Raw genomic sequence first — 72,089 nt, 5'->3', positions numbered from 1 at the left:
CACACACACACACACACACACAATTGCTCGAAAACTACCCAAGTGTTTGAAAATCTCCACTTCAAACATTGTAGCGTGTCAATACGATTCCCTCGAACAAGAAACGCTGTTGGATGACTTGTTTTTACCATATCTTTGTATTTCAGCATCATTTTAGTTTCATTTGACCCAATGTCAACCCCTCTAAGGGGTGAGATTTGGTCAATTTTCAAACAATTGGCATTTAAGGTAGTGTTCATCAAAATCGACCATATTTTGAGAAAATGTTAGTAAACTATCTAAGAACAAATCTACGTTAAAAGATTTTCGATGTTATTTAAATTGTTTTTGTTATTAAGAAATTTCGAGAGTTGTTTCGTTTTTTGACCCATAGTCACCCCCACTGACGGTACACAGAAAGACTCCCCTATTTGTACACGCTGCACGGTATGAATGTGGTAGTTCAGGGTAGAGAACTCTCAGGTTCTCTAGTTCAGGGTGTGCATGAAAGCTTTTGCACAGTCGACATAAAAGCGCGCGAGCCGAGACACGAGCAGGGAGAGAGCAAAATCTGGAGTTTTCTCTCTCTCTTTGAACTTTGCTCTCTCCCTGCTCGCGTCTCGGCTCGCGCGCTTTTATGTCGACTGTGCAAAAGCTTTCATGCACACCCTGAACTACCACATTCATACCGTCCAGCGTGTACAAATAGGGGGGTCTTTCTGTGTATTTTTGGATGCGTTGTATGGGAAGTCGTGCATGGAGAAATACGAACAGGTTGGCGGCTGCTTGGGAGAAAATTTCAGTGCGCGTTAGATTTTCGTTGAGAGCTCTATGATACGAATGCGCTTGGCTGTTCTATGATTCTAAGACGATTTGGCGTGTTCGCTCAAATATTTTTGTAAAACTTTTTTAATTGTTATAAATAGTAGAACGGCATGTTGCTTCCAAAAAGCGTTTTTAACTGAAATAAAGTAATAAATAGCTCAGTTAAAAGTAAGCAAGCAAGTTCATCGACAGATTTGCAAAATAATTTGGAAGAAAATAGAACAAAATCTTTAACCTACCAAACATACAATAAATTCCTTAGCATGTTGTTTGTCCAAAAACAAAAATCAAAATAAAACTGTTGTAATAATGTGTACTTGGTTTGAATTCTTGAGTTTTGATCGTTTAAATTGTTTTGGGAAAATTTTATAAAGTGATGTTTTTAATTTTATTTTTTGTAGATTTTCATAATTTTCATCGATATTAATTTTTTCCCTCTAGTTTTTTAGGAAAATTTTGAAGAGGAACGTAAAATACAATGTTTATGGCCTAATTGTTTTGGAATGGTCAACATCCGGAATGTTTGCTTAGTGAGAATTGAGAATAATGATTTTTTTTTACTCTGATCTAATCCAATGGAACATAAGAGAAGTCATTCTGAAGAAAATTCCAGGGAAAAACTTGTGGTTGGATTACACCTCAAGTTTTGATTTAGTTTTTTTTATTTACAAAACAATCTAATTATAGAAAACTACAATGTAAAAAGCATTTCAATTTTACACTTCCTTGAACAATAATAATTGCTATAATTTGAAAGAGTTACTATTTCAATAAAAATCATGTGATCAACAGTTCTCACAACAATATTGCTCATCATCTAATTTTTTTTATTATGTATAAAAGATATTTTTTTAAATATGATTGAGCTAAAAAACTTGGAAATTACAAAAAAAAAATCAAACCATCCACATTAACGACCCCCGGGTCTTTTGTGGTCTCTATTGCAAGTTTCTGCTCGAACCTAGGAGTCCGAAGGCTTGAATGGGTAGAGCACCCAAACCTCTGTTTACTCCAAGGAACCTTCCACCGCAGTGTTTGAACTGACGACCTTTGGATTGCGAGTCCAACCGCCGCCAGCGATTCCACCGGAGTAGGCTTGGTTTGGTGTGTTGTTTGTACTTATGGCATGGAGACGAATCCTACACCTGGAATGACTTAACGGCCTAACAACCAAGGCCGGGACCGACATTTTACTTCCTCATCCGATGGAAGGTTGCAGCAGATGGGAATCGAACCCAGAATCATCCGCTTACAAAGCGGACAGCGTAACCATTCGGCCACGCACTGCCACTGGAAATTACTAAAAAGATAATTTGAACAGGTAAACATTTTGGCCACGCGTCGCCTCTGTTTGGTATAAATAAATAGATTTTACAAAATTTAAAATACTTTTTAGTATAACTTTTGTTAATTAAAGTTTTAAGTTGACAAAATTGTTTCAAAATGTTCAAGACAAGTCACCTGCAATGGAACAACGCAAAAACATGATATTTACCAAAAAAGTATTGATTTTCGTAGAGTGTCTCATTGTTCCACAGCTGTCTCATTGTTCCTGCCAAGTGCGTCTACAATGAGACAGTTGTATAACTCTGGCTGTAGACGCCAGCTCGATTTCATATTTTAGTCAATGTTAAAACATTTTAAAAGAAAGTAAATGTAACAAAAAGCTCATTAAACTTGTTGATGAAAAAATACAAAAATCGCAAATAGTTGCAATCCAAAAGTGTCTCATTGATAACTATTACCCTACCCTTATCTAGGGATTTTACGTCCTTTACAAAATTATGGATCACTGGTTACTGTCCTTTTTCAAACCATTTTTAAGAGAAATATCATTCTTTAGAGCTAACTTTTTTGAAAATAGTAGAAGTTCTTCATTTTTTTATAATTAGTGCCCATGTTTGTCCATTCTTAAAAACACATTTTTGAAAAGCTGAAAAAATCTCGAAATTTTGCTTTTTTGAACTTTGTTGATACGACCCTTAGTTGCTGACATATTGGCATGCAAATTTTCTAAAATCAAGACTTTAAAAAAAAAGAAAATGTTGTTTTCGGAAAAATCGGAAAATTTCACGAATGTTTATATTTAAACATCGAAAATCGGATCATTAGTTGCTGAGATATCGACAACAGAAAATTGTGGGTTGTTTGGGTGAGACTAAGAAATCATAAATTTTCCTGTTTTTAAACCTTTGCATGGCAATATCTGAACAACTAAGAGTCGTATCAACAAAGTTCAAAAAAGAAAAAAGATAGAGAAATTTCTCGGCTTTAAAAATATATACATGGGCACTTTTTCTGAAAAATGAATAATTATGACTATTTTCAACAAATGTACCTAAAATGGCTATAACTTAAATCGGTGCACATTATGAAAATTTCACGTAATTACGTTTTGATTGCAAATTCGATTTTACATAGAAAAATGATATTGAAAAAAATTAGCTACCAAAATTCAGTTTTTTTGCGAAAAACAGTATTGATTTAAAAATTTATAACTTGATCAAAGATTTTTTGCCCATTCTCGAAACTTCTGAAAAGTCAACAGGGGACATCCCTTTAAGAACATTTTCTTATAAAAATAAAAATAGTTTTTTTTGTTGCAAATCAAGTTTTAGTGACAAAAAGTGAAATTAAAAATCACCGAAATTTTTTTTCACCGTGTATCACATTTTTCCAGTGTAGTCCTTATGCATACCTACAACTTTGCCGAAGACACCAAATCGATCAAAAAATTCCTTTCAAAGATACAGATTTTAGAATTTTCATAAATCATTTTTGTATGGGCAGCTGCCAAATTTGTATGGAAAATTATATGGACCAACTAATGATGCAAAATGGCATCTTTGGGCATACCGAAGGCGCCAAAAAAGTTTCAGTCGGATTAAAAAATACAACAATTTTAATTCAAGAAACAATACCGATTTCGTATTGAATTGCTCCAATGTCTTTTAAACAATTTTATAGCAAATTTTCTGAACTTGACAAAAACAATATTTTAAGAAATCATCACTCATGGTCACTATTTTGAAAAATCGAAAAATCGGTGGCTAAAAAATCTGAACTTTTCGATTGTAAATTCAATATTATACAAAAAAATTGGTCAACATTATTTTTTGTATAAAATCTTAACTTTTCAAAAAATCTCTACTTAAAAAAAATCATAACTCAATGGCAGATTTTTTAACCATACTTCTCTATAGCTCAAAAGTTGAGGGTTTTGGTAATCCAAAAAATATAAAAAATACGTATTTTGGGAAATTAAGTTTTTGTGAAAAAAATAAATAAATAAAAAGTAGCATTTTTTCGTGAACCTATTTTTTCTTAAAAGTTCTCAACACTACCTACAACTTTGCAGACGACACCAAATTGATCAGAAAATTACCTCAACATATTTACGTACCATTTTTATATTGACAGCTGCCAAAGTTTTATTGAGACTTGTATTGGATGAACCACTTGGACTTGGAAGGTCTTCACAAAGTTTGAGCCAATCAAAAAATACAAAAAGGGTCAAAATCGGCTAATTTCGTAGAAAATTGCTCAAATTCTTTAAATTCTTTAAATTCTTTAAATTCTTTAAATTCTTTAAATTCTTTAAATTCTTTAAATTCTTTAAATTCTTTAAATTCTTTAAATTCTTTAAATTCATTAAATTCTTTAAATTCTTTAAATTCTTTAAATTCTTTAAATTCTTAAAATTCTTTAAATTCTTTAAATTCTTTAAATTCTTTAAATTCTTTAAATTCTTTAAATTCTTTAAATTCTTTGAATTCTTTAAATTCTTTAAATTCTTTAAATTCTTTAAATTCTTTAAATTCTTTAAATTCTTTAAATTCTTTAAATTCTTTAAATTCTTTCAATTCTGGCCGTCTTACCTCTACTCAACTAACGCTTTCGTCTAATAAGCGGTAGATCGTGGTTCCCGGCTCGGACCAACACAACTGGTGATCGTTTCCCGGTTGGATTCGATTGATTCGTCGTTCATGTCTGTCGCAGCCGGCCTTGAACACTCTCTAAAAAATTGGCAAACACGACTTTTTTTAAATGTTAAAAATTGTTATAAATGAAAAATGACTACTGCACATTCGAAAAGTACATAAAATTTTCCTTAAAATGAAAAGTCCCAACAATTTTTAGTGACGAGTAACGAAAAATTGCGGAAATTTAAAAACCATTTTTGATTTTTTTAAGCCCGATGCAAATATTTTTCAAAGTTTATGTCGACTTTGGTTGGAGTCGAGGAACATAAACTTAAAAAAAATATTTGCAACGGCCTTATGACAAACAAGTTTTTTTTTTTTTTTTTTTGAGAACGTGGGGCGTCCAATTTTAGTTAAAATTCTCTTCTATGTATGTATGTATGTATGTATGATCCCCATACCCGCAGGCAACTTGGTCCTGGAACACATGTGAGCGCTAGGTGAACAATTCGATCATCTTTTACTCCATAATCTGTACACCCACGTGCATAAGTTTTTTTGCACGAATTTTATTGCTACAAACACCGGCACATAAATCAAAATCATTCCCTTTTTCCCTCCCCAAGTGCCGGAAATTTGTAGCGGGTGTAGGGACACTTTGCATAGACGCCCTTGTTCCCATCACGTCACTGAGGGTATGGAGCGACGAGAAATTAATAAGCATGCCCCCTCAGTCGAACCTTCATTAGAGAAGCAGGCAATCCACAACTCACAGCGAACGACCAAGGGAACACCCTACCGCGTATTTAATGGTAATTTGGCGTGGTTGTCTTGAGTGGTTTGAGCGAATGTTAGAATATTAGTGAGAGAGTTTTATGTTTTATAAAAAAGAACGGGCTCACCAAATAATGTATGCTTCAAGACAGCTTCATTTGAGTTCCGGGAGTTGTCCGATTTTATAAACTTGCGATCCGATGACCTCCCTTCAACAAACTTAAAAAAGCCAACCACGACGTTTTACTGGGATTGGTGACGTTGCCGACGGACTCCACCGTTCTCCGTCAAAGTGAACCGGATGAAGTTGCTGCTGCTGGACAATCTTGATTATGATGATTCTTTCCATTTGAAGCCGGGACGCTGCTTCGATATCTGCAACAAACTCCTTTTCGAAATTCCAGAAGGTTTTGTTCCAAATGCTCCGCTGGATACAACTGCTGAAGCGCTTGTCCGTGACCACCAAGTTTTCCACCGGATATTGCCAAAAAAGGGCAAAATTAAGTACTTTTTATATTTTTTGAAAGAAAATTTGAAGCACAAAATTGACAGCGAAAAATATTTCGATCCGCACACGCGCATGGTTTACTTCGATCTCCATTTTAGTTAAAATTCTCTTCTATACCAAATTCCCATATCATCTCCATTTCAGGCTTCGCTTGTTCAAAAATGGAAGGGGTCGTACCACCCCACCGTCACGAAATATTAAAATATGGATCTCGGATTCATGATCAGGGAACAAAATTACCCCTTAGAACAAAGTTTCGCGCAAATAGAAAAGTGGACAGGGCAACTTTTTCCGATTTCGTGTGAGTTGGCAGAGAATTAATCAGCTAGATATTCTTCCTTGTATTCTTCCTAACATCGATGGATACTTCAGTTCGATCCAAAGCATACTTCGATGAACCCGTTATTTAACCTAATCTCTTTCTTCCTCAGACGTTTACATGGAGGAAGTGGAAAGTTTCTCCTGTTGCTAATCCCTTGCTAATCAACCATTTCAAAAGTAATGACAACCTCTAGAAACAATTCTGTCGTCGGAATGTTGTTACCAGTGTTTGAAACCATGTTTCGATACCCAAATATTGTTCAGACCTCGTCACGCGCCACATTCAAGCTCCCCACAGCAGCGTTTCCCCCGGAAAGTACAAGCTCCAGCCCAGCCCATCCGGAGAAAAATCCGCCGGAAGTGGAGGAAAAGCGTATGAATAACATTTGTAACCGATTTGCTGCTTTGCATTTCCCCTTTTTGTCAAAGTCTGCTGGGTTGGTCTGGCAGGATAGTTTTTCCCTTTCTCGTTGCAGAAGTTGTTGGCAGGAAATTGTTATTGTTTTTACTGTACACACAGACACACATACAATCATAAACACACAATCACAAACAAGCCAGAGCAAGAGCGCTCGTGAGCGGCTTCCTATTACGTACACATGAGTAAAGTTCGGTTGGTGTCCTCTTGAAGGAAAAAAGGCTTCCAATTGGAAGTCTGTTTGTCTTGTAAAAAGAGTGGAAAATTGGTTTCTCTCTTCACTCAGTGTGTGTGTGTGCGCGGAAGGGTGGAGTAAGAGGGGTGTATTGTTTCAGGAAAAGCGTTGCTTTGTTGTTTACTTTTAATCTTACACTTGAACTTTTCCGTACTCACAATTCACAATTTTACTTTGGAATCGGCTTGTGGTGCTACTCTCAAAGTGAAGAGGATGTCTTTGCTTTGGGATGAATCAGACAAGTGCTATGCATGATGCTTTTGATGAAAACAATAAAATAAAAAAAAATCGGGAGTTAATTGCTAACCATAGCACAAAAAATTATATTCAAAAATGTTTAACCAGCTCAAACATGCTAGTTGATCTTCAGATGTTATTTTAATGCTTTTTTTTTAATTCTTTTTTTCTGTCTTAGAAATGTTGATGGTTTTAATCGCACTTTGTGTAAATTTAGTATAACTGTATCTTTAATTTTTGAAAATCTAAATAATTTGAAAAAAAAAAAGAAAATACTTTGGGATTTTTATGAGGCAACTGTTTCAAATTTTAAATCAATGTGATTTTTCCTTAGTAAAGCTAAACTAGTCAACACAAGATAATCAGGTTGATACATAAACCAATTCGATTTAAATTTTAGAAACTATGGCTTGCATTTCCCCTATTTATTTAAGTCTTTAAAAAATCAGAGAAGGGATATGTAATTCACTCAGGTACGATTATCTTCCATATTTTTTTCTCTCAGAAATGCTATACAAGTTTAAAAGGCTAATTTAATTTCAAAATGCCCCCGGCTAAGTTATTCAAAATCCAGACCAAAACTAAATCCTGCCCCTTTATCTGAACTCCTAAATCTTTCGCAAATATTTATCCAAAAACTTAAACCTGGCGTTAATTCTCCCATGACAACAACATCCCTTAGCAGAACGCTAGCCTGCGGCCAAGAACCCGAAATGTCCCGGAAAATCCCTTCTTACCGGGTCCTCTAGCTTCTTCTCCCAGAGTTTCCCCCCTTGAGATCCCGGGAAAACCTTTGGCGAATGGCTAAAAGTTTCGCTAATTTGTGTCCTGCCTGCCCAAATTTAGAGCAAAATTGTGAAAGCTTCAGCGGAAAAGGTCGTTTTGACCAAAACGAAACAGCAAGAAAGGTCTGGCCGCTGATCAAAGTCACTTTTCAGTCCTTAATGGCTGAGGTAATTTTATAGCAAATAACGCACACCTTGAGTACAAGTACCTGACGAGAAAGTGAGTAAAATCTCAAGACACCGGAGATGACACTGGCTTGCCACTTTGAGGACCGAAAATCGGCCCCGCGGCAAGTAACGGCCAAGGCCCATAGGATAACATTTTAAGTAGAAGTAAAGAGCCTCATCATCATCTTGCGTTCCCAGAAAATGACGACATCACGTACCGGTTACAAATTGGGGTCATCTCGAGGGGGGCGAGCGAGAAAAGAGTACTTTGGGATTGGTAATGAATTGGTTGTCGTTTCTTGGCTACTTTGGCGAAAGAGTGCCATTTTCGAATGCTTTCAACGGTTTCGATGGGTTTGGCACTTTTTTGGCGGGGGAAACAATTGTACCAGGTTGTTTGCAGTTAAATTAATGGAGTTCGATCATGGGATGGAGTTTAATGAAGTAATTGATACTTAATATACTTTTAAAGAATACTTTTAATAAAAGCCCTCCTCCGATAAAATAAATAAGTGTACGTATTTGTTCATTCTCTAGAAAAATATAGTCGTAAAGCGTTTTGATTTTTTTTATCGAATATTAGATCAACAATGAATTTTAAAAATGCTCACGGTAGTCGAGCTCGTTACTGTGTCAAAGGCTTTCTGACCTAAAATCCCTTTGGCTAATTGTCGCACATACATCATATTCAGGCTGTATCAAGATAGCACGACAAGGTTGAAACTTCTTTCGCTTTGTTTCGCTAGGAGACGGTAATTAGCGGATTGCAGACTGGATTTCGCCATGTGATGTGATGATTGTCTAAGCCCAAGTTGCCTAGGATTGATAATTGGGAATAGAACCAATTCCACCTTAACCAGATTCTCACCACCATGACAGCCGTCCATTGCCGGCCGCTCCCATCTCCACCGCGCACCAGGGACAAGGAAAGGGATTTGGAAGACGGGAAGTGTTGATGCTCCACTTTTTTAAGGGGACAAGGGAAAATCTCCACGGTGTCCCCAAGTTAGTTTCGCTTAGAGTTGGCCGGTTTCTGGGAAAGTATAAGGTCTAGGATACACTCTGAGCAAGCGTTGCGACCAATGTCAAAGTGTGTTTCAGGGTTATTAGTTTTATTCTCAAGGCAAGCAAACTAATGTAAATTCCAAAACTAATGTAAATTTTCAAAATGTAAATTTCCTATGAACCTAATGTAAATATACGTCATTTATCATGATACCTTTTGATACATGATAAATAATGTAAATTTACAGAATTTTTTTTTTCTGTGTAGTATTTAATGTTTGGGCATTTTAAAATGAAATTCTTGATTTCAATTTGATTTTAATTAAAAACTGAAGCCAAATAAATATTTTGAATAAGATTTCTATTTTATTTTCTTCAAAAAACATCATTTTTCAGAAAATCATAATTCAGTGGCAAATTTTTCGTCCATACCTACCTATTGCTCAAAAGTTGCGGTGTTTCGTCTACTTAAGAGCGAGTCTACGAACAGGGCATACCCCTTTGTATGGGACGTCGTTTGGACCTCACCAATCGGTCTGAAAATTTCAGGGATTGTTTGTACATTTACAACTAGCATCTGGCTAAAGTTTGATCATTCTAGGTCAACGGGAAGTGGGGCAAATCGAGACAAAAAGTTTTATGTTTGAACCATAACCATAACGTCAAAAATATTAAAAAGGCTGTAACTTTGGAAAACCGCTGCGAGATGGGTATGCTTTGCTCGTGGATTTTCTCTTAAACATATAAAAAACGTTAATTAATCCTTCCTTAATGGTTGGTGCCTTCCTCACATTCATATAGTGAATACATTCAGTCAGTAATTTGAGCATGAGCATGATTGACTGTCAATGAGCTGCTACTCCGTTATTGACAGATCAGCTGAAGTTAAACAATTAAACAAGGATGAAATTCTTGTAGGAAATTTAATTTTTTCAACTTTTTCGAAGGGATCAAGAAGATCTAAGTTGATCCTGATGAGTTATTAGCAATGCGATGAAAAGAAATCGGCTTGAAAGTACAGTCATTTGTGGATTTCAAGGGTCAAAGTAATTCTTCAAAAACTTCATATAAAAGTTAAAATTTGCAGATGTTCGATACAGCACTCAAAAGATCGCAAGAAAAGCTTTCAAATCAAGGTAAAAGCGAATCATTAAGTTGAATTATCGATTTGCTATGATTTTTTGAACATTGGCCGATCTGGAAACCGTTCCGAATATGTTGGATGACTGTATATAAAGGTTTACAAAGGTAGGAAATATTTAAAAAAACTTACTTAATCCACCTATGTGGTTGGAGCCTTCCTCACTTATTACCAACAATGGGTGATATAATAGAATTGTACAAAAATTTCATCAATTTTTTAGATCCGGAACAAAAAAGTGCATAAATATCACTTAAGCGGCCACACCTCGAGACAGGGTTGCCAGATCATCATTGTTTTTGACTCGTTGGAAAGGTATTTTGATAACCTAACCAACGATGGGTCGGATGATGGATCCGGACATAGTTTACATACATTTAAGTGAGATCCGAATATATGTGAAAACACATTTTTATACAAAACTTTCGAACTACTTATCGAAACTTCAATCTGTATAAAATTCGATCTATGGGACCCTAAACCAAGTCAAATGCAACATGTTCGGTGCAACAAATCGGTTCAGCCAGTGCCGAGAAACATGAGCTAGTTTGTTGGTCACATACATACATATACACACACATACACACAGACATTTGTTCAGTTTTTGATTCTGAGTCATTATGTTTACATGAAGGTGGGTCTACGAAGTTTTTATACAAAGTTCATTTTTTGAGCAGGATTATAGCCTTACCTCAGTGAGGAAGGCAAAATCATTAAATATTAGGATCTACTCGGATCATTTTACACCCTAGGACAAGCTGTGAAAATTAAATTTCCTACAAGAATCTCACACTTAAACAATTTTGGGTGAGACCCGCGCCACCTGGTTAAAAAAATTCTGAAACGATATTTTCCTGCATACATTTTTTCGATTTTTATCGATAAAAAGCGAACCTTAACCGATTTGAATCAAAATTGGCGCAGAAACTAACCGGCTCCGTGGCTAAATGGTTGCGGCTTCTGCCTCGAATGCAGAAGGTTCAGGAATCAAATCCCGGTCGGTTCCCTTGAAATTTCGAATCAGAAGTTGAACTTTGAATATGAACAAAAAACCTTTAAGAATCAGGTGGGATACGAACTCCCACCCTTGGGATTAATGGACTGAGACGCTAACCAGTCGGCCATCACGGAGTTAATACTCTAGAACTGAATTGATCCGTAGTGGCGAAATAATGTCACAAGGTATAACATACCAGCCGGGAACCGTGGTGTAGGGGTAAGCGTGATTGCCTCTCACCCAGTCGGCCTGGGTTCGATCCTAGACGGTCCCGGTGGCATTTTTCGAGACGAGATTTGTCTGATCACGCCTTCCGTCGGACGGGAAGTAAATGTTGGCCCCGGACTAACCAAAAGGTTAGGTCGTTAGCTCAGTCCAGGTGTAGGAGTCGTCTTCCTGGGTCCTGCCTCGGTGGAGTCGCTGGTAGGCAGTTGGACTAACAATCCAAAGGTCGTCAGTTTGAATCCCGGGGTGGATGGAAGCTAAGGTGTAAAAAGAGGTTTGCAATTGCCTCAACAATCAAACCTTCGGACATCTAGTTTCGAGTAGGAATCTCACAATCGAGAACGCCAAAGCAATGCTGTAGAGCGAATAATTTGATTTTTTTTTTTTTGATTTGTATAACATATCATACCATTATATAACTACTAACACCGTCTCAAAACAGCCCAGGGCCATCTCATATACTCATGAACTGGACGAGGGAGTCGTGGATTGCCTGGCCCGAGTCATCTGCATTACCGATCTATGTCCGTACAATTTCAGAAGAAATCGTTAGCCATAGAAAGTTATTCGCTTCAAAGGTTCTTGAGATATATGGTGGTTACTAACCGAACCGTCTCAGTTGAAATATACTGTGGTCATGGCCAAGTCCTGCCAAGACGGGGGTTCAAATACATACATACACAGCTAAAAAAGCAGTAATCTAGCTGCGTGTAAAATGCCTGGGTGTAAAATAAAAATTGCATTATTTTATGCAATTTAATGTGATTTCACACTCTGAAATATGTAGCCCATCAGTATGGGAAACCTACTTGACCGAAATGTCAAGCTGATATATGCGTTTATCCTTTCAGCTTATCATCGGTCTGATGGCCGAGTGGGCTAAAGCACCAGTCTTTACTGTTGGTGCTGGGTTTGAATCCCGTCGGTTGCAATTTCTTTTTGTGTTTGCAAAATTGTACATGCAGTGTGTAATATTAAGTGTTTATTTTGACGAAGGTGATGTGCATGCTTTTGCATGCGATTTTACCATCGGATTTTTTGCTGTGTACATACATGCAAAATTGGCGCAGATACTTATTTTTGCCTAAGGATTCGAATCAGAGGGTATCCTAGATGCCATTTTTTTATTGTCACCCTCATGTGCACTCAACTGCATGTTCTTGCCTAGATAATCAAAACATTTTGAATTTATGTAAAACTGTGATTTACAAAAGCTATATTTTTAGACTAATGAACTAATGACTGTCTTCTAACTCATCATGGCACGTAATTTAAATTATCAAGGCTTTAAATGACTCGAGGCTGCCAATACTTTAGACTTTCAGAGAGACACTACAAAGCGTACATTCTTATTTTAACTTTCTTAGTGTAAAATTTCCAAAGAGTCCAATAAAGCAGTCGTCGCTCTTTATCGAATCGATCTCACTCCGCTTTGCGGTAACCGTTTTGTATGACCCGCGCGAACAATTATATGGAAGCACCAATGACGCAATACGTTGCGATTTTGATTGCAGTCCCAAGAGCGCCGAACGGAAATGAATTGATAAGAAACGTATTACAATCTACCATAGGCAAACAGCACTCACTTCAAGAAGTAGCAGCTTGAAGTGGCAGATATTAGTTCATATTTCTGCTGTCGCGATACAAAGCGAATTCATTTGAAGCTATGGGATAAGATGACCAATATTGTAAAATTATTTTGACGTCATCCATAAAGAAGGTCACACTCTATTAGAGGGGGAGAGGGGGATAGGGAGATCTGAGCAAGCGTGACATTGTATGTTTTAAGTATAAACCGTTAAAGGGGTGGAGGGTGATTTTAGCATGACGTACTTTATGGATGCAGTTTCAAGTAAAGAGAAACTACTTTAAATGAGCACTCACACTGCATGGATTCGCTTCCAATCTAAAGTTAGTGTTTCAATGCTGATAAGATTCGTCAACTTGTTTTTGTGATCACAGTCAGTTCAGTCTTTCACGATGGACCAAGCTTGTACGACGGAAGCACTTTCGGTGACATTTCACAACGTGTGGAAAATTTGCAATTTTAGTAAAATCAAGGGACAGTCGCTGAAATCGAATACATACAACAACTTAGGGTGTACTACTTCCTGGCATTATGTGTTGAATATTACGGAAACTTCTAAAGTTTATAGCCATCAAAAAGGAATATATGTTGCAGAGTACGCCGCAAGTATAGTGCCTGTGATAGATTCCTGCAATTCCTTGGCAACTGGTCAAGTGGAGATCGATCAAGCCGGTTTCAATCGAAACCATAATAACTTTTATGGCTATAGCGACATCAGAGAAACATTTAAAATTTCTGAAAAAACTAAAGCTGGCTCAACACTTGGAACGATTACAATTGAACGAGATATTTTTATGCAATTTTTCAAAGAAGACACGCTTACCTTGCGTTTGAAGTTCACTTTGCTTAAGCAACCAGCCGAAAAAAAGGTGGTGTCAGAGTTATTGCAAAATTATACGAACCTCCTATCGAACGAACAGCTGAGCGATGTGACCATACAAGTAGACAAACACAAGTTCTACGCCCAACGGGCAATCTTGTCGATCCGAAGTCCCGTTTTCGCGGCCATGTTCCAGAGCGGAATGCAAGAATCGCAGCAGAATCTTATCACTATCAAAGACATCCGACCGGAGGTAGTTCAGGAAGTTCTTCGATTCATCTACACGGACGAAGTAATTGGATTGACAAAATTAGCTCATGAATTGCTGGCAGCTGCCGACAAGTATTCACTGAACAAGTTGAGAAGAATGTGCGAAACCCATCTGATGGGTCACCTTGAGCAGAAATCGATCCTGAAAACACTGGTTCTGGCCGATTTGTACCACGCCCAGGAGTTGAAGGACCACGCAATACACTTTATCTGCGAAAACATTCAAACGATGCAAGGCACCGACTGGAAAGGCTTTTGCAGCACCCATCCCGATTTGGTCGCAGAAATTTTCAACAAATTGTCTATTAAATAAGAATGAACGTGCCTACTAACAAGATGTTTGAGCAGTTTTAAAAATCATCATGAAATAAATAATCCTGACCTACAATTCTTAAAAGATCGAATTTTCTTACGCCCGAACCGCGGACTTGGACTTGGACTTGGACTTGGACTTGGACTTGGACTTGGACTTGGACTTGGACTTGGACTTGGACTTGGACTTGGACTTGGACTTGGACTTGGACTTGGACTTGGACTTGGACTTGGACTTGGACTTGGACTTGGACTTGGACTTAAACAAATCCCCTTTGAAATAATTTGTACTTTTTCCAGAGTTCCTTCTCCCTCATCAGCTTGCGTAATCAAATCGTCGCCATCGTGCTAACTTGTCGTACGTGCATTTTGGGCCAAATTGAGTTAAGAACGCCATTTTGTGCAGCTCACAATGCCTCACCTTTTGACCTTCACAGATCCCCAAAATTCGATTTCAATCCTGAGATATTCAACAAAAACCGAAAAAACTCCGTGCATTTTTGTCACTTTACATATGAAAGTAGTTTCAATCTTGTCGTGCTATCTTGTCACTCCATGAAAATTGATGTAAATGCGACAAAAGGCCAAAGGGATTTCAGGCCAGGAAAGTCAGGATGCGTTTGTCGCACGTACAAGCTAGACTACCGTAAACATTTGTAATTATAACTCGGGACTCCAGCAACCAACTTCAACCAAACTTTGGGACAATGCACGGAATGGTGAGCCAAACAAAACGTGTTTGTTATTGTTTACATTGCGTGCTCTCGTTTTTGAATATTCAAGGTCAAACATTAAAACGCGTTTTTCTCGGAACATCAAAATGGCGGGTGCGACAAGATAGCACGACGACATCGAAATATCTATCGAAATGAGAAAACACATGTTTCTGCTAACTTGTTGTAACGATGAGCCCGAAACATCCCAGAAACAACAAGCCAACAAGGGGATCCCTTTTCCTAAACTCAACTCCTTGAAATCATTATTAAGTTGTAAAACTTTTCAAACACTGATGACGAGCCGAACCTAACAACCCCTAATAACCTTCTTGGGGGTGGGGGTGGAAAAGCACACACGTTCTTGGAATATTTTACCATCCAAAAGGCTCGGATCCTAAGTAAGTCTGGCCGTGCTGGTCTCCGGTACGACAGATGAGAAGACACTTTGATGAAGTCAGCAGCCTCCGCACAGACTTGAAACTATGGTGGAAAAGACACCTTTTTCGTGCGGCACGGACTGGAAAATTTTCCCCTTCTCGAAAAGTTTTTTTCTTCTGATAAATTCATCAATAAAACAGAAGCTGAAACCGTGGGTTTGAATTTCGGCAAAGTTAGAGGGGGAGGTGTGAGAAGAGCTGGTTAAAAGTTTTCGCTCCACGCGCACGAAACCCTCAAATTTGGGGTGTCTTTGAAAAGAAGGGGTTCAATTTTTGGGTCGGTCCAGAAAGGTAATGTGGACGTCGTGAGTGTATTGCTCAGTATTGGACACATAGTCATCATGGAGTTTAGGCATTGATAAATTGATTATTTTCAATACTGCGTATGGTGATGCTCTACGTTTGGTTAAAAAAATATTTTGATTAAAAATAATTAAGAAATAAAGTGAAAGAACTTCCTTCACACAAAGAGTAACAATTACTATTTTTCATAATTGAATAGATTCAGCTTCAGCTTAGCTTGAGTCTAACGAGCATGATCCTGTCAAACCAAGAGCAAACCCCACACTAAATATCAAATAATGGAAATTTTCCCGTCATATATCAAATTAATTTGCAAAATTGCTCAACAGTAACCACACTCCAAAGCAATCTGTCGAATGACTCTAGAGTGATTGTGATATTGTAGGAGTTCATTAGGAAAAATATGCAAAACATCTCTCCAAACCCCTCTACCAGAGATGGTCCAGCAGCCATCATCCGAAGATGATGTAGCCTTCGCCAGCAAATGTACTGCACAACTCTTAAGGGGTATACCCCGTTCCACAGCAGACAGTGAACTCCTTTCTGGTATCCTGTGAATGCCACAGAGTTTCCAAGAATCCTTCCCCTTTCTCCCCCTCACCAATCCTGACCCCTCGTTCGTCCAGGTTTGCTCGCCTTAAGGAATTCCAAAGATGAGCGATAAAATGAAACTTAAATTAAATTTATGCAAAACAGCATACGAGCAGAGATGAAATTATTATGACTACTACTGCTGCTGTGGCTGCCTTCTACCGGCATGGTCATGGGCCCACGCCGGTCGAGCCGGGGCCAGTTTGTAAGAAATGAACAGATTACACAGCCGCACTCTTCGTTACCGTATTCCTGACCTTAACTGTAACCCTTGATGAATATTTTGAATTTTAAAATAGACAAAAAAACGATTAAAGATTTGTAGAACATTTTTGAAATTAAAAAGAAAACTTTTTTGAGCAGCAATTTTTATTTCCAAGGGTTGATAAACGTCGGAATCCAGTCAGTGTGTACCACCACAAATGACTGTAGAGTTGAGCTTTCAAAGTCTTGAAGATTGCGCCAGGGTGAAAGGCTCCGAGATATGCAATCGTCTTGTGGGAGTCCCAGTGCCAAAGAAACCGGCTAATATGAACTAGACCGCTAGCTCCACAACGACTCCACAACTGGAGCTGGAGTTGAGAGCTGGGGGCCCTCGGGAGGTCTTTTGTTAATCTGAAATTAGATTTTGGCAGGCGCCAAAGGCCTTCGGTTACTCGCAAGAGATTCAAGTCTTGTGAATAGACTTTAGTGAATGTAATGATCTTTTTTTTTTTTTTTTTGCTTTTCTTTTTTTAAGAAGGGTTGGAAAAGATTTGTCAAAACTTTTTAGTCAGGCTTAAATTGCAGCATTTCGTCGTGATCGTGCCATCACAAACTACGCAAATGACGTGCTCAACTCGCCTTATTGACTTAAAGGAAATCCCTTTACCCTGCCCCCTATCATCGTCACCGTCGGAAGGCATCGAGACTTTCTTCATTATTTCCGTTCAGTGGCACATCCCTTCCAGCAGATCCTTGGCTAGTTCCGTTGTAGCCATTCCAGGAGACAGTAGCCAGAGAGACGAGCCACACTCGAGTGAGCTCAATCTTGAGTCAAACAAGAGAGGCTTTCACTGCAGGCAAAGAGGATGAGGGTCAATTGAGAAATAATATTAATTGTTCATTGATTGGAAACGCCTAATTGGAGCACCTGAACCAGGGTGCAGCCAAGTGGCACCACCACCAACTGAACACCACCTGTGATGGGCACCTTCATGTCGAACTAATTGTTATTCCAAGAAATCGCATCATCCGGCCAATTTGAGCACCATAAATCGAGTTGGTCAGGTGTGAGTGTTTCTAGGAAAAGAGCATTCAAGGGATGGCTACGAATATTGCTTTGAACAATCTCGAATAAAGATAACTTTTGGCTTAAGTTTGAAATGGCCATAATTTAAAAAATATATAATGCTATTTTTTGCAAAAGCAAAAATCACCATTTGTTATCATTTATGTTAAAGAGTTAAATTTCGACAATTCTCTTTCCATTGGAGGGATGACTTGTACGGGCGTACAACTTTAATATTCCAAAAATGAGATTAGATTGAAAAGATAGAACGCAGAATTGTCCATACGATTTGTATAGGGAAAATATTTTTTTTCAGTTTTGCCTTTTTCAGCTTTTTAGCCATTTTGGAGATTATTGTTGAGCTCATACTCGTGTTAGCCAACTTCTTGCGATAAGATTTTCTTTTTAAAGTTTAATAAATGGAAAATGATTTTTTCGAAAAATGGTTAAGTTTTGGAGCTTTGGTGTCTTCAGAAAAATAGTCTTATTTTCAAGGGAAAACTGTATGGGAACAACCTAATGAAATTCAAAAATTGTCCAAATATATGTTTTTCTATGTAATTTTGCCCGCTGAATCCGAATCTGCACTCAGAGTTGAGCCAAAGCCTAACCCTGAACTGCCACGTTCTAAAAACTGAAGGTTTGCTCAGATGCTTTCTATAAATTTGGTCGTAGAAGGAAAAAATAAAATGTTGGTGTCTTCGACAAAAAAATCCCAAAAATATTCATGAAAAGTTAGACTTCCAAATCATTCTAATCATGAACCATCCTAATTTTCAACCAAACCAAAAGTTGCCCCTTTTCATTTGCAACAACTCTTCTGAGCTCCAAAACGTTACCATTTAAAAAAATGTTTTAAAAAATAGTTGCGTTGAAAATTCTTATTTTGAATTCTAGGGTGACTTTGATAGTCATGGTTTTTCTTGTTAAAATCAGATTTAAGATGTTCAGTTATTATTTTTACGTCACTAAGGGTTTTGATAAAGTGGTACAGAAAAAATATCATTGTTTATTAGCAATTTCCCACGAAAACAGCATGATTCGAAAAAAAGTTCTCCGATCGGGCTCAAAATTTTTCTGGGAGTTCCTTGGCCAAAATAATTAGACCCGTATTTTTTTGTTTGGCCATTAGGGTGACCTACGCAGTGTTAGAGTGGTCCGAAAAATGGCCATTTTGGTTTTTCGCAAAAACCACTTTTAAAAAAAATCATATCTCCGCGCCATTTGATCCGATTTTAGCTGTCTCAGACGCAAAAGAAAGGTGATTAGTTTGACTATTTGGAAAAAAAGAAATAAGTTTCAAAAATCTAGCTTAACAGCTTAAAAGGTAGTATGAAAACTTAAAATGCTGCTTTGAAGGTCTCGGGACCAAAGAGCCTATGTCTGAAAATATTTTTACCTGATTCCTCTGAAAATTTCACATAACATATCAAAAAATGGTGAAGTCATGTTTTCAATTTTCTAGGATATTGCACACTTTGCACCAAATTCTCCACCCTTGCAAATAATATCTGCACACCAAATATGTGCACACTTGAAATCCTACCCCTTCTCTCCCCCTTTCGCCAAGAGTGGTGCGTATCTCGACTGAGCTTTGTTGCTTTCGACCACTTTAGAACAGTTTCAAACTAGGGTGTGTGTCTTGGATTTTTATTTTCTGTTGTAGTTTGAGGTGTGCACTTTTTTGGAGAGCTTTCCACAAATTGCACGATTCTCTAAAAATCTCTGAAATCAGCAATACGATTTAAAAAAAAATAAAAACTGGGGTTTTCGACGCGCCACGCGCAAAAATGGGAAAATGACGAAAACGACAAAAATTCTTAATTGAAATACGCAACTTTTGGTACCCTACATGTATAGGTAACCGCTGAAATTTTCAAGTTATCGCAGTTTTAGTAAAAAAAGATTTTTTGACGTTTTCGTCATTTTCCCATTTTTGCGCGTCGAAAAACACAGTTTTTATTTTTTTTTAAATCGTATCTAAGAAAATTGAATACATTTTGTAAAATTATGTTATGTAAAATTTTCCGAGGAATCAGGTAAAAATATTTTCAGACATAGGCTTTTTGGTCCTGAGACCTTAAAACAGCATTTTAAGTTTTTATACGACCTTGTCAAATGTTAAGCTAAATTTTTGAAACTTCTTACTATTTTTCCCAAATAGCAAAACTAATCACTTTCTTTTTGCGTGCGAAAATTGCAATTTTTCGGACCACCCTAATAGACGTAGGTCACCCTAATGGCCAAACAAAAAAATACGGGTCTAATTATTTTGGCCAAGGAACCCCAGACAAATTTTGAGCCAGATCGGAGAACTTTTTTTCCAAAACATGCTGTTTTCGTGGGGAATTGTTGTTATGTTATGCAAACTAAGTTTATGAACTTTTAAGCAAATTAAATGTAAGTTTTTGATAAAATAGTCAAAAAGAAGAATTTTGCCTGAAATTCATTAAAACTCGTTTTGTTTACAGATTTTTGTTAAATATTTTAAACTGAATTCAAAGCACGAAACAAAAAATTTCAAATTTTTATGAAATTTGTTCAACTAAAAATTCATTTAAATGTAAAGATTTTTTAAAATTATTTTTCAAAGACACACAACATTTAGTATCTACAAACCCAATTTACCTTTCCTTATATGAAAATTGACCAAAAGATCCGAAAATGCATTCCGTTTTCCTATTCAAAACCATGTTCATTGAGAAAATCATGACACTTTAAAAATTAATTATAGTTAACTAACTTTTTAATTTTTTTAAATTTTTTTGAAAAGTTTTTCTTAAGGTACTTTGAACACTTCTCTGCCACGGTCAGTTTGATTCCATACCATTCCATACGTTATAAATTTGTACTCTTCATTTTGCGGAAAAATCTCATACCAAATCTCAAATTTACCCCGGCTATCAAAGTCACCCCGTTGATGCAGATTCAAAAAGTACTTTGAATCTCCCTAAAATGACATGTCCTAAAGATTTTATTACAGTTGCGTAATGAAAAATGGCAGGATTTCAAAACTTTTTTTCAATATTTTTTTTCGGAAATCTGGCGTCCAAATTTACCAAGCTGTCCCTGTGACACAAAATTTCCATATCATCACCATTATGCTGCAAATTATTGAAAAACATGTCAATTTTCGCATGTTCAAAAAAGGGGTCATACCGGCTCTCCGCAATGAGGTATCGAAAAATTAAGCTCGGATTCGTGACTAGGGACAAAAATCACCTCTTAGGACAAAGTTATACGCAAATCGAAGAGGGGTCGGGGTAATTTTTTCCGGAAAAAAACCCTGTTTATAAATTAATGTACTTAAAATTTGAGAAAATTGTTCAAAATGCTAAACAATTATGCTAAATAATACTGACATAAATCTGATTAGTGGAGCAAAATTTACGAAAAAACCAAGATTTTCCAAAATAATAAAATGTTCATAGAAAATAGCAATGCCACTGAAAGCATCCATTAAGAATGTGTCAACCCAAGTTTTATCAAATGTTTAAATTTTTTCTTATGATTTTTTATTCTATTGTCCAAAAAGAGATTTTTTTTTCCTCCCAAATCAAATTCTGTAGATTTTAAAATAACAAACTAGAGAAATAGTTTCAATTCACCACATTCAATTGTCGGATATTTTTAAACAGAAAATCGATTTCGCTTTATTTTGATCTAAAATAAATAAGCAATAATTAAATAGCACACACCATCGTCATGATATTTAGAATTGGAAACAATGTTTGTGCAATCAACTTATTTACGAACTATTCCGAAAATTACGCCAATAACATCGCATTTAATTGGTACAATTATCGACAGAAATGATGCAACATTCCAGTAATTGTTCGAAACTGATTGATGAAACTGATTCGCACGCACACACTGACAGATTCACAAATTCCAACTCTCTTTCACTATCAATTTGCCAGCAGCCCCACCACAATCGCTTTGGTGTGAATTTTCCGCAAATAATTTCCCAAATGATTTCAACTATTCGCGCTCAAGCGCACACACCCACTCGCACCGACACATGCACGGCTAGGCAACAAACAATAGGAATTGCTGGTTAATTGCTGTGGTGGTGGTGGCAACACTGGTCATCAATAAGTTCCACTTCCGTACCCATTGTGCCACATTTTATCTCACGACTGAAAGCAGTAATTTGGCAGCCATATTTCAGGAATTCTGGACCACACTGGCAGTGGAGCTGGTTAAACAATGCGAGGGGGTGAACAAAAACGAAAAAACATTCCAATCATCATCGAAACTCGATATCCGGCATTTATTGCATTTCCAATTCATTTGTAAACAATTAACGGCACAATAAAGAGGGAATTTATTGAGTCATTCCCGAGCAGTGGCTGTGCCTTTAGCACTCACACACCCAACCACCCACCACAAACAATGACAAAGTGATTCGTGTTTCGGGGAGCTACAAATTGGAATTCTGACAGCACACAAACACACACATACACGTGCGCAAACCATTGTGTGATGTGCTGATTTTTCGCATTCTCTTTTGTTTGCGCGGTAAGAACAATGAGTTTCCTATTTCGGTCGGTGATTTTTTTTTCTTCTCTTTGTTTGTGTTCACCTTAATTGTGTCGGTCCGACCGACGTGCCGATGTAATCAATCTGTCAGTGGCTGTCAGCGTGAGGGAAAGTTGGTGGCAGAAAGGGATGCTAACGATGTGCTGTGTAAGAAAGTTAATAGTTGGGGGAAATTCATTACTTTATTTTAAGCCATTATCAAAAACATATAGGAGATTCATATAGTTATCAACAGTTAAGCGTTTCACAAATAATGCGAGTAATAATTTGATCAAAACCATGTAATCTACATCATAAGAAAATTCATGCCAACCTTGCCCCTACTGTATGCAATCCCTTTGGGTAACCTTCAATTTACCACTGAGGGACCTCCCGGAAGAAATCCTTCAAAGCCCGATAAAAAAAAACGATCCAATCTCGGCCAGTAAACATCCCTGGACCTGCCCAACATAAACACAAAGGTACTGTTGCACTAAAATTCGCCTTAATACACAGCCCCGCTTGGTTGGTGCTGGACCCAGATTTATGGCTATTTTGTGAGGACCCAAAATTATGACCCCAAATAGGCAGAAATGCAACGCCGTGTTTTTGTTCACCGGAACCGGATCGTTTCGTTTACCTTGCTATACATAAAAGAAATTCAATCAAGTTTGGAAGATTACGGCGGGAATAAGTGGGAAGTCTTTGGAATACTTGCAGAACATTGCAATGGTTTGCTCATAACTTATATAAGCTCTAGGGCGTCTAAATTTCCCGGGATTTTTTCAACTTTCCGGGATCCCGGGATTTAAGTTTTTCTTTATTTATTCCATAAAACTAAAAACATGATATTTTAGTGCATCAACTGTGTTTATTCAGCATTAGTATGTAAAAACTACAAACGGGTCAAACATAAGTTTGGAAGAAAGACTTCAAGAAACAAATCGCGTGAACGAACAAACTCGTGCTTTTTTTTTGGTACAGATGTTTGCTGCATCGGTAAAGACCAGCTCACTATCGGTAGACGTAGGCTTGATTATTTTCAACCCATTGAACAGGGACTTCAGCTCGATAGCCCACTCTAACTTTTGGGGGGGGAGCGGGCGATTATCGTGGGTTGCCAGTGCAAGTTCAGATTCTCAAGTAAAGACACGAACCATAAAAATTTCGATGTTTGTTTTGCACACGCACACCAACATCATTCGTGCACGCCGATCACGCACACCAACATTTTTTCGTAACGCGCGTCAGTTTTGATCTGTCAAACTGGCCTTAGAATTTAATTGTCCCGCGTGTTTGGTACTGAACGGTCGCCGTCAAGTCGCCGTCGAATTTTTTTTCCGGTTTTTCGTGTCGTGTGTGAAATTTCGGTTTTCTTTGGATTGCGGATCTTGTGTGCCGGAACAAAACCATAAGCGGGCAAGCAAGCGGGGTTTTGTTCCGGCGTGGTGTGGACCACTTTGAGTGGTCGATCGTCGTTTCGTAGTCACCGTGTCGTGACTCGGAGTGTGTGTGTTTTCTTCAATTTTAGGCCAACCGCAGATTGCAGATTGTTATTTTGTGAATCGCAGCAGGAGGTTTTTGTTTCCTGATCCGCTCTCCGGCCGGACCGGTTAACATCGTTTTTTGTGTAGGGTGTGTGCAAGGGTGTGTGTGTGGGTGCAAAAGTGTGCGGCGTTCAGGCGTTCTATCGGCCGGAGTGCACCGTCCGGATTAAGTTCACGGAGCTGGATCGTGGAGGTGGAGCTTAAGGCCCAGGGGTGAGTTTATTTTTTTTTATTCTAACGCAAAACACCTTTTGCTTTCACTTTATAGTCTTATTTCCGGTAAACATTGAGAACTAATTCGCTGTGATTGTTTAACGTTTATTTAGCGCTCTACGTTAATTTTACCTGTTTATGTCCATATTGTTGGCTGCCCAGTTTAACCTATAAATCCCAAAGCTAAAATTAATTTTAATCCCTTTCCGCCCTGAGCAAAATCGAGATTTTTTACGTTCTTCCACAATTCGCATCTGGATCGACCAAATTTGATGAAATTTAATGGGCTTAAGTTTATAAACCAATGCGTTATAGAGTTTACGGCACAGAAAAGGCTTTTTGTGAAAGTTTAACAAAATTATTGAAAAGTCCTTTAAAACAATGTTACTGTTTCACATTTGAGCAATTCTCTACCAATCCGGAAATGGATTTTATTTGTATTTTTTTATGATTTGACTCAAACTTTGTGGGGGCCTTCCCTATGACCAAATATGCTATTTTGTGTCATTGGTTCACCCATATAAGTCTCCATACAATTTTGGCAGCTGTCCATACAAAAATGGTATGTAAATATTCAAACAGCTGTAACTTTTGAGTGAATTTTCTGATAAATTTGGTGTCTTCGGCAAAGTTGTAGGTATTGTTGAGGACTTTTGAGAAAAAAATATGTACACGGAAAAAAAAATTGCATATTTTTTTATCAACTTTTTTTTTACTAAAACTCAATTTCCCAAAATACGTATTTTTTGATTTTCGAGATTTTTTATATGTTTTAGGGGACAAAAATCCGCAACTTTTGAGCCATAGAGAAACATGGTCAAAAAATCTGCCGCCGAGCTATGAATTTTTGAAAAAAATAGTGATTTTTGGAAAAAATCGAAGTTTCATGCAAAAACAAGTTTGACATTATTTTATAATGCAAAATTGAATTTGCAATCGAAAAGTACTTTACAGATTTTTTGATAAAGGGCTCCGTTTTCAAGATATAGCCACCGAAAGTTTGATTTTAGCGAAATATTTGCAGTTTTTCAATTTTTAATAATAGTCACCATGAGTGATCATTTCTAAAAATATTTTTTTTTGAAAAGTTCAGAAAATTTGCTATAAAATTGTCTAAGAGACATTGAAGATTTGACCTCTGGTTGCTGAGATACAGCGGCTTAAAGAAAAAGAAACACGAAAATTGAAGTTTTCTAAGTCTCACCCAATCAGCCTACCATTTTCTAATGTCGATATCTCAGCAATTAATGGTCCGATTTTCAATGTTAATACATGAAACATTCGTGAAATTTTCTGATCTCTTCGAAAAAAATATTTTGAAATTTTTTAAATCAAGACTAACATTTTAAAAAGGCCAAATATTGAATATTACGCCCATTTAAAATGCTATTCTTGATTTAAAAATTTTCAAAATATTTTTTTCGAAAAAACCGGAAAATTTCACGAATATTTCATGTATTAACTTTGAAAATCAGACCATTAGTTGCAGAGATATCGTCATTAGAAATTGGTGTGTTTTTTTTGGTGATATTAAGAAAAATTCAATTTTCGTGTTTCTTTTTCTTAAAGCGGCTCTTTCTCAGCAACCCGATATCCAATCTTCAATGTCTCTTAGACAATTTTATAGCAAATTTTCTGAACTTTTTAAAAAAAAAATATTTTTAGAAATGGTCACTCATGGTCACTATTTTTAAAAATTGAAGAACTGCAAATATTTCGCTAAAATCAAACTTTCGGTGGCTATATCTTGAAAACGGAGCCCTTTATCAAAAAATCTGTAAAGTACTTTTCGATTGCAAATTCAATTTTGCATTAAAAAGTAATGTCAAACTTGTTTTTGCATGAAACTTCAATTTTTTCCAAAAATCACTATTTTTTCAAAAATTCATAACTCGGCGGCAGATTGTTTGACCATGTTTCTCTATGGCTCAAAAGTTGCGGATTTTTGTCCCCTAAAACATATAAAAAAATACGTATTTTGGGAAATTGAGTTTTAGTATAAAAAAATGTTGATAAAAAAATCTGCAATTTTTTTTTTCCGTGTACCATTTTTTTCTCAAAAGTCCTCAACAATACCTACAACTTTGCCGAAGACACCAAATTGATCAGAAAATTCACTCAAAAGTTACAGCTGTTTCAATATTTACATACCATTTTTGTATGGACAGCTGCCAAATTGTATGGAGACTTGTATGGGTGAACCAATGACGCAAAATAGCTTATTTGGTCATAGGGAAGGCCCCCACAAAGTTTGAGTCAAATCAAAAAATACAAAAAATAAAAATGGTCGAAATCGGCCGATATCGTAGAGAGTTGCTCATTTATATAGTTTCTTTATTCATTACTCTTCAATATATAAGTGCTCATAACTTTTTATATGGTTCAGGGCCGTGTACAAGGAAAGGGCACAGGCTTTTGGGTGTTTAAATGTTCTAGTTCTAGGGGCGATTTCTTATGCGCGTCTAGTATCATTTTTATGCTGAGTTTTTTTTATTGAAATTTGTAGAGTTGTAGGCGCGCCTCTACTAAATTTTTTATATTGAGAATTTAAATAAAAATGTGGAAGTTCTAGGGGCGCCTCCACTCACATTTTTTAACGGAGAATTTATATGAAATGTTATAATTCAAAAGGGCGCCACCGTCAAATTTCCATGTTAGGAGTTATCATAAAAATGTTCAAATTCTAGGGGGCGCCTCCAGTCACATTTTTAAACCAAGAATATTTATGAAATTTTAATATTTAGAGTTTTTATAAAAATGTTCTTCTTCTAGGGGCGCTTCCAGTAAATTTTTTTAACTAAGATTTTTTTTTATTAAATTTGAAAATTCAAAAGTGTCTAACTTTTTTTTATGAAATTCTATAACGCCCTCAGTCAAATTCATGTTCAAATTCTATGGACGCGCCTACTATCATTTTTATGCTGAGTTTTTAATTGAAATTTGTAGAGTAGAGGCGCGCCTCTACTAAAATTTTCATACTGAGAATTTTAATAAAAATGCCTAAGTTCTAGGGGCGCCTCCTCTCACATTTTTTAACTGAGAATTTATATGAAATGTTATAATTCAAAAGGGTTAGTTATCATAAAAATGTTCAAATTCTAGGGGCGCCTCTAAGCACATTTATAAACCAAGATTTTTTATGAAATTTTCATATTTAGAGTTTTTATAAAAATGTTCTACTTCTAGGGGCGCTTCCAGTCAAATTTTTTAACTAAGATTTTTTTTATTAAATTTGAAAATTCAAAAGTGTCTAACTTTTTTTTATGAAATTCGATAACGCCCTCAGTTAAATTCATGTTCAAATTCTATGGGTGCATCTACTATCATTTTTATGCTCAATTTTTTTATTTAAATTTGTAGAGTTGTAGGCGCGCTTCTACTCAAATTTTCATATTGAGAATTTTAATAAAAATGCCTGAGTTCTAGGAGTTATCATAAAAATGTTCCAATTGCAGGGGCGCCTCCAATCATATTTTTTAACCAACAATTTTTATGAAATTTTAATATTAAGAGTTTTTATAAAAATGTTCTATTTCTAGGGGCGCTTCCAGTCAAATTTTTCAGCTAAGATTTTTTTTATTATATTTGAAAATTATTTTTTTTAGGAGTTAACATAAACATGTTCAAATTCTAGGGGCGCCTCCAATCAATTTTTTAAACCAAGAAATTTTATGAAATTTTAATTTTTAAAGTTTTTATAAAAATGTTCTTCTTCTAGGGGCGCTTCCAGTAAAATTTTTTAACTAAGTTTTTTTAATTAAATTTGAAAATTCAAAAGTGTCTTATTTTTTTTAATTAAATTTGATAACGCCCTCAGTTAAATTCATGTTCAAATTATATGGGCGCGTCTACTATCATTTTTATGCTGATTTTTTAATTGATATTTGTAGAGTAGAGGCGCGCCCCCGTCAAATTTCCATGTTAGCAGTTATCAAATAAATGTTCAAATTCTAGGGGGCGCCTCCAGTCACATTTTTAAACCAAGAATTGTTATGAAATTTTAATATTTATAGTTTTTATAAAAATGTTCTACTTCTAGGGGCGCTTCCAGTCAATTTTTTTAACTAAGATTTTTTGTATTAAATTTGAAAATTCAAAAGTGTTTAACTTTTTTTTATGAAATTTGATAACGCCCTCAGTTAAATTCATGTTCAAATTATATGGGCGCGTCTACTATCATTTTTATGCTGATTTTTTAATTGATATTTGTAGTGTAGAGGCGCGCCCCCGTCAAATTTCCATGTTAGCAGTTATCATAACAATGTTCAAATTCTAGGGGGCGCCTCCAGTCACATTTTAAACCAAGAATATTTATGAAATTTTAATATTTAGAGTTTTTATAAAAATGTTCTTCTTCTAGGGGCGCTTCCAGTAAAAATTTTCACTATGTTTTTTTAATTAAATTTGAAAATTCAAAAGTGTCTTATTTTTTTTATTAAATTTGATAACGCCCTCAGTTAAATTCATGTTCAAATTATATGGGCGCGTCTACTATCATTTTTATGCTGATTTTTTAATTGATATTTGTAGAGTAGAGGCGCGCCCCCGTCAAATTTCCATGTTAGCAGTTTTCAAAAAAATGTTCAAATTCTAGGGGGCGCCTCCAGTCACATTTTTAAACCAAGAATTTTTATGAAATTTTAATATTTAGAGTTTTTATAAAAATGTTCTACTTCTAGGGGCGCTTCCAGTCAAATTTTTTAACTAAGATTTTTTGTATTAAATTTGAAAATTCAAAAGTGTTTAACTTTTTTTTATGAAATTTGATAACGCCCTCAGTTAAATTCCAGTCATGAATTTTTATGAAATTTTAATATTATTAGTTTTTATAAAAATGTTCTACTTCTAGGGGTGCTTCCAGTCAATTTTTTTGACTAAGAATTTTTTTTATTAAATTTGAAAATTCAAAAGTGTCTTATTTTTTTTATTAAATTTGATAACGCCCTCAGTTAAATTCATGTTCAAATTATATGGGCGCGTCTACTATCATTTTTATGCTGATTTTTTAATTGAAATTTGTAGAATAGAGGCGCGCCTCCGTCAAATTTCCATGTTAGGAGTTATCATAAAAATGTTCAAATTCTAGGGGGCGCCTCCAGTCACATTTTTAAACCAAGAATATTTATGAAATTCTAATATTTAGAGTTTTTATAAAAATGTTCTTCTTCTAGGGGCGCTTCCAGTAAATTTTTTTAACTAAGTTTTTTTTAATTAAATTTGAAAATTCAAAAGTGTCTTATTTTTTTATTAAATTTGATAACGTCCTCAGTTAAATTCATGTTCAAATTATATGGGCGCGTCTACTATCATTTTTATGCTGATTTTTTAATTGATATTTGTAGAGTAGAGGCGCGCCCCCGTCAAATTTCCATGTTAGCAGTTATCATAAAAATGTTCAAATTCAAATTCTCTCAAGAAATTGACGGACGAGCGGAAATCGATCGCCGCCCCTCCGAGGGTTTCGGCCATCAACATCAAGGCGCGCGGAGGAACGAGCGCCGGAAGTCCCGCCAGTGGCATTCCGGCCAGCAAAATCGCTGCACGCGGGGAAACGAGCGCCGCCATTCCCACGAGCTCTCCGGTCAGCAATATCAAGGCGCGCGGAGGAACGAGCGCCGACAATCCCGCCAGTGGCATTCCGGCCAGCAAGGCATCGTCGAAGCAGCGTAAGTACTGTATTTGAAATATTTTGTAAATCGTACTAATCCAAAACAAATACTAATAAAACAAAAATGCAAAATCATCAGCATATTCAAGCCGTTTACTATATTTCAGCTGGATCTCTCAAGAAATCGACGGACGAGCGGAAATCGATCGCCGCCCCTCCGAGGGTTTCGGCCATCAACATCAAGGCGCGCGGAGGAACGAGCGCCGGAAATTCCGCCAGTGGCATTCCGGCCAGCAAAATCGCTGCACGCGGGGAAACGAGTGCCGCCATTCCCACGAGCTCTCCGGTCAGCAATATCAAGGCGCGCGGAGGAACGAGCGCCAACCAGCCAAACAGCAACGCTTTATCTTATCACCGTAAGTCTATTGTAATCCATTGTGAATAGTTGATAAATCCTGCCGCTCCAATCAAGTTTTTTTAAGCAATCAATTCACGCCATTTTTTTCAAATTTTTCAGATGGATCTGGGAGAAAAAGAAAATCTTCATACACGGGGGAGCCGAACTACGTAACGGCGCGCGGGGGAACAAGCGTCGGACATTCCTCAAGTATCATCATGGCCGGCAACGTCTTCGTGCCCGGGGGAGTGAGCTATCCCACCCACGAAATCCCCACGAAAAAACCACCCATCAAATTCTACGGCATCAACGTCATCCCTAACGACAGAATCGCGGTGTGCGGGGGAACGAGCGCTGGGACCATCACGGCGCAGGAGGAAACGAGTGTATCGCCAGAATTGATGTTCGTCACCATCCCGGGCGGACAACGCGTCAGCTACGCCTTCCCCCGGAACGAAAGCAACACTGCCAGCTAAACTGCCGTTCTACGCATAGTTGTCTCATGTAATTTTTGATCGATTTTGGCTTTTTTGTTATTTTTATGTCTAGTTTGACGTTTACTTTTCGAAAAACACATAAAATCTAGTACTCTGTTCGGAAACTCATTGAAAACAACACATTTTTGATCGATTTTGGCTTTTTTTTTTGTTATTTTTAGGTTAAGCTTTACGTTTACTTTTCGAAAAACACATCAAATGTAGTACTCTGTTCGGAAACTCATTGAAAACAAAACATTTTTGATCGATTTTGGCTTTTTTTTGGTTATTTTTAGGTTTAGTTTGACGTTTACTTTTCAAAAAACACATAAAATCTTGAACTCTGTTCGGAAACTCATTGAAAACAACACCAAAACTGTTTGTCACATCGCATAATTGCCCCACCAAGTATTTTCATTCAAGAAATTATCAGTTTTACGAAGTATATCAAGAAGATTACATATAAGAGTGTTAAACTGCTCACTGGGATGATTAGGGACTTATGGGGTGAATAGGGACCACGGGACAATTATGCGTAGAAACACAAAAATCGGTCGAAAATTTTTAATCGCGTTTTTCTCAGTTGCACTTGTTTGAACATAGGACAATTATGCGTAGAACGGCAGTAAAACTAACTGAACATAAAAAGAACAAATCGAAAGCTGCGTAGAACGGCAGTTAAACTAACTGAACATAAAAAGAACAAACCGAAAGCAAAGTTAAACAAACCTACAAAAACACAAAAAGAACAAAACCCGAAAACAGCAGAAAAACAACACAAAAAAATGTTGCGCACTCTCCCAGGATTCTAATTAACGTAAAAAATAAATGAAAATAAACCAAACAGAACGTTAAACAATAATTTAAAAACTTGCTGTTTTGATTTTGTTAGAGAATGAAAAAGGGGAACATAACCTCAAAAATCCGAAACATAAACAAACAAGAAAAAAGAAGAAGAAGCACCCCCCAAAATGCGGCCCGTTCCGCTCCCGTTTTTTAGCCCGTTATCGTGGACAAAATGTGCCCAAAAGCGTGCCACAGACGGGCGTAACACATCGGCCAAAATACGTAACGCCCGCCTAAATGTTGCATTCTGGCACGCAATGGGCCACAACGAGGGGAAAAAGCGTGCTGAAAATCGGGCCCGCTTTCAGGCAAAACGTCCCCGCTTTTTGGCCGTTTTCCGCCCATTTTTCTATGTGGGAGTCAGCTCTCCGGTTATTTCGAACAGTGTTAATTCCTTATGGATGATACTAGACTTGCTCGCCTTTGTGGTCGATTGCTTGTTGGACGGTTCAGCCTTTACATCGATTAAAGCGGCAAGCTCATCCTGAGTTGATTTGGGCCCTGTTTGCAAGTTCAAATCGGATTCTGCAGCATTTGTTCCATTCACATCATCTGAATGCCATTTTATCAAATCCAAGCAACAAGAACAAACTTGAACAAATTTGCGCGTGACAAGAGTGGAAACGCCGAATTTGATTCCCAATCATTAGGATTGATCAGAAATTTGATCAACGATGTGATTCCAATGTTCCGGCGCAGGTTAATTCGCACTTTCACCGCATCAAGTATTTGGCGCGACACAGCTGAGTTTAACATTTCCATTTTGGCAGCTAAAAAGTCCACCGTTAGAAGGTTTGCGTCACGTTTCCCTAAACGTTAGGAAACGACACGAATCGGTTAAAGTGCACAGCTAGAAATCGAATCAAAGTCCGAGGTCGAAACTGGTGCCAAGTCTCCAAGCTCTTTTAAAGCTTCAGAAACATAACCATGTAGTTTGATGTAACGCGCCAACATCTACTCTGTGCTATTTCATCGCGTCTTCACGTCAAGGATCAATTGATGTGGGTTGCCGAATTCTTGGACAACTTTCTTCTGCAGAATCGCGTTTTGACCGGGGATCGGCAGAACAGCTTGCAGATATTTCGGATCTGCAATAGAACTGCTCGGTAATTGGGTATTAAAGCCCTATGTCAATTTTTATGTACAACGGTAAAAAACACGATTAAAAACCATTTCTGATCACTTTTTTTCATTTTAATGCAAAATTTTTTATTGACGAGACAACTTTTTTTCGATGGATCAACTATGGTCCCCTTGGAACGAGCTGTCAAGTAGGAGCTTTTCTGTCAAGAAGGACAACGAAGTTAATTTTTCAAAATTGATTTAAAAATCCATTTTAAACTCTTTGTGGTCGTGCAAAGGGTCATTGTACTCAGAAAAATAAGTTTTATCGCTGTAAACAATAATATCAGCAATCTAAGCTTCATTTTAGGACCCAATTTGATGAGTTGCACAATCCTAAAAACCCGATTAAATCCCACCTGGGGTGAGATAGAGCCTTTCTTACAAAAGGAAGTTAACGGCAGTTGATTTTTTTTTTTCAAAGAAATAGCAAAATAAAGAATGAATGGTCCATTCATGATACAATTCTAAACTCAACCTTATTTTTTCACATAACTTATAAAGCGCTGGTTTTTGCCCCATTTGCTATGGCCGGTTGTAAGCTGTGCTCGCACACAAGCATTTTCGATTTTTAAAATCAGAACAAATTATTTTTGAGGCAGAGAATTAGCTCACAATTTGCGATGTTCGTAATGTTTTCTGCATATCGCTAAATTGTTCGTATTCTCTGAGTGTTTTTTTGCACTTTTCAAAATATTTAAAATTAACGAGAAAACAAAATAATTCCGTCTTGCTCCAATGAGTTAAAGTGGTTACAAAATGACTGGCAGAAAGTGTTTCAACACCCGAGAATTTGCCGTGTTGTAAACAACGATGTAACGGTAAAGCCGCATAAATGTTCTTGAAAGCTTTGAAACGCCTACTGTAATTCACTAAACTGTCATTTAGGCGTTAGGCAAAATTGTGAGCTTTCAATAAGCAAGCATTTAGGCGTTTTTGGGATTGGGAAGCATACAACGACTGAGCGCTCGGTGGGACTTCACTACGACAAACGCAAACGTACCGAATAAACCACCTTGGTGCGCTGGTACGATGAACAAAAATACTAATACACAAAAAGGCTAGTACCGAAGCTAGAAAACCAAACCCGCGATGTGCGTTGTCACTGGCACATGGGAAGCTTAGACGTTTCCCAGAAATTCGTTCGCTCAGAGTTCGATCAGAGAATGAGCAAAACAAAAAAGAAAGGCAAAAGAATGAGCATGAGGCTTCAGAACAGATAGCTGCTTGCGTCAAGTTTGCGTTCACTGAAGCTTAGCATAGAAAATAATGATAGGCGATGTGTGTTGAACGAGCAATCGATAAAGCAACTTGCCCTAAAAGGGGGTAATCTAGTATCAAAACTCTATACCCGCCAGCATCACGCGCCAGCATTGCTCGCGTCTGCATGTGAAGCTCAACTTGACAACTTGTCGACGAGGCGTCGAAAATCGATCGTCCATACTTTTTTGCAGATTTTTCGAATGAATATTTCTCGAGAAATGATTTGGGAACGAAGCTTGAATTGGCGTCGGAGCCAAAAGCAAACCCTATACCTTTCTTTAGTAAGAAAGGCAAAAATGGAAATTTTCTAAAATCTGAACGGTAAATCCGAATGAGGTCAAATTTGTTTCAGAACATCGAGTATGGTCTAGATTATGATGTGGAGAAAAAAAAATAGATAAAATGCCAAAGGAATAGTTTTGGCATTTGGTGAAAATTGGTTTTTACCTTTTTTAGGGGTTTTTCCCCCTCACAGTGAATTAGTCCACAAGCTGTAAATCAAGAACCACATTACCGACATGGATGAAAATTTGGGAGGATGTAGGGCTGGGAAAATGCAATTTTTTGGACAAATAAACGATTTCAATACTTCAACTTTCGACCGAATTTTCATTTGAAAACCGCCTGATTTGGTGAAAACACACTCCGAGTCCCCATAAAAAATGGATAAATTCAAATTTGGTATGGAACTGGTTCAGGTTCAGCACATCCCCTTTCAAATGCGCCCAAGAGAGCTCAAATCCATAATGTGGGCTCTGAGAAACCCCCTACCACAAAATTGAGCACTTTTTTACCACACACGGACGTCACGCGTGCTCTACAGTAAATCAAGCGCCAAAATTCGGATATTGGAGGTAGACCAATTCTGTCATTGTCAATCGATCGGGCGTCGAAAATCGATCGTCCATGATTTTTTGCAGATTTTTCGAATGAATATTTCTCGAGAAATGATTTGGGAACGAAGCTTGAATTGGCGTCGGAGCCAAAAGCAAACCCTATACCTTTCTTTAGTAAGAAAGGCAAAAAAAAGAAGAAAAATCAATAAGCGGATTGTTTATATTGTTGCGTCCTTGGAGTCACCAAAATCTTCCGAATCACAATCCTCATCGACCGAATCTGATTTCTCCAAGAGATCGTCCGAGGTCTCCGAAGATTTGAAAATCACGTCGCATATATGGCCGATCCCCTTACGCGAACCAGTCCAAGATTAAAGAACGCGCCGTCCTCAAAATGAACGTTGACGTTCAAATACTTCCGGTTGCCAGAACTTGTCCATTCACCCAACGTGATGCTCAAAAAGTGCAGTTCGGCGAGCTTGTCCTGAATCTGTTGCACGGTCTGTTGTTTAGCGATCTCGTTGTAATCGTGAATCAATTTCATCACGGACGTTTTTGATAACGGCAGCTGGTATCCTCGTTGGGCAAATGAAGTATGTATGAATTTACTGTTTGTAATAGCACTGATGGTCAGCCCATCTTGAGCCGCCAGCCGAGCAACCATTTTATGCATGGGCTTTTTCTGCATGAACCGTTCAATCGTCGACTGTTTGGAGGTATTGCTTGTTGCTTGCTTGGAACCATTCGGGACATCTTCGGGTTAATCAACTGATTCCGGTATACGACGCTTGACCCGGAAATTGTGTACGTTAGCTCCATGACGCAAAAGTCCACTCGTTGAGCCTCCCTTGCAAGAAATGGTCCAGTTTGTCGTACAATGTCCAAATATCTGCCATTTTTCTACACGGAGAGACTGTGCCCAGAAATTTTAACAATTAAAATTGTTGATTTTACTTTCGTAAATTTCACAAAAACGTACTTGTTACGGCCAATTTTCAGTTGAATCAACCAAAATTCAGTAATAATTTAATAACCTGTTTGTTGAAAATGCTAAAGGCAAAAAGCTAACAGATTTCCCGAACTCGAATGAACGTGCTCGACTGTTAGCTTTGGTTTTAGAAAAATCAAGATTTTTTTTGGTTAAATGTAAATATCAATTGGTTGATTATTTAAAAGATGAACTTGGGTTTGTTTACGTTTGTCATTTGAAGTCAGGATTCGAACAAGAGCGGTCGATTTGTTGAGTTTGTGTTGTTAATTGTGAAGTGAGAGAATGTGAAAGGTGAAAATCACACTATTTGGCTAATGTTGAAGTGCAAATCGAAGTGAACACTGTTGCAACTGTGGAGGTGCAATTGGTGAGTAAGTTTGTTGATGATTTCTTTGCAGGTGATAAACTATGAAGAACAAGACGAGGACATTCGCAATGAGGACCTCTGATGCGAGGGGACTTCATGACAATGTTTTAAGGAAAGGGAAGGGCAGTGAAAGGAAGAGGCGGGCGAACTCTTGCACGACAATACTTGCACGGGCAAATTTAACAAAAGGTTGGTTAATCTAAGTAAGTATGGATTTATTTTTACATAACAATTTATCTGTTGTGATTTTAATTAGAAAACTGAATAATCAAAAACCTTCGTGCTTACGATGGATACAATTTTAATGAACCATTTTTTTTCAGAATCATCAACCATAAAATATATGGAAATGAGTACACATAATATCAAAATAAAAATGAGATGATGGGAAATGTCTAAAAAATAAAATTTATAAAAGATATACAAAAGAAGATAGAAATATTTTAAAAATGCTGTTAATAGAAGACTGCTAAATAAACTGGTAAGTAAAACTCAAAATATTGTTTTCAGGAAACGGAGCATTATTGATATTTCTTCTTTCCTCATTATAATTACATTTATTTACGATCCTTTTTTCAGTTTATAGACAAAATTAAGGATTTTGTATCAAATTACTAATAAATTTTATATGTCTATTTGCAGCAAATGGTTCGTTTTGGTGTAAATTCTGTGTGAAAAATAACTAAACCTGAGACCGTTGTAGATGATGATGACTTATCGGATGATTGCACAGTGATGGTAAGTGAATACAACACTTAATTTTATACAACATAATAACTTACTTGGTGAAATATCTTCAAGGAATTCACGAGAAATTAAACATCTTTTATAAATATGTTTAACAAAATTTGTAATATGTTTTATTATTATTTTTTTAGATTTATGCAACGTATTTTTTTCAAACTTTAATCAAACTTTACATGTTTTATAATAACAGATAATAAAAAGTTTTGTTTTGATGCTTTTTAACAGTAATTTAATAACTTCATGCAAAAAAAAAAACAAATTAGTACAAAAAGTTAAAATTTTAGGCAGAATAAATGCGAATATAAAAACACCCAGCATTAATTTGTGAGGCATTATTATAAAATTTACTGCAAATTCAATAAAAATATTGCTAACAATAGCTAATTATTGACTACATGCACGAATGTTTTTCTGTATTTAAGTAAGACATTAGTTAAAATTATAGCTAGAAATTCAGCCCGGCCTGTATCGTTAGATAATTAAAGAAAATATATATCGACACTAACATAAATTATGTTTAATTAAGAAATGTTTTGTTATAATTCACTAATAATTTGCAGCATGCAAAAATATTTCAGTTAATAAAACGAAAAAAATTGTTGAAAAATAGTTGAAAAGTATGGCCCAGCCTGTTTTTTACAGAATATTCCACAATATTTCAGCTTAAAACAAAAAAAAATTAGTTAATTTTCTGAAAAAAATATTCTAGCAGTCGACTGCTAGAATTTTTTTCGGCCATTTAACCAACGAAAATGGCAATTCCAACTATTTTTTTAGTTAATTTTAGTTACTGGTGGTCAGCAATTTTGGGTTAACAAAATCAACAATCGATTGTTGAAAAAAAGCTGTGTAAAAAATTAACCCATACTTTTAGTTAAATTAACCAAGATTTTCTTAGATTTGCCCTGGCCGGTCTCTCCGTGTAATCTAATCTAATCTAATCTAATCTAATCTAACACAAACGCAGCCAGTCCGATGAAAGCATGCTGGAAAGTCTTGGGATTAGGTTACGCCACAAGCACTTTTCTTGTCATTATTAATAATTGCAGTACATCCGAGAACACCCGAAAATGTATTGCAAAAATAAAAGCGGCCAGCCCTACTACGTTGTGTTTACCGCAGAGAGGATTCTGAGAACGGATCACATTTCACAGAATCTACAGGGGAGGAAGGATGCGTGGACATACCGTACCAAACGCTCCAGTTTACAATTTCATATGTGTTTTGTATAATGTGTTCAGTGTAAAATATAGTGTGGTTATATAATCAAATGAATGTAACAATGCAATATAATGATCATTTAATAAAATCCCTTCACCTATATATACAGCAATTCCATTTGAAAAGAGCCTAAACCGAAAAAAAGTGCTCCGATCGGGCTCAAATTTTTCTGGGGGTTCCTTGGCCAAAATAATTAGACCCGTATTTTTTTGTTCGGCCATTAGGGTGGCCTACATCGTGCTAGGGTGGTTCGAAAAATGGCAATTTTCGTCATTTTTCGCAAAAACCACTTTTTTTTCTAAAAATCATATCTCCGCGCCATTCGGGTGCAGTTTGGTTTTGTCGTCGCGCTTGCTTTGGATCGATTTTTCAAGTGATTTCTGCGTTATTTTAGTCTGGAAGTGGCCTACACAAATCCAAGAAACGTTGATTAAGAAGAAAACAGTGAAAGTTTTTTAAGTTTTCATAGTTTGTGGGTTAATTTAGCGTTTTTTATTTCGTTTTTTGTGCGGTTCTATGGAAGCCATTGTGTTGTTGTTTCTCGCCAAAGGGCCGTAGCGAGAAATGTCACACTAATACACCGACAATGCAAATAAGTGAGATGAACCGGATGAACTCTATGAACTGCTCCGGATTGAAAAGTAGCGTGTGTTGGTGCAGTGTGTTGGGAAAGAACCGTCGGGGTGTTGAAGGAAGAAGAGTGAAGAGTTGTGAAAGAGCAGCTTCGCTCTCTGAAGAGCGCAGCATTGAGGAAGGCCTAGAGGAAGGCCGCCACCCGAGCAGAATCGACGTTGTGGGGCGTCGAGCGGTGGGAGCGATGATGCTGAGGAGAGGTGGATGGTGCGTGTGTTTGGTTGGCTGATCACGGTTTGGATGTTTTGGTGTGCCGTCGCCACGTCGCAACCAACGCACCACATATTGCCACCGAATTTTTCGTCGCTCATCAACGAATGTTGCGGGAGCGAGGGAAAATGTGGTGGAGCGTCAACATTGGACGGGCCGCTCTGGGAGTGAGAGAGGGTCAGAAATCAGTTCTGAGCCATGGAAACGATTGATCGACGTTACCACAAAATTAAGGTAAGCTTACTGTGCATGCGATCGTGTATGCCGGTATTTCTCTTCATATTTCAAGGTGAGTGAGTTTATTTTCTTATCCTTGTGTTAAAATGGAATTAAATTAAAATTATATTTAAGTATTTTATATAAAATACCTAATCATTACATAAAAAATGTAGCGATTTTGTACTTATCCTTGTTTTATCATCAACAGAGAGCGAGTTGTGGCGCTATAACTACGGCAAATAGTGTCCAGGGCATTTGTGGAAATACAATGTCCCATCCAAGAGGGTCCCGGAGCACCAAAACTTCTTAGCATGGTTGCTCCCAACGATAAATTGCTCTAAACACAGGAACGTGAGCGGGGGATCCCCACGTTTCTTCCTCCCCTGTAGATTCAGAACTGTATTGCTGTTTCAACTTTCGTGTTTAAACTCAATCCAATTCAACGAATCATCTTTGCGGTAAACTTTACGCAGTTGGCCTGGCCGCTTTAACATTTGTGATGTTTCAATGCATTCTAATGCAATGGGGCACTGCAAATTTTAATAATGACAAGAAGATGCTAGGCGTTAATCCACCTAAGGCATTCTCCAGGATGCCCTCCAAAGACTGGCTGCGATAGGGTTAGATTAGATTAGATTAGATTAGATTAGGTTTTTTGGACCTCACACTTCGAAGCCCGTTTTACCCCACTTCCCTTGGTCGTAGAGGACTCATATTTGGCATGAGTTCATCTCATGTATAGACAAACAAACGCTGAAAGTTTCATCCAAATCGGAGCACCTCGATACGACCTGTTACACATTGGTGAAAAACTCGCTCTTAAAGAGCGAGTTGTGGCGCTATAACCACGGCAAAAAGTGTCCAGGGCATTCGTGTAAATACAATGTTCCATCCCAAAGGGTGCCGGAGTACCAAACCTTCTTAGCATGGTGCTCCCAACGAATATAACCAAATCTCGGAGCGTATGGTGGTGTGTCCCCACGCTTCTTCCTCCCCTGTCGATTCAGAATTGTGTTGTTGTTCGAACTCTCAGTGCTCAAACTCAACCCAATTACGAATCATCTCTGCGATACGGCTTTACGCAGTAGGCCTGGCCGCTTTAACGCTTGTGATGTTTCAATGCAATGGCGCACTACAAATGTTAATAAATGACAAGATGGTTCCGTAACGAACAGCTGTTTTTTTTTTGTGCTGGCACCGTAATTGACAGCTCCCTTTTGTTCTGGTGCCGAAGTTGACAGCTTGTGTTGGAAATGGGCGAGCTGCCTGTAGTGAGATATAGATGTCGTCCCCTGGTTTTGACAACAATAGAGATCTCCACGGCCTATATTGGTTTCAAAACAACGGTGTTTCAGTGTATTAGGATGTAACAATTAAAGCGTTATCAGTGGCATGCAGGTCAGATCCTTGCAAAAGTTTTGGTAAATATATCATTGAAGCTTTGAGCATTCTGGTTATCAAAGATCAGTTTCTTGAAAAATCGGCCCCAGCGACCAGTGTTGAAAATCTGACGACTATGATTAATTTTGCGATTAATCGCTGCCTGTTACACCTCACGAATAAGACTGCTGAGAATAAACTTTATTCTCAAATTGCCACGACTAGCTGTCATTCGTCATGAGTGCAGTCGATGATTGTAACAACCCATGACTGCTGGTGTTAAATGGGGAAAATTATAATCAGATCGCAGCAAGTTGGCGACTAAACCCAATCATTAGGGTTAGTGAAATTTCACGATTTCGCGGACAACGTGAAATTCGTGAAATTTGGCTTTTTCCGCGAAATCCCGTGAAATTTTATGTTTGTGTGAAACTGTAACTACACAGAAAAAACAACATGGTAATATTACATCTGGGAAGGGGTACATCTTTTATGTCAGAAAAAGGTGTAATTTTACCTCTGAAAATGTGTAATTTTACCACTTTTTTGATGTAATGTCACTTTTTCAGTCTAAATTGAGGTAAAATTACATCATAAAAGAGGTAATATTCAACCTTCCAAAATTACAGCTTCCAAATTTACATTATTTTTTGCTGTGTATTTTTCTTAAAATGATTTATCAAACTCAAATAAGAATAAAAATAATCTTATGAAATACTGTAGAAATAAACGAGTGAATACCCTGGTAAAATTACTAACATAGGGTAAGTGATTTTTGACGATTTCGAAGACGGCGTACTGTGAAGTTTATCAATTTTCTCAATTTTTTTTTTCAAAATAACAACTATTTAAGTAAATTTTATTAGTTTACAATTGAAATGCTTGATATGAACCATTTGAAGAATTGTTCATTTTTTTTATTTTTTTATAAACTAATTAAGGCTAGTAATTTGTAATTTATTGGAAACGATAGCCTGTTAGTATAACACTTTGTATCAGATTGAGGAAGGACGTTGAGATGGTTACTTTAGGTAAGTTTAGTAATATTTTCATTTGCTGTTATAAAAATTTTACAGCTATTTTATTTGAAAGGTATAGTTTCATAAGGAATTAAAAGAATCAAGCTTTGTTTTATTCAAATTAAAATAAAGGGCATTTTTTTTCTTTGAAATCAACTTTTAAAAACTTTTCTGATTTTTCTGAGTCCTGTTTAATTTAAACGATATTTGATTATTTGGGTGGATAATTCCCGTAAAAGTTTACAAAATACCACTTTTTTTGTTTTTTTTTTTTATTCAATTCGGATTTATTGGTGAATAATCAAAATACAATCAGTTCTTTTGCAATTCATAACAGAGTTTTGGAGTTCCTTTCAGCTGTGTGTTGCATCATAATCCATTTTGGAACAATTATTTCTATAACTAAAGCACTAACAAGAGCAAGAAAAATAAAAACAAGTGCTAAAAATTTCATTTTGAATAAAAAAAATAATATTATTTTTAATATGCTAAATGTCGCAAAAAATTCAAATTATTGAACTTATTTTGGCTGGACAAGATTGTTGAATCTTGCTTTCAAATTCAGTGAAATGAAGCAAACTTGTGAAAACTTTTTAGCTTTATTATTCAAATATTAAAAAACAAAACAATTCAATAAATGAGAATACGCATGCCATACATTTTGTTTAAAAATATATATAGAGCCCATCCATAAACCAGGTGGAATCTTTTTGGAAAATTAGGAGATTTTTTTTGTGTCAGGTTCAAATTTATTCAAATTGTTTTTAGTTTATTTAAATAATATATAATGAAGCATAAAAAGCAGTTTCTGTGATTTAAACATAAGATTTTCAGAGTTATTTTAACATTTTTCACGTTCCGCGAAATTTGCGTGAAATTTGGTGTTTTGAAATTGAGGTCCCCGTGAAATTTGCAATTTTTGAGCGTGAAAAATCACTAAGCCTACCAATCATTAAAATTTTTATTCGTCTCTGCAACACTCAGCGATCAAGTGGCAGTCGGGAAAAACGAGATCAAAGCATACTCAGAGGGCCTTTCTTCAGGCAATCATTATTCGCTAGAAGAGATTTTTTTTCAACCTTGCCAGCGACTAAACTGATTAGTGCGCTGACCACGCGGACGCGCTGTCTTGTTTTTGCATGCTTATTTTCATTTCTTTTGTGTCGCTGTTTGTGTGCTTGGGTGAGTGGTTATTATAATTAAATAATGGCATCATTAGTGCGCTGACCACGCGGACGCGCTGTCTTGTTTTTGCATGCTTATTTTCATTTCTTTTGTGTCGCTGTGGGTCTCGTGGCGCAGGGGTAGCGGCTTCGGCTGCCGATCCCGATGATGCTATGAGACGCGGGTTCGATTCCCGCCTTATCCACTGAGCTTCTATCGGATGGTGAAGTAAAACGTCGGTCCCGGTTTCTCCTGTCTCGTCAGAGGCGCTGGAGCAGAAATCCCACGTTAGAGGAAGGCCATGCCCCGGGGGGCGTAGTGCCAATAGTTTCGTTTTTTTTTTTTTCGTGTCGCTGTTTGTGTGCTTGGGTGAGTGGTTATTATAATTAAATAATGGCATCATTAGTGCGCTGACCACGCGGACGGGCTGTCTTGTTTTTGCATGCTCATTTTCATTTCTTTTATGTCGCTGTTTGTGTGCTTGGGTGAGTGGTTATTATAACTTATTGGACATCATAAGTGCAGTGCTTCTGGGGACGCGCAGTCCTGTTTTTTCGCGATAATTGTCATCGTTAATGTTCGTAAAAATTTATTCCAACTCGCATCGATCGATTTTATGAAGAGTAAAGCGTCATTTATTTACTATTTTTGAAATTTGCTCGCGTTATCTAAATTGTAAATTGTAAAAATATACTGATAAGTCCAGCCCATAGCACTACTGCTCGGCTGGCACGCGTTCGATAAAAAAAAAACTTTTTAAATGATCAATTATCTATCTTTCCGCAGCCGGCTGCCTAAGATTTAAAATTTTCAACCGATAAACAAAATGCTCATGGTCACATCACTGCCACTCGTGAATCCTGACCTCATACCCATCTACTAACCCCCTCAAAACTCATGTGATACTTTGTCGGAGATGCAGTCGATTGGGCGGTCTCTATCACTCAAGTATCGGACTAACATTCCCATCCACTTCCCCGTGACCCTACCACTGGTCGTGGCCGGCGCCGGTATTGATCAGCATGATAGGGGCCTTTGAGAAGTTGCGAAGCGAGGAAAGATAGCTCCCACTTATCTTCCACGGCTCGTGGATGTAACTTCTGGAGGTCCTGGTCAACAACGGAGTAGCAACTGCGGGTGGGCACCTATGCTTATGCTTATGCTTATGCTTATGCTTAAATCATATCTCCGCGCCATTCATCCGATTTTAGCTGTCTTAGACGCAAAAGAAAGGTGATGTGTTTGGCTATTTGGGATAGTAGTAAGAAGTTCCAAAAATCTAGCTTAACTATTGAAAAAGTCGTATGAAAACTTAAAATGGCGTTTTGACCGTGTCTGGACCAAAGAGCTTATGTCTGAAAATATTTTTATCGGATTCCTCGGAAAATTTCACAAAACATAAAAAAAAATTGGCGATGTCGAACCGTACGTTTCCGAGATATGATTTTTTGAAAATAAAAACTGCGTTTTTTGACGCGCCGCGTGCAAAAACAGGAAAATGACGAAATCGGCAAAAAATCAACTTTTTTCACTAAAACTGCGATAACTAAAAAATTTCAGCGATGACCTATACATGTCTGGGTATCAAAATTTTCGTAATTGAAAGACGCAACAGTTATTTTGCTCCACTATTAACTCAACGATCCCAATTGTCAGTGCGTCTTTCGTTCATTATATAGAAATGGCTTTTTCACCGCAAAAAAATAAAACCTTATTCGAAAAATTTAAACACAATCCACCCGACGCCGTGCCTTCCGATCAACGATGATATAGGAAGGGCTTTAAAAATCACAAAAGAAATCACTTTTCACTCCGAATATTTTTTACGACCACTCGCTCCCTTTGCCAATTATGCACTGATGACGCTGCATTTTCAGAGGGTAATCTTCTCCTCGCAGCACACAATACACGACAAAAATGCGAAATAAAAGGCACACACAAAAAAAATCGCTTTTCACTGCGAATCCTAATGATGCCATTATTTAATTATAATAACCACTCACCCAAGCACACAAACAGCGACACAAAAGAAATGAAAATGAGCATGCAAAAACAAGATAACGCGTGGTCAGCGCACTAATGATGCCATTATTTAATTATAATAACCCCAAATATCTGCCATTTTTCTGGAATCAAACTATTTTTATCATTAATTATTGTTATCATTGAATTGGCAGTTCAGTTTAAATATTTACTCGGGAAAATGTAGACAAAAATCAAATTCACAACTGCGCAAGCCAATGCGAAAGCGAACAATGGCGAACGAAGCGATTGTTGAAGTTGAAAAAGGATACTTTTGATTTTGAGTGTTGACGTGTTGTTGACGAATTCCGTGAATTTGTATTTTTTTTTTTTTTTGTAAAAATTCCAGGAAATTCGGGAATTTCCGGTTTTGCAAAAATCCCGGGATTTTTGTCCCGGGATTTCCCGGGATGGACGCACTAACAAGCTCTTTTGTATTTTTTCTCACCTCACTAAGAAAAGCTACAAATTGCTCGATAAATTAACTTTGAGTTGGACCTTTCAAATCTACCTGGACAACTGGATCCGGCCCCAGTGCCCCATAGAACTTAACTTTGTCAATTATTTTTGCAGGATGATGTATTAGAATGATGCCTTGAAGTTTTGCATAATTTTTGACATTGTTCTGTGAATTTTATTTTGTTATATTGACCAAAAACTCAAATAGGAGAGCCGAGGTACCCCAACGGAATCCGGAATATCTTTTGCAACCGGAAGCATCCAAATTGGTCAATTATACCCAAAGTTATGAGATTTTTAAGAATAAAAATAGGGGTCAAATGGCTACCTTAGCGTTTGAGTGTTAATCATGATATTTAAAAACTGCTCAAATATAAATTATATAAATATGTCTAAATATGTCTTTTGTTTTATTCTGCACATTCAGGATTTAAAACCTAATTAAAATTCTTTAACTTTAATTGTATCGAATTCAAAAATGTAAGCATTGTTGACTAATTTGCTAGAAGCTAGAATTTGCGTTGAACGTGCCAGCACCTTAACCCTTTCAAGCCTGATGGGTCATATATGACCCAAAAATGAAAATTTTCAAAACAGGCCTATAATTTTCGTATGGTCTTAAGAATCATTTTCCCATCATTAGAATAAAAAATATTTTTTTGAAAATTCAGGCTCGAAAGGGTTAAACCGAGCCCAACCCACTCCAAACCACTTAATGACCACGTCCCGCATAAAATTATATGATGATTTGCACTGTTAAAACCATGCAGTTACAATAGATATTATAATATCTATAGTAAGTTTATTGTTGTCTTTTTCGAACTTTATTGGAATGACGGTAGAGCTACCTTAAAATTCATGATTACAGCAAGTTGGATGGTTTTGTTATATGTAATCTTATACAGTCTCAAAAAATAAGCTACCGTAAAATATATCGGTACAGTAAATTGCGTGGTTTGATAGAAAAAATACGATGATGTATTTTTTGATTTTTTTTTTCACAGTAAGTTCAATTTTAGTTACGTAATGAAAAAAAATTATCCTTTGAAATATAAAATACGCAAGCTTCAAACGGATTCAATATTTGAATGAAAAAAGTGTTTTAAAATGCATGTTACACCAGTTCAATTGTTTTGCAATCTTAAGTTTTCAAAATATCTAAGTATTTCAGAAATTGTGTTCTTTCACAAAAAAGTTGGTTTTTAAATATATTTTTAGACGCGCTCAATCATGCTAAATATGTTTATCAACGCAGGAAATGCATTTGAAATTGTTATCAGTTGATTAGACTTCTAATTCCATAAAAAGTTAAGCTGCTGATTTTTTTACCTCCTGATTTTTCGAGCCGATTTTGAAGAGGGGGACATGAAGTTTGAAAAATATTTGCAAGGTTTCAAGGATTCAAGATTAACCTTCCGTGTGGATCAATCGGACCCCGCACTGAATTCACATTCCAGAGATCGCCGGTTCAGATCCCGCAGCGGGCACCCTGAAATTCTAAGTGTCAGTATGGGGTTTCGGTGCCTTCGCTCCGTGACATACTCTCGTACACATAGGAGCCCAGGGTGGTGAAGTCCTTGTAGATAAAAGGAAGACACTAGTGGTTGGTACTAGCAATGGTGGCCGACAGCTAAAGTCAAATTCGTTTTCGTTTCGTTCTAAGGATAAAAAAAGTTAAACTCGGTAAGTATTGAGAATTAATATTAAAATACCAGAAATATAATTTCAATGCCAAATTGAATTTTAAATAGTCATATGTGATATTTTGATAAAGTGCACTGTTTTAATGAGGACACTCAACCACAGACAAGTTTTGTGTCTCAACCCTCAGTGTTTAATGTTTATTTTGCGTTTGCTGCTTTTAGGTTTTTATAGGTTAGGTGTCCACCTTGGTGTTCACACTTTTTTTTTGTATGGAGCGAAAACAATTGCCAACACACCCAACCGTGAAAAAAATAAATATAAGGCTTTCTAGGCCCAGTGAAAAAATATAATTTAACTCAAAAATGACGAACTCCTCGTCACAGTGTCCTGATGCAAACAATGATCGAGCTGTAGCTGTCACAGCCCTGGGAAGTATGTTAGCTGACATATCGGGCAGTCAGTCAAAAAAACTAGCTAGAAGTCGCCTGACAAAAAAACTTTTGCTAGAAAGAGATAGGAAACCTGATGCAAACAAACGTCCAGCTGTCATGTAAACATACTTTGAATGTGTTGGTAAATTTCTGACTAGAAAGCCTTATAATAATTTTTAAAATTCAAGAACATAAAAAATCAAAATGCCATTTGACATTTTAACATTTTGAAATGTCGAAGTTTTTTCATTTTGACATTTTCACAATTCTACATTTTTTTACATTTTAACATTTTCCGGTTTGTTCACCTCCTTACCCTGATAAAAAGTCTGACTAACATGATATCGTTGCCAAATAAAATTACAATTATATTTTAACATTTTAAAATTTTAACATTTTAACATTTTAACATTTTAACATTTTAACATTTTAACATTTTAACATTTTAACATTTTAACATTTTAACATTTGAACATTTGAACATTTGAACATTTTAACATTTTAACATTTTAACATTTTAACATTTTAACATTTTAACATTTTAACATTTTAACATTTTAACATTTTAACATTTTAACATTTTAACATTTTAACATTTTAACATTTTAACATTTTAACATTTTAACATTTTAACATTTTAACATTTTAACATTTTAACATTTTAACATTTTAACATTTTAACATTTTAACATTTTAACATTTTAACATTTTAACATTTTAACATTTTAACATTTTAACATTTTAACATTTTAACATTTTAACATTTTAACATTTTAACATTTTAACATTTTAACATTTTAACATTTTAACATTTGAACATTTGAACATTTGAACATTTGAACATTTGAACATTTGAACATTTGAACATTTGAACATTTGAACATTTGAACATTTGAACATTTGAACATTTGAACATTTGAACATTTGAACATTTGAACATTTTAACATTTTTAACATTTTTAACATTTTTAACATTTTAACATTTTTAACATTTTAACATTTTAACATTTTAACATTTTTAACATTTTAACATTTTAACATTTTAACATTTTAACATTTTAACATTTTAACATTTTAACATTTTAACATTTAAACATTTAAACATTTAAACATTTAAACATTTAAACATTTAAACATTTAAACATTTAAACATTTAAACATTTAAACATTTAAACATTTAAACATTTAAACATTTAAACATTTAAACATTTAAACATTTAAACATTTAAACATTTAAACATTTAAACATTTAAACATTTAAACATTTAAACATTTAAACATTTAAACATTTAAACATTTAAACATTTAAACATTTAAACATTTAAACATTTAAACATTTAAACATTTAAACATTTAAACATTTAAACATTTAAACATTTAAACATTTAAACATTTAAACATTTAAACATTTAAACATTTAAACATTTAAACATTTAAACATTTAAACGTTTAAACATTTAAACATTTAAACATTTAAACATTTAAACATTTAAACATTTAAACGTTTAAACATTTAAACTTTTAAACATTATTGCGAAATAAATAAAAAAAAATCGTAAAAAAGCAATAAATAAGAATCATAAAACGAACGCACCATTATACAGAAACTGTGCAGCCGACGCTCTTGAAACGAACGCACCATGATTGAGCGAGCTGCGAGCTGTCAAACTTTTTCTCTCGCGCGTGTTCATTCATGTTTCGTGTTGGCCGTGTTGGCTGCAGTTTCGAATCGAAATCAAGTTTTACTCGCGTGTGCTTATGAAAAATAACCTCCGTCATCAAATCCGCCGGGTGAACGAACCGGAACATCTCCGGGATGGCGGATTTTTCTCACATTTGGGTAAGTTTTTGGAGTTTTATTAATTTTGGAGAGGGCGGAATCCCCCTGAAGCAACAGCAGGTTGTTGCCATGGCCTGCTTCGAAAAATTGTCAAGCTATTCTTATGTATTATTTGTGTCTTTTTCAGTGGGCGTGTGGAGCTGTTCGGTTACGGGACAAAACCCGCAGTGGAAACGCAGACCCGGCGCATACTGCGGACATTTCCGGCCACCGTCAATAATCCATTCCGAATGGAGGCCTCCAAGATGCCAAGTGCTCGATCTGGAAAAGCTACGAGGAGTTCGAACATCTTCGTGTGAGTATTTGACATTTTATTCTATTGGAAAAGGATAGAGCCACGGGGCGGAATCCCACTCCGCAGTAGGCAAGAAAACTGTGACGTAGCAAATGAGCTCAAAGAACTCAGTGGTTTGATAGGTGTCGTTTTCACGACTTAACATTTCTTTTTTGAATTTGAATTTGCTTCCGATTGCGCGAAACGTCAAAACCTGAGTTTTTTTCGGATAAGTGTGCATCTGTCCGTGTTCGTGTACGCGCAATTGACCACGTAGTTGCCTGTTCCTTGTCGTTCCCGTAGCCGTGCTCTAGGCTGTGTCCTTGTCCGAACTCCTGACCGTGTTCGTGTCTGTGCTTCTGGCCGTTTTCGTGTCCCTGGCCGTGTAGGTGCCTGTTCCTGGCCATTCCCGTGGCCGTGTCCTTGTCGTGCTCCTAACCGTGTTTGTGTCCATGCGAAACGGAACAACCGGAACAAAATTTTGAGTCCCGGCACTGACACCTGTCAAAAAAGTTCATTTGGTTTATTTATGTTGTATTTCGTGAGAGCTAAATTTATTTGATTCTATCTTGTTCGAGTGTCAGAAGTAGAATCGTGAATGAATGCTTGAATGATTGATGGTTGCTTCGATTGCTTGAATGGGTTGCTTCGTTAGTCCAGGGTGTGCAACAATTTACCTTTGAGGTTAAGTTCCGAGCTTTTCTCATTTGTAGCAGTAGACATTTTCCGTGGCTTGCTTGGGCAGGCCGATGTGTTTTCTTTTAGGTTACCTATTTTTAACGTATTGTTTTTTTTCGATTACAGAGTCTACTACTTCCAACGCGGATGCTCGTAGACGTGAAATGCGGACATTCCAGTTTGCCATCATGGTTCCTTTCTTGGTGGCAACGTTAATTCCTGAAGCAGCAGGACATTTGAAGATGAAGAAGTGGACGTAAGTTGTGGGATGCAGGCTGTGTAAATTGATTCTAATTGTGTTTTTTTTACATTTGCAGTCTCGACAAAACGGAGCTTTTAGCCGACAGCTTGAAGCGGAATTACGAAAGAAAACGTCGGAGGGAGCCCAACGACAGTTTCAACTCGACCGCGGCGGTGATTAAAGGAAACCCTTCCTGAATGGCGAGATGCTGGACGGACGGCGGTGACGAAAATCCTGACGGGAGTTGTGAGTGATGAGTAATAAGAAAAGCTTGGTTTGTTTCTAATAAATTGTTTCATTTTTGAAGTTCAATTTAAAAAAAACAGTGTAAATGAAACTAAAATAAAATAAAACATACTGTTAATTTAAGGAAAATACCGTAAAACATACCATAAATAAAATAAAAGTACAATAAAACCTGCTGTAGTTATTATTTATTTCAATGTACGAATATAGTTTAAACAGTACTATTTAGCAGGGAAAAAATCTTGAAGAACTATACATTTACTGTGAAATCCATTGTAAAGGTTACTGTATTTGTTGTAAATGTATGATGTTTTCTATAGTCAGGGCAAGTTTTTCAATGAAAAATGCAACATTAGATTAACAGTAAAATGCGTCGTATTTGGAAAAAAAATGTATGGAAAAATTTCGAAATTTTTATGGTACCGGTGCATAACAACCCCCCTTTTTTATGGTAAAGTCCCAAAATACGACGCAAATTATCTTAAAAAACGATGCTGTCTACTGTTAAAACACTGTCAAAATGACAATATATTTTATCGTTTTGTAACGTTAAAATTTACTGTAAGTTCATCAGAAATCTTTATGCGGGGTGTGAGTGCGACGACGATCACCACTAGAAACGGAGCAGCACTACTCATGCCTGAATGCCACGGCAGTTCCGGGGGCTGATGACTTTGCGGATGTTTGTTTTCATTAGGTGAAATTTTAATTACCTGTTTGCTGAATCACAGTGCTCTCGGGAGCTCTCGTTAAGGAGCATGTTCTCCGCCGTCGCCAGGTGCACTGCAAGTCTGGCTTAATCAAGTGTGAACGAGGGAGGTTGTGGGGGGTCGTGGCAAATGAACATGTGACTACTGTTGAATAGAGAATGATTTTGCTTGCATTGGAAAAGTCAGTTCAGGTTGATGCTCAGAAAATGCCCTTTATTTCTAAAACATTTTGATCAACTTTTCGTGTTACAACTTCAACACGTGTGCCATCAAAGTAGTACTTAAGAGGTTACCCTGTCATTAGTGCACACGTGCATGCCAGAGTGCAATAGGACATATTCGTCAACAGTTTGTACACCACAAATATTGCATTTGCTATCCAAACATGAGTCCAAGAGGTTTGGCGACACTTCTGCTAGTCCTGCTAGACTCCCCAATTTTGGAGAATCTTGCGTCAGAGATGACACTTTAGTGGACTACCTCGTGTCAGTGGTTGAAACCTCAGCCAAACGCACTCCCGGAGTTCACCAGTGTGTACAATTAAAAAGACAAAACTAATTAAAATAATTTCAGGAACGAGTCTGTTTAAAGTAAAAACCACAATTTCATTTTGGAAAATCCTTAATCATCTGTCGAACGATGTGAATTCGTTTGAGCCTACCTAAACCACCAGACGCGATCCTAATTAATCCACCAAATTGACTCCCCCGCGCAAACGCTTCGGTTTATTTGGTTTTTGTGATATTTTCCCTTTAAAATACATGTACCTACTCCAAGTCCCACGAGCCATTTATGCTGCCTTCAGCCTATCAACAGCCATAACATTTTAGCTGTTGTTTACATTGTAAGCCATTTGGTGGTCACCACCAAGATAGTAAAGAGATAAGGTGCAAACATATTTATATGTTGAAAATTAATTTATTTCATAACATATAGTTTATATAATTTAACAAAAAAATACATTTTTTTTCTAAAAAGAATATCAACAATTACAATCTTGATCATTGCCGACCACCAATTTCAATCATTTTTGGGTTTTGACAGCGTGAGACTGCACACTCTGCTGGTTGGTTTGAGGAAAATTGTTTGTTTATATATCCCTCACACATACACACGTTGGCACACGTGGGAAAGGCAAAACCAATCTGTCAACACAAACATCGCCCGGGGTTTTCCACTCTAATGAACACAGAGTTGACGTGGTTGTCACCGGCCTTGATGTTGCTCCTGTTGTTGTTGTTATTGTTGTTGTTACTGTTGGCCACGGGGCCCACTTTATGACAGCCCACCGACATCAAACGTGCGGGAAATCGTGGAATTTAACACACACACACACTCACGCATTGATGGGAGAAATTACCATCAATGGCAAAACCGGATTGTAACTGTCAGAGGAGTGCTCGCGTGTACATGGGCAAACCGCCTCAAGGTAGGCAATAATGATAGATCAACGCAACACGCGCAACAATTACAATTGCCTTGCCACTGTGGTCGGCCAGCACCAGAGTCAAAGGCCTTCCCTTGATTGATCGATTTGTGCGGGGCTCATTAGCTTACAAATGAGGTTAGTAGAATTGGCTTTCGCAGAATTACAATCAGGTGAGCAGCGAAGGCATCCGATTATCTCAATGGCAGATTTACACCGAATAGAAACATTTATTTGCCACATTGATTGATTTAATTTTTAGATTTATTTTCAATCTTTTCTTATGAATGTGAAATCTGTACGACTTACCTACCAGGACTAACATCAACAAGGACTAAACTTTATAGAAAAAAAACGTTACTTAATCCACCTTAAGGTGGTTGGTGCCTTCCTCACATTAATATAATGTTGATAGGGTAGATAGTTTTCAATCTATTGTACTCATTGGAAAGGTCTTTTGATTACGCATCTAAATCAGTTTCATCGAAATATTTGAGATCCGCCTTCAAAAAGTGCATAATTAAAATCATGAACATAACTTTTGATAAGGTTGTCAGATCTTCAATTTTTTGGGTTCGTTGAAAAGGTCGAATGACAATTTTTTGATCAACTTCCCACCTCTCTGATCCCACTTACACACAGACATTTGCTCAGATTTTGGTCTTGAGTAGGTATGTATACGTGAAGGTAAGTCTAGGAGGTCTAATTAAGAAGTTCATATTAAATATGAAATTTTCAAGTGATTTTATAGCTTTCCGCAGTAAGGTGAGGAAGGCAACGCTGGCCTGACTGGAGTTCGCATCTATTTGGACGACATTCTGGTTGGCGGCATCTACACAACCTGCACGCTGTGCTCGAGCGCATCCGCGACTACGGTTTCCACCCCAGCTCTCCAAGTGTCGGTTCTTCATGAACGAGATCAAGTACCTATGCCACGTGGTCAACAGCTTAGGTATCCGCCCCGATCCAGCCAAGCTCCAAGCGATTTCCACGATGCTGCTTCCGAAGAACGTCCCAGAACAACATGAGCCATCATGGTCGTGCAACATCGTAACCGTTCGCTCACCCCCGCCGAGAAGAACTATGGACAGATTTAGAAGAAAGGTCTCGCACTCGTGATCGGTGTCACGAAGTTCCACTCCATGATCTATAGCAGACACTTTACCCTGTAGACCGACCACAAACCTCTTCTCTCAATCTCTGGCTCGAACAAAGGTATCCCAGTCCAATCAGCGAACCGACTGCAGCTTTGAGCCATCATACTGCTCACCTACGACTTCTATATCGCGTACATCGCTAAGGATCAGTTTTGCTATGCGGACGTTCTCTCTCGTCTCATTAGCTAGCACAGCAAAGAAGACGACGATCGCCGCAATCTCGTTGGATGACGAACTCGAAGTTTGTATCAACTCGTCAGTCAGCAACTTCCTGGTCACGCACGCCCTGTTCCCGAAGGCTACAAAGAAGTCGAAGTCGATGCCAAATCAACATTTGATCTTCTGCCAGCTCCGTTCAAGCCGCCGAAGCCCACTCTTGCAAGCAAAAAGCAGAACGTTGACTTCGACCGGAAACATGGAGCTGTTGAAAGGTGTATCGCGACCGGTAACCTAATCTTAGCATAGTTGTTACTTCCCAACGATTTTACGTGGGCGCCAGGGCAAGTGATCGAGAAATTCGGCGGGGTGAACTACGTCATCAAGCTCTCCAACCGTCCAATCAAGGTCGCTAACGCAACATCGGTGCAAGCTCAACCCGGCACGCTTCCGCTGGACAACTTTGGGATCGAGTCGCAGCCACTGCCGGGCGGAGATTTAATGTTCCTAGCAGAGCTCCGGATCGCTACACTCTGGGAGGGAGATGTTGGGTTTCCATAGAACCACCAGCCGTTCCGAAAAATCGCGACACACTGTGCTTTTTGGTAGCAAAGCCAAGTCGAGAGAGGCGCGATCAAAGTTGTAGAACCTACCTTTAGTTTTTCATCATAATTCTCTAGGCGGCAATAGAGAATAAACGTATAATTGTCAGCCGTGCATCGTTTTTATTTCTTACGACTTTGTGGCCGCTCGTTTTGTTCGCGCTCCCGGGTACACAACAAACATAAACATCATTTTGACGTTTGTACAGCGACGCAGCAAGGCCAAATTCACGGAAAAAATATATTGCAGACTTTTTATCACCAAGCATTCTGTAAAACAGATGTGATTCAAATGTTTTTTTTCTGATCGTTTCTAGAAATTGATTTAAAAGATCATTCCTAGTAACACATAAAACCAAAATATATGCATTTTAAAATTCATGTGATTTTTAAAAGTGCCGTAATCATCAAAATACAGTCTATTGCAGACTTTCGTCCAAGTTAATACAGACTTCTCACGAAGCAAAAGTGCCAAACTGTGGCAACCGGGCGATACGCATGTCTCTCGTGCGTAAGCAAAAAGACCCGGCCTTTGAGGTTATGCAAAAATCACCCTTTTTTGTAGCTACAAAAAAACTTTTTCGTGGCATAACTTTAAAAGTACTTCACTAAACAGAATAAAATTTAATAGGGTCTTAGGGGACCCCAAAACGAACAGAATAAGGCGGATCCGGCCAAAATCGGTTCAGCCAGTTCTGAGATAATCGTGTGGAAAAAAATCATGTCTACACACATCCCCACAGACATTTGTACAGAATTTGATTCTGAGTCGATAGGTATACATGAAGGTATATCTAGGAGGTGTATTTAAGAAGTTCATTTTTCGAGTGATTTTATAGCCTTGCCTCAGTGAGGTGAGGAAGGCAAAAATTACAAAACAAATGCAACTTTTTTTTCAAAAAACTAACTTAATCCACCTATGTGGTTGATGCCTGTATCACTCTTAACCAACAATTGTTTAGGGGAAGGTGGGGCAAGACGACCATATGGGGCAAGAGGAACAATCGCTCGTACGGCCGTAATTTTTACAATTTTGATTATTTCCAGTATGAGGAATTGTTGCTAGCAATGCAATTAGCTGATTCTACTACCACATAACCGCCAAAACGACGTAAACGCCACGGGGCATGAGATTTAATGAAGTTTTTTTTCAAAACCTTTGTTTTCTTATAATATTTGGAAAGTACAAAATAAGGCTTAGGGTTCGATTTAAGGCTCATTTTATCAAAATGCTATTTTTCCTAGATCAGTAGTGTCCCTACCAATGACTTGCACCTATTATAAAGTATGATTTAACTATTGGCTATTTTTGTTGAGAGCTTTTAAAAAACCTTGTCCAGGTGGGGCAAGTGTACCATATGGATTTTTATTATGGAAAAAATACGAATTGCTGCAACATCATATTTTATTGGGAAATAAATACATAAAAGTACTTAAAAACTGATAAACAATTGATAAAAAAAAAATCCGTACAAAATATGGTGATATTATGAAAATTTCCTTTTTTTCATCTAAGTAATAATTTGTTTTTGTATAAACGATCAATTTTTTAGTAAAATATTATTAATTAATCTTAAACTTAAAGAAACGTTTCAAATACATTCTAATCTGATGTACCTAAGTGATAACAGTTCAATTGTTAGCAAATTAACATGTTATTTCATGCATTGTTCCTCTTGCCCAAACGGGTTGTTCGTCTTGCCCCACTAGTTGAGAAGAACGTACGGAAATCATTTTTTTTAAAATCAATTTTTTACATTTAAAAACAGGATTTTTTAAAAACTTCTTCTATCAAAGTCTTAGTCAAGACCTGGAATAAGATGATTATAAAAAATCCGACAGATTTTTAACGTTTTTGATGGGTTATAACGAGCATTTCCTTAGCTTGTTACACTTGCCCCACTTTCCCCTATGTGATGGGTTTGGACACAAATTTCATCTAATTGTTTAAGATACAGAAAAAAATACAGAAATATTGCTTAAGTTGTGATTACTTTAGACAGGGTTGTCAGATCTTCAAACTCTTAAACACATTGGGAAGGTTAATCGATTACCTAACCAATTAAGGGACGAATGATGGACCCAGACATAATTTACATACATTTAAGAGAGATCCAGCCTTAAAAAAGCACATCAATATCACTTAAGTGGCCATAACTCAAGACAGGGTTGCCAGATCATCAATGACATGGAATAGTTGAAATGGTCTGTCGATTACCTTACCAACAATGGGTCGCATGATGGATCTGGACATCGTTTGCATACATTTAAGTGAGAGCCGGCTTCAAAAATGAACATAAATACCGTAAAACGGGGTGACTTTGATAGCCGGGATGACTTTGATAGGTTTGCGATTTTTTCGCAAAATGAAGAGTACAATTAAAATACGTACGAGATGGTTTAGAATCATACTGACCGTAGTAGAGAAGTGTTCAAAGTGCCTCAAAAGGAACTTTTCATAAATTTTGAACATCTTAAATATGATTTCAACAAGAAAAACTATGACTATCAAAGTCACCCCGGAATTGCAACTAAGAAATTTTAACGTAACTATTTTTCAAAACACTATTGAAAAAACTTTTTTTCCAAAATAGATTTTGTGTGGCCTACCCCAGTACATGTTTTAAAAATAATAATCTTGAGAAAACCTTACCTGTTGGAAAATATTCTAAAAACAAATTGAAATCCTATCAAAGTCACCCCGGTTTACGGTATCAAGGTTGTTAATCGATAAAATTATCGTCGTCGTATCGTCGTATTTAATATATTTCTAAAATTGACAAAAACCAATTACATAAAGTATAATTTTTAAACTTCCTCTTAGTAAATATTTTTTTGATAATATGGTCGGTTTCAAAGTATAAATACAAAAAAGAATCACAAAATACCGTTTTTTCAGTACTCAAACTTTTAGAATTTGCAATATTTGAAATTTTGCATGCATTTTCACTGTTTTAGAATTTTTTAATGAATTACTCAAATTTTCACAAGATACCGTAAATTCTTGAAAATACAGAAATTTTAAACGTCCTCTTAGTAAATATTTTTTTGATAATATGGTCGGTTTCAAAGTATAAATACAAAAAAGAATCACAAAGTACCGTTTTTTCAGTACTCAAACTTTTAGAATTTGCAATATTTGAAATTTTGCATGCATTTTCACTATTTTAAGATTTTTTTTCATGAATTACTCAAATTTTCACAACATGCCGTATTTTCTCGAAAATACTGAAATTTGTATAATTCGCAAAATGGGTATCAAACGATTCGAAATTTTACATTCATTTTATCTGTTTTAAATTTGTTTGAATGTTATGCTTAAATTTTCACAAAATACCTTATTTTCTCGAAAATTCTCAAATTTTTATAATTCGGAATATGGGTATCAAACGATTTGAAATTTTGCATGTATTTCAACTGTTTTTATGTTTTTTGAATGAAATGTTTAAATTTTCACAAAATACCATATTTTTTTAAATTACTCAAATTTTTGTAATTCGCAATATGGGTCTCAAGCGATTCGAAATTTTGCATGTATTTTAACTGTTTTAGAGTTTTCTTCATGAAATACTCAAATTTTCACAAAATACCGTATTTTCTCGAAAATATTAAAAAAAAATCACAAAATACCGTTTTTTAAAGTATTGAAATATTCATGATTTGCAATACTCGTTTCAAACGAAGCTAAATTTTACCTGCGTTTCATGCAAAAAACTCTGAAACAGTTAAAAAAAATTGCGAATTATAAAAATTTGAGTATTTTCGAGAAAATATGGTATTTTGTGAAAATTTGAGAATTTCATTCAAAAATCTCTAAAACAGTTTAAATACATTTAAAATTTTGAATTGTTTGATACTGCAAATTATAAAAATATTAATATTTTTGGAAAAAATACAAAATTTTGTGAACATTTGAGTATTTCATTCAAAAAGCTCTAAAACTGTTAAAATACATGAAAAAAATTTCAAATCTTTGATAACCAAAATGCGAATTATAAAAAAAATGAGTATTTTCGAGACAATACGCTAATTTGTGAAAATATAAGTGAAACTGAAAATCAGTGAAAATGCATGCAAAATTTCGAATCGTTTGATACCCATTTTGCAAATGAGTATTTAAAAAAAGCGGTATTTTGTGATTTTTTAAGTATTTATGCTTTGAAACTTACCATATCAACAAAAAAATATTTACTACGAGGAAGCATGAGAAGTCAACATAATTTGGTTGGTTTTAGTCAATTTTAAAAATATATTAAATATAAATAAGTTATCGTCCATTATCGTCGATAAAATAATCGCCGATTGAATTATTGGAATATCGCTATTTGACGTTCCAAGAAAAACGCGTTTTAATGTTTGACCTTGAACAAACTAAAACGAGACCACGCAATGTAAACAATAACACACCCGTTTTATTTGATTAACCATTTTGTGTATTGTCCTAAAGTTTGGATGAATTTGGTTGCTGGAGTCCCGAGTTATAATTACAAATGTTTACAGTGGTCGGGCATCTACGTGTGTCAAACGCGGCCAGATGTCGCACATAAAGCAATTTTCATGATGTGTTAATATAGCACGACAGGATGGAAACTTCTTTTATTTGAAGAATGACAACAATGCAAACAGTTTTTTTTCGGTTTTAATTGAATATTCAAGGATTGAAGTCGAATTTCGGGAATCTGTAAAGGTCAAAAGGTGAAGCATTGTGAGCTGCACAAAAAGACGTTTCTTTACTCTATTTGGCCCAACAAGCAGGTGCGACGGTTTTTTATCCTATATTATTGTTCACTTTATAGATTTATTGCTACATATGTTTTCAAAGGTTCAAAATCACAGATAGACGTTCTTCCAAAATCAAGAGCAAAGGAAACACAGTTGAGTTCCATTTTCAATGTTAAAAAATGCACAACGTTTTTCTAACGCAATTTATTCTAGGTAATTGCAGTAAGCAAAAGTTGCCTCAAATGTGAATCATCTTCATTAAACCCCGAGCAATTTAAATGAATAATCACATCCCACATTCCAACGTGCAGGCACTTTTTCAACCCACCTGGCCTCCGGTAATCAACCGTTCTACATCCGGCCACGTGCTCTTGGCTAAATAATGCGCGTGAAAAACTTTCCCATCATCGGGGGGCCTTGGTGCAAGAGTAAATTCCATGTATGTTTTTCCGTGCAAAGTTGCGAACGCTGTCCAGCAGCAGCAGCAGAAGTACGAGTTCTGACTGAGCTCTCGACACTAATTTACAAATTCCCATCGTTCTGGCTTGAGCTAATCCCGTCCAGCGCCGGAACCCGCAAAACATACGTCCTCATTAACGACTTTTGACCAACAAAAACAAAAACACCACGACACTAATGCGGGAACATCCCCTGGGAAGGTGATGGTGGTGGTGATTTTCTTATATACGTACACGGCTTGCCCGGAAAATACCCCGGACGCGTTTGTCGGGAAAAGCTGGTGATGCTTCGTTATCGAAGCTCATCATTCTAAAAGGGGGGGGGGGATGTGATAAACTTGGGGTTGTTCACTTTGTAAAAAACAAATAATTATTTAAGCTTTTTTCAAATTAAAAAAAACAATTCCAATGGCATTTAAGACTTGAACAAAAAAAAATATGTCTGACTAATAAAAAAAACTAAATGAAAGTAAGCAACACTAAGCCACTTTCAGTCGACATGTGATTCACACGGTGCGATGATGTGGTTAGATTAATTTCGCTCCGGTGGCCATGCCATCGTCGACACCCTTCCGGAACAAAGAGCTTAGGGGAAGATAAGGTGGTAAGAAAGCAGTAGAAATACAGAAAACAACATAAATTGAAATATTTAAAATGAAATGCTAATTTGACAACATATTATTATGTGTTTTGATTGTAAAATGTACCGTTTTCATGAAATTTCATATTTTCTGGAGAGTACCTATTAGGATGTAACAAAAATGACTTTTTGGCGGGCATTCCGGTGGGCATACTGAGCCCAAATTCAAAATTTGAGCTTGATTGGACGTAACAGGAGCTGGCGCTCCGCCCTTCAATTTTAAATGGGATTTAACCCGTAAATAAAGATTTTTTTCAAAAATATCTTTTTTGATGCATTTTGGCCACTAAAGCGTTTATTTTCAACATCACTGGCGTGTAGGCCAGATCCTTGAGCATCTTTTGGTATATATATCATTGAAATTTAGAAACTTAAAAATTTCAAGGGAAATTTAAGTACAATCCGCTAAAATCAATTTGAAATGCGTTTCCCTGCGTTTGGAATCACTTTTAGCATGTTTGAGTTAATTTAAAAATCTTTTGAATTTTTGAAAATTTTCTGTGTTTAAGTTTTTTTTTTCGCTGAATTTTTGTTTTTGTCAAATCTTTCATTTTTTGAAAATTAATGATTGTTAAAGAACTGATTCAGAACTAGTGTAAAATGCATTTTTGAACACTTTTTCCATGCAAATGCTGAAACTATGGCTTGTTATTCAATATTTACCATTATTTAATTATTAAATATCAAGGATCGGGATTTTAGAATATTCACAGTTACACAAAAAATGTAGTGAATATGAACAGGAGGCTTTCCTAAATATTATAAAAATGCCAGAGATTTTAAGTGCCAGTTCGAAACTTAAAATTTAACGCTTCCAAATTTCGAAATAATCTTGAAGGAATGAAGTCTATTTATTTTGACAGCCTTAGTTTTCTAATTGCTGTTGAGCATAAAACTAATCAATTACTTTTTCTGTTGTGATTTTTACACTCAATTGACCCAGAAACGTATTTCAAAACATTGCAGATTTTGAATTTACAATGAAACCTTTATAACGTTCCGTGCATCATTTTGCATAAGAATTGATTTGATTTGAACCATAATTCATGTCCACCTGGCCCATAACGATACAAAATTGCAAAATTTCTTCCTATAAGATTTTTTTTTTTCAAAAACTTCAAACGATGAAAGATCTTCGTTCAGACCGCAAATAAAAGGAGATGCTCCAAACTTTCATATGCAACAAAAAGTCCATAATCAAATAAGTGAAAATTAAAAAAAACTAAGATTACGAAAAAGAAGACTGGCATTTCTTCAAAACTAACTAAATAAAGAAGACTGTTAGGTGCATGGTGCTCAAAATACCGTTGTTATGAAAATAAAATATACAATCCGAGATTTTGGTGTCTATAGATTCTTTACACCATAACGCACCTCTGAGCAAAAAATTAAAACATTCGCTGATAATGTTTTTTCGAGATACAGCCCTTTTAAGATGTTACATCCGATTTTCAATAAGAAAATCAAAACAATCTATACAATTTCCACATTTCAAAGAATATGCATTTTGAGATAATGTTAAATTTTGATTCATATGGCTGTCTAGTATATCTGGGCAAAGTTTCAGTAAGTTTGCTGGTGTAGTTCTCGAGATACAGTCATTTTAAAAGGTTATTTTCGACTTTTTCTAAAATAACCTATATAATCGGCATGAAAAATTCGGAAATAGCTTCTTAATACGGCTGAATCTCAAAAACTACTTAAGCAAACCTTTTTAAACTTGGCCCAGAGTTACTTGACAGCCATATAAAGCATAATCCATCATTATCTTGACATGCATATTCTTTGAAATGCTTAAATTGTATTGATTTCATAGATTTTCTTAGAAAAAGTCGGAAATAACATTTTGAAATGGCCAGCAATCCTTCTGAAACTATGCCCAGAGCTACTAGACAGCCATATGAAACAAAATTTATCATTATCTCGAAATGCATATTCTTTGAAATTTGGAAATTGTACAGATTGTTTTGGGTTTCTTATCGAAAATCGAATGTAACATCTTAAAAGGGCTGTATCTCGAAAACTACATCAGCGAATGTTTTCGTTTTGCTCTTAGATTGCATTTTTGCCTTCCTCACCTCAATGAGGAAAGGCTATAAAATCACTCGAAAAATGAACTTCTTTATTTGACCTCGTAGACCCGCCTTCACGTATACCTATCGACTCAGAATCAAATTCTGAACAAATGTCTGTGCGTGTGTATGTCTGTAAGTCCGTGTAACTAGAAATATGCACACGATTATCTCCGGACTGGCTGTACCGATTTGGACCGTTTTGGTCTCATTCGATCCTTCGTGGGGTCTCACAAGACCCTAGTTAATATTATGAAGTTTAGTAAAGTACTTCAAAAGCTATGCTAAAAAAACGATTTTAGCTCAACTTCTGCAGATTGTAAAAAGGGTGGTTTTTGTAAAAAAAAAACCCCTTCATGCTACATATTGTTGGAAAGGTATTTGAAAGACCTTTCAAACGCATTCAAAAGATTGAAAGTCTGACAACCCCATCAAAAGTTATGTGCACTTAAGTGTTATTTATACACTTTTTGTGGTCGGATCTCAAATATTTTGATGAAAAAGTTGTCCGGATCTATCATGCGACCCATAGTTGGATAGGTAATCAAAAGACCTTTCCAACGAGCCAAAAGATTGAAGATCTGACAACCCTATCAATAGTTATAAGTACTTAAGTGTTATAAATAAGATTTTTTTAGACCGGATCTCAGATATTTTGATAAAAATAAGTGTTATTTCAACACTTTTTTTAGGCTGTGTAGTGTACTCACTTTTATGAATGCGAGGAAGGCACCAACCACCTAAAGGTGGATTAAGTAACGTTTTTGTATAATAAAGGTACATTGAGCACCGTGAGGTAATTTAAGAGGCAGTATTTGTATATGTTGCTCAGTTTGTTCTAGCGGTCGTATCAAGGTGCTCCGATGTGGATGAAACTTTCAGCTTTTGTTTGTCCAATTTTTGCGCAAATCATCATGTCTTTTTTTCGTTTTAGCTTATTTGCTTATTCAGCCTCCTGTGATCAACATTTGATTTTACGTAACTTTTCCCATACAATCTGCAGATTTTTCGGAATCGGTTCCAGAGTTATCCGATGGTTTGTATGGGACTTTGGATAATCGAATCACGAACACAATTTTTTTTCGTTTTTTTTTCTTTTTCTTGTTTTAAACATCGAATTCGTCAAATTTGAATAGTTGATTGCTTATTAAATAATAAAATGCGTTTTTTCAATATTTCTTCACCTCCATATTGTTTGCCATCTTGGATTAAATAAATGTAAATCACTTTAGCGTAGTTTAGGGGTCATACATAAGCTAGACAATCAAAAATAAGACAGCAAAAAAAATTTTTTATGATTCAATTATCCGAAGTGAATTTTTTCCGAGGCTTTCGGATAATCGAGTCTGGACTGTAATCATAACGTCAAATCTTAAACCCGAAGTTGATTCTCATGGAGTATGAGCAGAGTATGTCCAATAACAAAACTTAATTCTGATTAAAAACAAAAAAAGGAAAAAACATGAAATTACATATATTTTTTCAAACTAAGCACCAAAACATCCCCTAAACTCCGCGTGGTTGAAAAAAAGACAACCCCGCAAAGCAGAAGATTAGCACCAAAAAAGGCGGAAAACTCATCCCGGAAAACGCGCATCCTTTTCCACCGGCAGCAGCAGTGCCAGTTCTAGATCCTTTCGTCAGGGACCGACGACGTATTGTCGGCGTCAAATCAGCGAACCATCAACTCAACTTCCTGTTCCACTTTGCCGCACGCATCACGACGACGACGACGACGACGAGTCCAGTTAGTGTTTGTTTGGTTCCCCCCACTTGGGGAGGAAAAAAGGAGAGGGGAGTTGGGAAAAAGCCAGAGTCTGATTTAAACTTGTTAATTACCGTTGAGAGGTTTTCCCGGGCTGCGGAATAATGGCCTCCTCCTGCGCAAAAGTTTCCAAAGGGCGAAAACGGCTCTCATTTCCGGCAAACGTGCCACAGTAGTAGTAGTAGTTGTGGAAGAGGAGAGAGCTAGAAAAAAACGAGGGGAAAGTTTTGTTGTCCAACCGGGAAACCGGGTTCAGCCGAGTAGAAGGACAACAAGCTGGCAGGAACAAAGCTCGTTTGCGCTGATTTCGTGGAGCTTGACTCCTCCGGGAATCTTCCGGATGATGGACAACGACAACATCGGCGGGTCGTGTCACGTTAGGTGAGTTTCGTTGCTCCCAAAATAAGGATGGTCAGTTTTCGGTGTGCACGGTGAAAAATAGGATTCGAAATTTGAATTCAAAATAAAACTAAAAAAAAGCGCAGCATTTAACGAAATCACAAATGAAATAAAGAGCCTCATGAATTTTCAGCATTGTGTTAAGTTAAAGTTAAAATTTTTGTTAAAGTTTTCTCTCAAAAACAAACAACAACAAAAAACAAGTTTAAACCACGTCCTTGCACTTTTACCTTCTCTAGCAAACTCCATTGTATGAATATAAAATAACATCAAAATGAATTGTAAACAATAGTTGAAAGGCACTCCAAAACTCAATTAAAAAGCAATAAATCAAATCAATAAATATCTAAAAATCTAAAAATCTAAAAATCTAAAAATCTAAAAATCTAAAAATCTAAAAATCTAAAAATCTAAAAATCTAAAAATCTAAAAATCTAAAAATCTAAAAATCTAAAAATCTAAAAATCTAAAAATCTAAAAATCTAAAAATCTAAAAATCTAAAAATCTAAAAATCTAAAAATCTAAAAATCTAAAAATCTAAAAATCTAAAAATCTGAAAATCTAAAAATCTAAAAATCTGAAAATCTAAAAATCTAAAAATCTAAAAATCTAAAAATCTAAAAATCTAAAAATCTAAAAATCTGAAAATCTAAAAATCTAAAAATCTAAAAATCTAAAAATCTAAAAATCTAAAAATCTAAAAATCTAAAAATCTAAAAATCTAAAAATCTAAAAATCTAAAAATCTAAAAATCTAAAAATCTAAAAATCTAAAAATCTAAAAATCTAAAAATCTAAAAATCTAAAAATCTAAAAATCTAAAAATCTAAAAATCTAAAAATCTAAAAATCTAAAAATCTAAAAATCTAAAAATCTAAAAATCTAAAAATCTATAAATCTAAAAATCTAAAAATCTAAAAATCTAAAAAATCTATGTTTATTAGGGTGGGTACGTTTTTCAAAAAGTTCTCCGATCAAGTTTTAGTATGGTTCCCCTTGTAGGGCATGCCCATAGGGACTTTCATGCCAAATATCAGCTCATTTGGTTGTAAACTGGCTGCGCGCATCGGGGTTAAAGTTTACCTGGGAATTACTATGGGAAATTGGAACTTTTTGTTCAAACGCTCGTACAGGTCTGGGAAAATCACGCGCCAACTTCTGGTATAGTCAGGCCTAAGGGGAATGGTCTGGAGAACACTTTTCCCGAAGAGAGCATATGGATTCGTTGTCCCTAGACCTGGCGCATCGGCAAACAATCCGATGTCTCCGGAATCAACGGTTTTCCCTGAAAAAGCATCACATTTTCCTTAGCATGCTATGAAAGCTTGATGCACACCGCGACGCCATATGTCAGGTAGCTGCCACGTGGTTGAAATATTAGCAATAAAACACAAATTTGCTATGCAAAGATTCTGAATTCGACTAAATAATATCAGGATTGCTTGAAATATTCATTTTCTAGTTAAAAGAATGTTTGCAATTGAATATTCCAGCTTTGTCTCACCCACGTGGCACCTACCTGACATATGGCGTCGCGGTGTGCATCAAGCTTTCATAGCATGCTAAGGAAAATGTGATGCTTTTTCAGGGAAAATCGTTGATTCCGGAGACATCGGATTGTTTGCCGATGCGCCAGGTCTAGGGACAACGAATCCATATGCTCTCTTCGGGAAAAGTGTTCTCCAGACCATTCCCCTTAGGCCTGACCATACCAGAAGTTGGCGCGTGATTTTCCCAGACCTGTACGAGCGTTTGAACAAAAAATTCCAATTTCCCATAGTAATTTCCATGTAAACTTTAACCCTGATGCGCGCAGCCAGTTTACAACCAAATGAGCTGATATTTGGCATGAAAGTCCCTATGGGCATGCCCTACAAGGGGAACCATACTAAAACTTGATCGGAGAACTTTTTGAAAAACGTACCCACCCTAATGTTTATATTTTGTTATCTAAGTTCATAAGCTTTTTAACAAATACATGTAAATTTTAGGTAAAATTGCTAAATAGTTTTAGTTATAAAATTATTGATTAATATTGCATTTTAAACTGAATTCGATGCACGAATCAAAAGTTTTCACATTTTGTATAAAATTTGTTCTACTGAAAATGCCTTCAAATTTGGAAATTTAATTAAATTTTGTGCCTAAAACACAATGTTTTTATTTTTTACTAACTTCTTTTACCGTCTCCTAGTGGAAAATTGTCCGAAGAATCCGAAAATGCATTCCGTTTTCTGATTTGAAACCATGTTCATTGAAAAAATCATGACACTTTGAGAATTTGAAAATAATGCTATTCATCAACGTTTTCTTAATTCTAGTAAACTTACTTTTTTTCTAGAAGTACCTTGAACCTTTCGCTACCCTGGTCAGTATGATTTCATACAATTCCGTACGTATTTTATTTGTACTCTTCATTTTGCGAAAAAATCTCAATCCTATCAAAGTCACCCCGGCTATCAAAGTCACCCCGTTTTACGGTACACAACGCCATCTTGCGAAAATATTTCGATTTCGTGATCACTGTTCACAATATCGTAAACATTTAAATGATTTCGTGACAAGATGATTTCAGGAAATTTTAATGTTCGCGAAAACTTGATCATTTGTTCACGACATTCAGTATGGTTTTTTCTCCGTTTATGAACTTTATTAATCAGAATCAGAATCAGAATGGGCAGTAGAAGGATAAAGAATTCTTTCAAATCCCAAATATGTGTTACACCCACTTTGCAAATTGTCATCACATTATAACGCAATTCCAAGTGCCATCTGTCACGTGTTCGGGAAGCACTCCGAAGCTGGTGCCCGGAAGCGGGCACAACTCTGGAGATCTTCCGTCTTCTCCCCCCCGATCGCGTCAAGATAGTTTGCCAGCTGCACCACCGTCATCTATCACGAGCAATTTCGTTCGCTCGTTCACTTTCATCCCAAATTGACGTCGCACAAAACGCGCGCCACGTTCGGTCGCGAATCTTCCTCGTTTTTCCAGATACATTTTTCCTTAAAAGCCCGGAAGTGTTCTGCGGCGGAAAAAAAGTGAAAATATATTATTTCGCTCTGAAAATTGAAAACTACAACCATTAAGATATCAAAATACACCCAGCCAGTGTTGCCAGTCGCTGCTGGAAATCGCTCCCTCTTCGTGTCTTCATTTTCCAACTAGCAAGAAGAAGTGAAAAATTCCGGAAGTATGCAACATCGTCGTCGTCGTCGTCGTGCGGTCGCTGGACATTGTCAGATGTGGACAAGGGACCAGTAAGAGGGCAGGGAAAGTGCTTCTCAGCACGCGAAGAATTTTGCCTCGCCTGGGGATTTTCTTCTTGCTGGTGGCTGCATCTTGCACCGGAGAATCGCAGCTGCCGAGATTGCACGCGATGTTTGTGGCAAAACTGCAGTAAGATTGCAGGGATGTGGTTTTCTAATCAGACGAAGATTCTGTTTCAACTTTAATTATATTAAACTGTTTTTTTTTTTCTTATCACGAAAACAATATTAGGTAATTTGAAACATTTCTATCAACCTTCTACAACAATTTAAAACAGACAAAACAATCTGGAAAAAATCATGTAATATTACCATTTTTTTATATTTTAAAATAAACAATATGGGTCATTAGGATGGAGTCAAAAATTGATTTGTTCAGCAACATATTTTTTTGTTCCATTTAGGGTACGGAACAACCTCCCGATATTTGGGAGCGATTGGTTGTGTCCACGATTGGAGCAAAGAGAATTAAATTTGTATGGAAATCTACTATGGGAAGACTCGCATTTTTCCATTTTTAACTGTACAACATTAATACTTCTTTATTTTATGATACTAGAACCAACTCTATGATATCCTTAACAATTTTCTCAAAGACAGTATGGTGCTTAATTGCTTGTAACCAAAGTTACACAGCTTCAAAGAGGAAAATTTTGAATTACTCGGTAAAAATCATACTTTCAGGCAACACTGAAAGGTCAAGCGAAACTTTCGAAAAGTATAATATGATTGTGGAATTGGGGTACAACTTTACATAAACATGTCTGCTGAACATTTCTTCATAACAATTTCAACTAAGGTTCATCAAAATATAATAACAATCATGTTCGCTTTGTATTTCATAGTGCCTTTGGCAATGTTGGTAGAAAATATGAGTTCCATTGATTATTTCAATACACTTCTTATGAAAACTCTGTATCTTTTTTTACGCACTTTGTTTTCTAAAAAAACTCTTATAAATTGAAGAAGCATACGAAGTTTCAATTCGTTTGATACCCATACTGGTAATTCAAAAAAAAATAGTATTTTCGAAAAAATACGATATTTTGTGAACATTTTGATGTTTTCAAAAAAACTCTGATGAATTGAAAAAGCATACATAATTACGCTTCGTTTGATACCCATGTTGCAAATTATGAAAATTTTAATATTTTCGGAAAAATAGGTATTTTGCAAATAAGCCAGGACCGTGGTGTAGGGGTAAGCGTGATTGCCTCTCACCCAGTCGGCCTGGGTTCGATCCCAGAAGGTCCCGGTGGCAAATTTTGAGACGAAATTTGTCTGATCACGCCTTCCGTCGGACGGGAAGTAAATGTTGGCCCCGGACTAACCTAAAAAGGTTAGGTCGTTAGCTCAGTCCAGGTGTAGGGGTCGTCTCCCTGGGTCCTGTCCTGGTGGAGTCGCTGGTAGGCAGTTGGACTCACAATCCAAAGGTCGTCAGTTCGAATCCCGGGGTGGATGGAAGCTAAGGTGTAAAAAGAGGTTTGCAATTGCCTCAACAATCAAGCCTTCGGACACCTAGTTTCGAGTAGGAATCTCGCAATCGAGAACGCCAAGGCAAAGCTGTAGAGCGAATAATTTGATTTTTTTTTTGCAAATAATAAAATATAAAAATTTAAATCACTCTCCATGCTAGAATAATATGATTGAGGAAAAAAACTCTTATAAACTGAAAAAGCATACGAAATTTCAATTCATTTGATGCCCATATTATTAATTTTAAAAATTTGAGTTTTTTCAAAAAAATACGATATTCTGTGAAAATTTTGATATTTCCAAAAAAAAAGTTGAAAAAGCATACGAAATTTAAATTCCAATTCTAACCCATATATCTAATTTTGAAAATTTGAGTATTTTCAAACAAAATACGGTATTTTGTGAAAATTTTGATATTAAAAAAACTCTTATAAATTGAAAAAGCATACATAATTTCGCTTCGATTGATACCCATATTGCAAATTATGAAAATTTTAATATTTTCAGAAAAAAACATGGTTTTAACATTTGAATGAAAAAAGTATTTTTTTAAATGCATTTTGCAACTGCCAAGATGTTTTGCAATCTTAACCTTCCTAAGGTGTTAGGGTCTATATGACCCAGACGGCTTATAAAATGTGCTGTAACTTTTATTCATTCTAACTTACAGACTTGAAACTTTCTGACTTTTCCTAACTTTTTAAACTAAACATTTTGCAACCGGAAGCAACCTCCAGCGCCACCTAGAAAGGGCGCTACAAAAAAAAAACTTACGTTAAAGGTGTTAAGGGGTCTATATGACCCCGGGATTGAAAATGCTGGCAAAAATCCATTTTGCAACCGATTTTCGTTCTTTTGGATGCAAATGAAAGGTATGGATGTCTAGAAATGTACCTATCCTACGAGGACCCGATTTGGCCACTTTGGTCCCTGGGAATCGATTCCAAAGGAACAAATTTTCCGGCAAACCGGCTCTCCGGAGTTTTATTAGATTTAGCTATGGATTAATGCATAATAAACTATATATAATATCTAAAAATACAAGTCATACGCTCCGGAACAGGTTGCATGCCATTTGGATCATATCTGGCCACTCTGGAACCGGTTCCAGATACCCTGGAAGTGGCCAGATTGCTATTTTGGTAAAAGCCTATCGTGTGACTTATCAAACTTCATGGAATTACAAGCCATGTACACTGCAACCAGAAAAAAGCCAATTGGACCATACCTGGCCACTCCGGAACCAGTTCCGGGTACCCTGGAAGTGGCCAAATGGCTAATTTGGTAAAAACCTATCGTGCGACATATCAAACTTCATGGAATTATATTCCATGCACACTGGAACCAGCAAAATGCCAATTGGACCATATCTGGCCAATCCGAAACCGGTTCCGGATACCATGCAAGTGGCCAAATGGCTGTTTTGGTAAAAGCCTAACGTGCGACATATCAAACTTCATGAAATTACATGCCATGCACACTTCAACTAGTAAAAAGCCAACTGAACCATATCTGGCCACTCCGGAACCAGTTCCGGATACCCTGGAAGTGGCCAGATTAATATTTTTGTAAAAGCCTATCGTGCGACACAATCTGCAATCTGACCTCTTCCAGGGTATCCGGGACCAGTTCTGGAGTGGACAGACATGGTCCAGTTGGGTTTTTGTTGGTTTCAGTGTACATGGCTTGTAATTCCATGAAGTTTGATATGTCGCACGTTAGGCTTTTACCAAAATAGTCATTTGGCTACTGACAGGGTATCTGGAATCGGTTCCGGATTGGCCAGATATGGTCCAATTGGCTTTTTGCTAGTTGCAGTGTGCATGGCATGTAATTCCATGAAGTTTGATATGTCGCACGATAGGCTTTTACCAAAATAGCAATCTGGCCACTTCCAGGGTATCTGGAACGGGTGTACCCCATTTGGCATAATGGACATTTGGCATAACGGGTTTTCAAGAAGGACGTTTGGCATAATGGACATTTGGCATAATTGGTCCAAGACATTAGGGACGTTTGGCATAATGGACATTTGGCATAATGGACGTTTGGCATAACTCGTTCAAAAATCATCAAGGACGTTTGGCATAATTATTGCTAGCTTTTTTGTATTTATTTTTTATAAAGTATAAAGTATTTATCTATTGTAAAGAATAATAATGTAAAGCTTTTTTTTTATTTTCTAACTAAACAGATAATTTTACTTAAAAAGATGATTTTTTTTCAAGAAATCAAGTATCTTTGTCATTTTCTCCCAATAGATGTAATTTTTCCCCTTTTTTAATATTTCTTAAAAAAGCTTTAAAATGCAATTTTTCATAAATTTACTTAAAAATAGTTTATATAATATCAAGATATTTCTCCTTTGAAATACTTTGCTGCTATTTTTTGTATTAAATTTTTCCTTCTTTTATTTTAAATTCAACCTAACAAAGTGATGTAAGTTTTGCCAGTCTTTAAATATTTTGCAATAAAGATTTTTTACTATTTTCCCTTTTTCCTCCTTTTTCAAATTCAACCTAAATAATGCATCTGCATTTTGCTCTTCTTTAAAGAAATGCAATAAGTTTTTAAAGCAATTTTCTCTTCTTTTATTTTAAAATTTAAAGAAGGCAAAATCATTCAAAAGCTGTGCAGTTTATTTTTTTTTTTCAATATTTTGCAATTATTGTTTTTTATGCAATTTTCTCTTCTTTGATATTCAACCTAATTGATGTATTTGAAAATTGAGTTTATTTATCAAACTTTCACTTCTTTATATAACGATCAACTTATA

General features: G+C 36.3%; 1 protein-coding gene and 1 long non-coding RNA gene across 2 annotated transcripts; both read left to right on the top strand.

Moving 5' to 3' along the window:
- The first annotated feature begins 14,136 nt into the window (after positions 1–14,136).
- LOC120412869 (uncharacterized) lies at positions 14,137–30,807 on the top strand. Its single transcript, XM_039573530.2, has 4 exons — positions 14,137–14,241; positions 29,546–29,795; positions 29,905–30,153; positions 30,255–30,807. The coding sequence occupies exons 1-4, from the start codon at positions 14,137–14,139 to the stop codon at positions 30,608–30,610; spliced, it is 960 nt and encodes a 319-aa protein (XP_039429464.1). The 3' UTR covers positions 30,611–30,807.
- Positions 30,808–48,777: 17,970 nt separating this feature from the next.
- Positions 48,778–51,049, top strand: LOC128093827 (uncharacterized). The gene is made up of 4 exons (XR_008212777.1): positions 48,778–49,024; positions 49,152–49,319; positions 50,103–50,232; positions 50,294–51,049. It is a non-coding gene; the product is annotated as an uncharacterized LOC128093827 (long non-coding RNA).
- The last annotated feature ends 21,040 nt before the right edge of the window (positions 51,050–72,089 follow it).

Source organism: Culex pipiens, chromosome 1, assembly GCF_016801865.2.
Source record: "Culex pipiens pallens isolate TS chromosome 1, TS_CPP_V2, whole genome shotgun sequence".
NCBI lineage: Eukaryota > Metazoa > Arthropoda > Insecta > Diptera > Culicidae > Culex > Culex pipiens.
Note: the sequence above shows the minus strand (reverse complement) of the source record. Positions and strands in the feature narration are given on the sequence as shown.

Excerpts from the sequence above, each read along its gene's own strand:
- LOC120412869 (XM_039573530.2), top strand. The coding sequence starts at position 14,137 with ATGTTCCAGAGCGGAATGCAAGAATCGCAGCAGAATCTTATCACTATC. Across the intron at positions 29,796-29,904 it reads CAAGGCATCGTCGAAGCAGC|CTGGATCTCTCAAGAAATCG; the intron begins GTAAGTACTGTA and ends ACTATATTTCAG. Across the intron at positions 30,154-30,254 it reads CAACGCTTTATCTTATCACC|ATGGATCTGGGAGAAAAAGA; the intron begins GTAAGTCTATTG and ends CAAATTTTTCAG.